General features: G+C 38.0%; 2 protein-coding genes across 5 annotated transcripts; one reads left to right on the top strand and one right to left on the bottom strand.

Moving 5' to 3' along the window:
• Positions 1-3,976: 3,976 nt before the first annotated feature.
• primpol (primase and polymerase (DNA-directed)) lies at positions 3,977-12,802 on the top strand. 2 transcript variants are annotated; one of them, XM_041785716.1, is made up of 14 exons: positions 3,977-4,026; positions 5,384-5,702; positions 5,795-5,889; positions 5,967-6,105; positions 8,494-8,641; positions 8,780-8,882; positions 8,961-9,112; positions 9,257-9,419; positions 9,511-9,608; positions 9,726-9,812; positions 10,094-10,202; positions 10,281-10,357; positions 10,452-10,498; positions 10,629-12,802. In XM_041785716.1, the coding sequence occupies exons 2-14, from the start codon at positions 5,529-5,531 to the stop codon at positions 10,860-10,862; spliced, it is 1,626 nt and encodes a 541-aa protein (XP_041641650.1). In that variant the 5' UTR covers positions 3,977-4,026; positions 5,384-5,528; the 3' UTR covers positions 10,863-12,802. The 2 variants fall into 2 exon arrangements, with proteins under 2 accessions (XP_041641650.1, XP_041641649.1); XM_041785715.1 differs by lacking the exon at positions 3,977-4,026 and adding an exon at positions 4,042-4,160.
• Positions 12,803-13,935: 1,133 nt separating this feature from the next.
• acsl1a (acyl-CoA synthetase long chain family member 1a) lies at positions 13,936-46,660 on the bottom strand. 3 transcript variants are annotated; one of them, XM_041785312.1, is made up of 21 exons: positions 46,580-46,660; positions 30,764-30,976; positions 27,601-27,715; positions 27,430-27,494; positions 27,233-27,334; positions 25,639-25,738; positions 23,460-23,635; positions 22,824-22,856; positions 22,612-22,663; positions 22,454-22,527; positions 20,123-20,200; positions 19,376-19,510; positions 19,038-19,172; positions 18,218-18,313; positions 18,053-18,125; positions 17,878-17,966; positions 17,317-17,433; positions 17,094-17,237; positions 16,864-16,965; positions 16,015-16,086; positions 13,936-14,788 (listed from the first exon to the last, which is right to left on the bottom strand). In XM_041785312.1, exons 2-21 carry the CDS (start codon positions 30,956-30,958, stop codon positions 14,648-14,650), a joined length of 2,094 nt encoding a protein of 697 aa, XP_041641246.1. In that variant the 5' UTR covers positions 30,959-30,976; positions 46,580-46,660; the 3' UTR covers positions 13,936-14,647. The 3 variants fall into 3 exon arrangements, with proteins under 3 accessions (XP_041641246.1, XP_041641244.1, XP_041641245.1); XM_041785310.1 differs by lacking the exons at positions 20,123-20,200; positions 46,580-46,660 and adding exons at positions 20,263-20,340; positions 33,621-33,744; XM_041785311.1 differs by lacking the exon at positions 46,580-46,660 and adding an exon at positions 33,621-33,744.
• Positions 46,661-57,527: the final 10,867 nt, after the last annotated feature.

Below are 57,527 nucleotides of genomic sequence, written 5' to 3'. Positions count from 1 at the left end.
GTTGTAAACAGAATCCAGGTGCATCTAAAAAAATAGAATATCATGAAAAAGTTCAATATTTTTTGTCACTCGTTTCCGAAAGTGAAACCCATATATTATATAGACTCATTACACATAGGGTGAAATATTTCAAGTCTTTATTTCTTGAAATGTTGATGATTATGGCTTACAGATAATGAAAACCCAAAATTCAGTGTCTCATAAAATTAGAATATTACATAAGATCAATAAAAAAAGGATATTTTAAACAGAAATGTCAGGCTTCTGAAAGGTCTGTTCATTTCTCTGCACTCAATACTCGGTTGGACCTCCTTTTGCATGAATTACTGCATCAATGCGGCGTGGCATGGAGGCGATCAGCCTGTGGCACTGTTCAGGTGTAATGGAAGCCCATGTTGCTTTGATAGCGGCCTTCAGGTCATCTGCATTGTTGGGTCTGGTGTCTCTCATCTTCCTCTTGACAATGACATGGTCATTGAACTGGCTTTTGGTACCTTTGGCAGTGTGGGCAGGAGCCAAGTCCTGCTAGAAAATGAAATCAGCATCTCCATAAAGCTTGTCAGCAGAAGGAAGCATGAAGTGCTCTAAAATGTCCTGGTAGATGGCTGCGTTGACTGTGGACTTCAGAAAACACAGTGGACCAACACCAGCAGATACCATGGTAGCCCAGATCATCTCTGACTGTGGAAACTTCACTCTGGACTTGAAGCAACGTGGATCTGTGCCTCTCCACTCTTCCTCCAGACTCTGGGACCTTGATTTCCAAATGACATGCAAAATTGTCTTTCATCTGAAAAGACGACTTTGGACCACTGAGCAACAGTCCATTTCTTTTTTATCACAGCCCTTCTTCACGCTTCTGACGTTGTCTCTGGTTCAGAAGTGGCTTGACACGAGGAATGCCACATTTGTAGCCCATGTCTATTGGTCTGTGCCTCAGTCCACTCCTTGTGAAGCTCCCCCAAAGCCTTGAATAGATTTTGCTTGACAATCCTCTCAAGGCTGCGGTTATTCCTTATGCTGGTGCACCTTTTCCTACCACACTTTTTCCTTCCACTCAACTTTCTTTGAATATGCTTGGATACAGCACTCTGTGAACAACCAGCTTCTTTAGAAATGACTTTTTGTGGCTAACCCTCCTTGTGGAGGGTGTCAGTGACTGTATTCTGGACCTCTGTCAAGTCTGCAGTCTTTCCCATGATTGTGTAGCCTACTGACCCAGACTGGGAGACCATTTAAAGGCTCAGGAAACCTTTGCAGGTGTTTGGAGTTAATTAGCTGATTAGGGTGACACCATGACTTTCCAATATCGAACTTTTTCACAATATCATAATTTTCTGAGACACTGAATTTGGGGTTTTCTTATCTGTAAGCCATAATTATCAAAAATTCAACAAATAAAGGCTTGAACTATTTCACTCTATTTGTAATGAGTCTATATAATATATGGGTTTCACTTTAAGAAACAAGTGACAAAAAATATTGAACTTTTTCATATTCTAATTTTTTTGAGATGCACCTGTAGATAAGCCTGATGCAGGTTAATGTGACCCATACATTTGCTTAAACATGCATTATTTTTAATGGATAATAATGACCAAACTATGCAAGTTTTTGATGAGAGCAAATAATCACATATGCTTTTTGAAGGTGTGGGTCAAATCTCACCCTGTCTGGTTTGTCTGTTTGAAAAACATGAATAATCTTTCACCTGATTCTGTGCTAGAGCTTTACGGATGCATGGATCCAAAACTGGGATTAAAAACCTTGTTCTCTACAGGTAAAGCAGCAGAAAAATAAACACAGTAAAAAAGCATTACAAACCATGTAGTGAAAAGTGTAAAATATTTACAATAAAACAGTTATTTAACAATATAAATGAAATGTCAAATAAGATAAGGGAATAGAAATAAACATAAAAATAACGAAAAAGTTATTAATACTGGGCTTAAATGCAGCAAGTATAAAGAATGTAAACATATGTTAATTATAGGTAGAGGTGTGCAAGAAAAAGACAGACCACTTTCCATAGCTGTGAATAACTTTACATTGATCGTTACTGTTTTATGCATCAGAACTGTTTTGTGTATGGCAGTAATTATTTAAAGTTCAAGTATAGTGTGCTGAAAATAATCAGAAAAAAACAATGGTAAAATTAATGGTTGTTAAAGCTAACTTTATTCCATCTTTATCCCAATTTGAACACTTATTTTTGTCATTCATAGTTAATTTGACCCAAGCACATCAAATATTACCTTGTGTTGGTTTCAAATGTACTGGCAAATGTGAATTATTTCGGCCATGGTTGTAGCACCCCTGGGTGATTTTTGACCCGCTGAGACAACAATAGCTTTGAACTTTTAAGAAAGATATTAGCTCATCTTGAATTTTATGGCAACAACACATCTAAAAAAAAAGGTAGGGACCGGGCAACAAAGTGCTGCAAGTAAGTGGTTCAAATGAAAAACAGCTAGAGGAGCGTTTTGCAACAATTAGTTTAACTGGCAACAGGTCAGTGACATGACTGGGTGTAAAAGGAGCAGGAGGAGAGGCAGAGTCTCTCAGAAGTAAAGATGGGCAGAGGTTCACCAATCTGTGAACAACTGTGTCTACAAAAATGTGCAAAAATTTCAGAAAAATGTTCAGAAGATGTGAAGACTGAGTATGCCACCTTCTACAGAGCATAACATTATCAGAAAATGAAGAAAATCTGGAGAAATCTCTGTGTGCCAGGGACAAGACTAGAAATAAATAAATATTAGGTGGCACTGCATTAGAAACAGGCATGACTCTGTACTGGAAATTCCTGCATGGGCCCAGGAACACATCCAGAAATCACTATCTGTCAACAGAGTTCACTGTGCCAGTTTTTTTTTAATGTATTTATTTATTATAAGGAACAATGCACATTAATGAACATGGATATTTAAAAGCGCCATAAGCTAATTTCCATCTTTAGTCCCTGGCAGGTTGATGGTAGAGTACATTAAACATATACTTAAGTTAAAGCTGTGTCACATAAAGAAGAAGCCATATCTGAACACAGTCCAGAAACTCTCTGGGGCTTGTCTAAAATGGAAACTCCCAAACTCCCATAATCTATTGTAAATATTGATCATGACAGGGATTGGCAAAGGGTGTGCTAGGGAGTTATTTTAGGCAAGTACATCAAATTAATGTATGTTAGAAATATAACTTTTTAAAGTAAGGTAAAAATTGACCCCAGGACAATATGTTAGCTAACTCTAAACACAAGGGCCAAAACAAGCAGAGATTATTTTGCTTTGATTGTGAGGGGGGAAGGCATAAATACGTGGATATCTGGTACATGAGGAAAAAAGTACAAGTCAGATTTATGTGGGAGTTGGAGTTCCATGAAATCTTTGGCTTTCTTTAAACTCAGAAGCTGCAAACGTGCCTAGGTATTTAGCGTTGTTGTTCCTTGTTTTTTCCTCAGAGATGTTCAGTTCCTTGTTAACATCTATTCTTCAAAGTTATGTTCCACTTCCTGACCCCCCTTGCTTCCTTTCTTTTATGTCCAGTATGAGCCTCATTGAGATTAGATTAGCAGATTTTCAGTGTGGCTCCAGTATCCTCCCATCCTCACTAAGTTAAAGCTGTATGAAGTCGGTTAACCCTCTAAAACCTACGCCTCAAAATGTCTGTCTAGACTCTTTTTCTTATTTTAACCATAAAAATGGCACAAAATGTACCATGAGTAAGTGCTTTTGCCCATTTTCCAAAAACACTTGACCTTTCAATATCTGACTGCAAATTAAAATTTACTACATGTTAAAATATTAATTTGCAGTGAGTAGAATAAATATACAGATTCTGTGTGATTAATTATAATCTTCGTTACAGTTTAAAGACTGTATTTTCTTTTTCGGTTGACTGTTTGTAACACTATTTTACCAGTCGTAGCCACAGGCTTTTATTTTTGAAACTGCCAATGACGTACATAACCGGAAAAGGAGGAACTTCCGGTTCCGGACGCGCCAAAAAGGAAAACAAGACGCCTGACGGGTAAATATGTGTTTACATTTTTCCAACGAATACATTTCACCCAGTAACAGTAAGACATTTGAAATGACATTTAAGGTTATCACGACAATTATTAAACACACTGGACTTTTTTCTCCTTCGGCTGAAATCCGGTGGTGAGTGATTAAAAACTTTATTAAAACGGGACTCTGCTAGCTGATGCTTTAGCTCTTAATATCTGAATTATCTCTGACATAACGCATCGAGGCTTGTCACTCGGATATTACTTGGCAGTCTTTAAGTATCCAAATATATTTTTTAAAAAGATGTTAAAAATAAGCCCACTGTCAGAATATTTTGCGTTTCCAATTCGTCAGATGGGATATCCTGCTTATTGTAATTAAAAGTTACATAATCATGGGGTCCGTACAATTTGATCGCTGCACTACGGTGAAATCGATTAAATCCTGACTGTTGACTGCAGTATCAGTACATCAACTAAAGTAAAATTAGGAGACATTTCAGTGGATTGTGGCTGCAGTGATAACGCAAAAAATATGGCTAAGTTGGTCTATTTGAATGTTTGTGTTTAATTTAAACATGATGTACTGTTTTCTGTTATGAAATCAAGCACATTTCAAGACATTTACCTTTTCTCCTCTACAATACAAATATACAGGTGCATCCTCAAAAAAAAAAAAAAAAGAATATCATGTTAAAGTTAATTGGTTTCCTGTAATCTAATTCTAGCAGTCAAACTTCTATTTATTCCAAATTCATCTCTTACAAAGTGAAATATTTCGATTTTTTCTGTTTAAATGATGATGATAACAGCATACGGCTCACACAAATAAAAAAAATCCTCAATCCCAAAATATTAGAATATCACAAAACATCAGTCCAAAAAAGGGTTTATATTACAGAAATGCTGGCCTTCTGGAAATTTCTGCTCATTTATGCACTCAGTAGTTGGTTGGAGCTCCTTTTGTACAAATTACTGAATCAGTATGACGTGGCTTGGAGCCAATCAGTCTGTGTCACTGCCGGGTGTTGTGAAGCCTGGCTTACTCTGATAGCAGCCTTCTGTTCGTCTGTATTGTTGGGTTTTGTGTCTCTCATCTCATTTCCCCAGAGATTCTCTACAACAAAAAAAAGTCTTGAAGTATTTTACTTTGTATGAGATGAATCTAGAATTTATGGAAGTTGACTATATTCTATGTTTTTAGACACATGAGTATTGGTTCACACGAAGATGATGCTTTAATATGAATTTCCTGTATCAATTTGTGAGCATTCCCCATTCTTAAATAAGACAAATATAAGTTTATGTGATATTAATAGTGGTGTGACTGACAGATATTGGTAGAAAAAAAGGCACTGTTTTTTTTCGTATTTGAAGGGTGATGGGAGTGCTGAAGTTCAAGGATCCTTCCTGCTGAAGTTCAAGTATCCTTCCTGCTGAAGTGTCTTTTCAGCAACATTGAACACACAGCTTCAAAGGTGAATTGAAGGTTCATATAGAAGCGGTTAACAGGGGCCCAGCGATGAGGAAGTGGGGGGACCGCCTGAAAAAGGTCGAGCAGCTTGCTCAGTCATTCCAGCAGAACCCCCTGGCCTTACGCTACAAACCGCGGCTGTGGCCTTGCCAGCCTTCCTCTGTCTGGAAGCTCTTTCCTCGCCAAAGTATGGCTATCAGCTTCGCCCAGAGCTGCAGAGAGGTGAAACATTTCCTGAACATCCCGTACCATCCTGATTTGAATTCCTGTGCATGAAGGAAAGAATGCTGACATATGTGCCTTGCTATCTCTAGGCTGTACATATTTTTGCACTTGAGAAAGAAAACACACCCCAGGGTCAAAGGATCTATCTGGTTACCAGCTACACTGAGCTCTGGCATTACTACAGGTAAATGTCCCAGGATATAATGACATGAATCTTCATGTTTAGAAAAAGGGCAGTAATGTGATCTTTTTTTTCTTTAGGACCTATACTCAGTCCTTGATGCACTGTTATGAGGTGATACCAGAAGGTGCTGTTTGTAAGCTTTACTTTGACCTGGAGTTTCACAAACCCTCAAACAAAGGAGCTGATGGTAAAGCTATGGTGTCGTCACTCATCCAGGTAGAGTTCTCATCACATCTTTAACGGAAGTTTATCCTTGCACAAGCTCTTCAAATGATTTTAAAAGGAGCAGTGCTTAAAGTGTGAAAAATAGCACGTTAAAGCAATGATAAGATTGCTGAATCTTTCCTAAATGTGAGGTATTAAGGAAGTCTTTCCACCATATTTATTGAATGGGACTTGTTTCACCTATTTGTGTGTGAGTATGTATTTTTAAGGACTATATTCAACTAAAAAAATTTCACAGTAGAAAAATTGGACTCTGCATTCCCTCTTTAATACTTGTAAGTGCAGCCTTAAAAACATGATATTTTCCACTGAACCAGAGCAAGTCAACATGTGCCACAAAGTGGTGCAGCCTCATGCTGCCCTCTATCTTCTATCCTCTGTATGTCTAGCAAGGGGAAGAGATGGCTTGCATACTAGTCGACTTAATGTCTTCTGACCTTTCTCAAAAAGTAATCTTTCAGTGTAAAGCCTTCAAACTTTTTCTTTATAAAGGCACTGTGAAAAAAGGGACTGAGATTCACTGTTTAAGTTGGCAAGGCAAGATAAGAAATAACATGGGAGCAGTGTCTGTTAGTTCAAGCTGAACCTGCTGATTTAGGGAAAAAACTGGTGACTCTGCTTTTTTAACAGTTATCTGTTGGCTAATTTGTACTAGTAAAGGGAAAACTGTGAGCATATTGACTGTCTCTGTCTTAAGGTAACCATGGTGGTTGCAATCAGCTTAGTGGTCACCAATGACCCAGACCTCTTGAATTATCCTTCAAGATATATAAAATGTTATTTAGCCATATAACTTGCAAAATGACATTCAATGTCATGAAAAAAATCAGTGCAGTGCCGTCATTCACTTCTCTGTTTTATCTTGAACTCACATACAGTCAGAGTGAGTGAGTCAGTATGTTTGCATGGATGCTCTTTGTCTCTATCACTGACACTTTCTTGTGCACTTCCTCTGTGTCATAAATTCATTTACATTTGGCTACTCTTTTTGCAATTTTGCATGTGGCCGAAAAGAAACATAGGTGATTACATTACTGTAAATATAACTACAAATTCACTGCACATAGTTGTATAGAGACTGAGAAGAAGAAATACAACTATTTAGACATTTTTTTAGAACAATAACAGCCCAGAGGTTTAAACATTCAATAAACACTTTTATTACTCCTTCACCAGATCCTTTATGCTCAAGATTGAATTCTTGTTTTCTCTCTGCCTCATTTGTGCTAGCTTTACTTTCTTTTTTCACAGTATATTTATAGTACAGATGTTAAAGCTTTTCCACTGACGTCTAAAGTCTCTGTGAATGGTTTCAGATGGAGACAGCTGTCACATATGAGCGTGCATTCTGAGATTTGCATAGATCTTGTTTTAGTTTTCTGACAAAATGAAACAAATGAAAATTCAGTTTGTTGGGTTGTTATATAAGGTAGTGCTGCACAATTCATCTATTCACATTTTTAGTTGTGTCAGGCTGTGCAATTACACAAGCGCATAAAAGGCTGCAATAATTTTTGTAAGAAGAAGTAGTACTCAAGTCAAGCAAGTAGACTCATAATACATTTTATGTATTAGGTTTTAATGTCTATTTCTCATTGCAATAATGCCCAGTATAATTGCACATCATCACCAAATCATGCAGCGCTGGTATGAGGTATGCCTACACTGAAAAACAGGTGCTTTTTTCTGAAAATTTTTTCCTTCTCCTGTGTTCATTTTCATTTCGTTGTTGGTAGTTTTGCAGCACATTTCTAGTGCTCTGGACTGCTTACAATGCACCGCCTCCACCACTTGGGCGTATTGCTGTATTTGCAGTTAGAAATGACAAGTTCATCAAATTTAGGGTTCAGGAAAACCCCTGCTAACTTATTAGTAATGAAAGGTACTTTGATGCAGAGACATCTGGGTGCAGATGCTTTGTCTGATTAATTTGCAGATGTGGTCATTTTGTGTATGTGTATGACTTATTGCTCTTTGTCTGAAACTCTGTTGCTGCCTGTCTTGACCAGGACAGTTTTTAAAAAAGATGTTTAATCTCAAGAAGTTTTTCCCCTGGTTAAGCAGATGCTAGCTCAATAAAAAACAAAAGGTACAAACTGCAAACTGCTGCAGTTATATGAATAAATTCACAAATGTTAGCAAGCAGGTAATGATGATTGTATAATGGCACTTAACAGTTTTGAGGGGAGGACCCTCAGACACCTTACTTTATTAGTGTCATCTTTAATAATTGTTTAGCTGATTGTTCTTATTTATGTGTTTACCAACCTCCAGTTCCTTAAGACGCATCTTACATTTCACTAAAACTTAACCTGGAGTCTTTGTCCTGCCGTCCCTTGTCAGTCACACGTCTGGTCAGTGTGTTTTGTCTGTTGACAGTTTGTTTGTGACAAGCTAATGGAAATTTATGGGATCGAGTGCACCCCAAAAAACATCCTGAATCTGGACTCCAGCACAGAAGAGAAGTTCAGCCGACATCTCATCTTCAATCTCCAAAACGCAGCCTTCAAAGACAACATACATGTGGGTATGTTCTTTGTTGTACAAAGTAAACGTTGCTTTATTCATGTGTAACTTCAGTAATATGGAAACTGAAAGCTGCCATTGTTATAAATGAATTGTTTAATAGACAAAATAATGAAGAAACTGTTCAAATTCTTTGCAGGTAGATTCATCCATGCAATTCTTCAACCAGTCCTGAGCACACCCAAAAGAGTCAGTTTCCTGAACGCTGGAACTGATTCAGAATTACCCAATGGAAAGACGAGGTTTGTTTCTCACACCTTCTCAGATTATAGCTTTTCCTGGAGCCATCCATTTAGTATTTCTCAACCATGCACTGGCAGACAAGAACGAGCCATATCTCAGGAGAAATCGTCAAAAGAAGGCGAGCTGGCTGAGAGTCCAGAGACAAAGAGGCGCAAAAAAGAAGAGACAGACCTGGGGTTCCTTCAAGTGAAAAACAAGGATGGTCAAGACTGCCTCTTTGTGGATCTTGGTAAGAAAAACGTGCTTTTGTTTGTCCTTTTATAAGCCCATATCCGACACTCATTTTAGTCAGTGTTGTCTTTGTGCATTCAGCAACACGTCATGTTCAGCTCTGTAAACATTTCCTGTATGTAAATTATTTCTTGAATAACAGGAGTTTACACAAAGAATAGAAATTTCCGCCTTTACAAATCATCAAAAGTGGGAAAGAATGCAGCGTTCCACATGGCAGACGATAGCAAATTTACCACCAAACCAGAGAAAGGAGTTTCTGCAGAGGAAAGTGTGTTCTTGGCTTCATTAGTCTGCAATGTGAGGTACGTTTCTCATGTTTTTACTAAATACTCTGTTCACTGAAAGTTTCACCACCAGGTGTCAGCGTTAGAGCTTATTTTTGTGTAACGCTAGATTCACAGGTCAGAGAATTCTTACCTGGGACATCACACCAACAAAGGAGTCCAAAACATCAGGACCTCAAAACCAGCAGGGGTCAGCCTCCAGTTCAGGTGACTCTCAAGTCACAGCAGATGCTTTTGTCTGTATTGTACTTAAACACATAAATTAATTATGTAACAGTGTCACCACAGTTTGTAACTGCATTTTTAACAATCCTTCACTTACAGAGCCCATTTCTGGCTACCTGTCGTCCCCTCATCAAGAAGTGGACAACTTTGTTTTAAGTTTGGTTCAAAAGAATGGCGTACAAGGAAGTAAGTGCTGATGCAGTTTTACAAAACATATGCACGTTCACTTTAGGACCTCACACTGTCACTAAAACTCACTGCACTTAAAAAATGGGTTTCAAGAAAAATGGGGGGAAAAAGACACTAATGAAACCCTACAAGATAATTCACTGAAAATGAAATATCACTAAGCAGCTTGTGGTCATGAAATTTTTCTGGTAAATGTTTTGATAGGGTCCACATTCTTTGTTCACAAACCTTTAAGTTTAACATGCAATGTTTAACTGTTGTCATCTTTTATTCAACAGGCATCAGACGATGGAATTACTTTGCTGCTGAGCAACTGATCGTCTACGACATCGCTAAATACCGCTGGTGTGAAAATGTGCAGAGGTTTCATAAAAGCAACAACATCATGTAGGTAGTTTTCCAGCTCTACAGGGTGAGTTTGAATGTGCTCCACTCCCTCTGATTTAGTCTCATCCCTCTCTGCAGGATTGTTGTGGATCTCAAAGAGGAAGTTTGGTATCAGAAGTGTCATGATCCTGAATGCAGGAACTTCAGGTCATCAAGTATGTAATGACCTTTAGAGCTAATGTTTTGCATTTGATAGAACTTGGGGGCATTTAAAGAAAAACTGTCTGAGATCAAACTTTTCTGTTACAGGTTACCCACTACCACAGGAGATCTGCGTCCGCTACATCCTGACACTGGTTTGTTTTCTTCACATTTTAACAACCATCTGTATCCACTTAACAAAAAATTCCATTAAATGTGTTTTTTCCTTTTAAACTCAAAGACATCATACTTGTCTTACAACATCCTGTTTCTTTTCACTGGAAGGATGAAGAAGACCAAGCTTACTTAATGGACGACTATGGCAACATTGAACCTAGCCAGATGCCAGCCAGAAACCCACAGAGCACAGTACACCCAGAGGAGGACTCTGCTGATATGTGGGGAGATAAAGAGGATGACAAGGACTATTTAGAAAGCCTGGAAGAGTTTGAACAGAACAATGGAGACATTTCAGATGAGCTTCTGCTTACATGTATGACTGATTTTGAAACCCAGTAGAGCAGGGCTTTCCACAGGTACCAGTTGTCAGCTGGTCAATCCTAGCTGGTTGCTTTTGCCTGCTGTTGACTGTACACAGTTTGACTGTGAAGTTGTGATCTGCTTTTCCTGTACATTTTATAAGCACTTACTTCAGCTAAGCTATAACATGCATGTGAAGGATTCTTGTTCGTCTGTGTTAACCCTGTCCCCAAGAGTGCTCATGCCTCTGAACCCCTCTAAACTGGCTAATTTTCCCTCTGGATAACTACGGCATATGTCTGTGGAAAGCCCTGGAAAGTGTAAAGTTTGACTGGTAACACCTCAGTACTTCTGTTCAGTGTTGATATGCAATTTAACGGATGATTGATGTCTAAAAGCACTTTGTAGTTGTATACAGCACTGTGCAGAACTTTAAGGCATGTTTGGACACCATTGAGGCCAAAATAAGGTGTGTAATTGCAAGTTTGCCCATCTAAGGGCACCATTGGGCAGAAAGGAGGATTGACAAAACCCCAGTCTTGCTGTGGATGTCCTTGCATATTACTGGGAGCAAGGCAAAATAATTTGTTGAAAAAATAACTAAGTCCACACCTTTAGGTCAGAGTAAGGGGTGGATGTGGCGACTGAACATGGCCTAGGGTACCGTCCAGGCAAGTAGTAGGGTTGTCACGATCCCCTGGTCGTGTTGTTAATGTCTCCAGATGTGCCACCAGGGATGAAAAGGCATGGACAAAAGAAATGCCATTGAGCTTGACCTTGGCTGCTAAGTGACACGTGTGTCAACATGTACCAAGCTTGACTGACTACACAACCCCTCCAGCCTTGGGTTGTGGCACATCAGGCCCTGTGATAAATCCTTAGAGCCCTACATGCCTAAAACTTACACACTTTACTGTACATGTGTAAATACTTGTCAAGAACAGCTTCTTCCAATGATTATGATGGAACTTTGTACTTAAAAGAGCAGACAAGTTTTCAACTGGTTGCCATTGTTACCAGTGTCTGACTGTTGCAAATATTCCCAGTTACACACACTGCACCTTTAACGCTTTTTTAAGCTGCTTACATTTGAATGTTTTAAAAACGTATTAAGCTCTTAAAACTGATAATTTACCAGTAAGTTTATTTTAAAGACAACCAATTTGTGGCACTTTGTTGATGTTATGGCAAGTTCCATCAACCAGATGCTTAATATTCAAAGACGGCCTTATTGGTCTAAGATTTTATTTTCCTTTTAATAAAACAGACTTTGTATCACAGTTTTGTTAAAAGCATTTATTTAGTACAGTAGACAAAGATACTGTACTTGTAACAGCAGTACAAACCGCACCTTTGTCTTTTCATGGCATAAGAATAAAAAAAGCATGGCTTGAAATGTCAATGAGGTGTTTGCCGTTTTAGCCATGTTAAATATTCATAATTCACATAAAACGTCGAAATCAACAACAAAAAGCTTTTAACAGCTGAATTGCTGCTCCATTTTACAAAGGCCAGATTTCAAGGACCAGTGGCGAAAAGTTGATGTGAAATGCTGACCGACAAGAAACTTTATATGAACCACTGTTCAATAATATTTACCCTGAATGTTAATGTTGTGCTTTATACAAATGACAGTAAGCAGCTTCATCTTGCAAACTGTGGCACTGAAATGGGAAACTTTAAAGTATAAGAACTGCTTTAAGAGTAACATTCATTATTTTTCATGCATTGTTAAAAGAAAAACAGACACAACCAAAACAAAGGCACAAAAACAGTCTGTCAAGCAACAAGGCTTTCATCTAAAATGTGCACCAATGGAGGTTTATCAGCACTTATAAACACAGGAATGGGCACGATACTCTGCATACAAATAGACTTTTCTTTATAGCAGATACATTATTTACAGGTTTAATGCTTACATTAAATATCATCTTAAATACATGGCCAAAACATTAAATAGTCTGGTATATAAATACTCATTTGTCAAAGCAGGTTTATATGATTTTTTTACTGCAGCTCCCAAAAATACAAACTCACAGAAAATGTTTTGCTGGACCTTTCTGATCCGAGTTGTTTGTCACACTCGGTTAAGGCAGTTTAGGCATGAGTCTTTTCTTGTTTTAAACCATTACTGTGAGTAATTTCTACCAGTTAATAGATGACAGCATTGACCGTGCCTATAAAAAAGTATTCACCTCCTTGGATGTTTTACCCTTTTATTGATTTCATGAATCAATAATGGTGAATATAATTTGGCTTTTTTGCTTTTATGTAGAATAAGTGTTTGCATATATTTTAACTCCCTTTAAAGTGACTGACCTAATTCAACAGAGGTCCAGCCAGCTGGTGCTATTAGTCTCACCATTAGTGAAATTGGGATCACCTGTGTGCAGTGAATGTGTCTGAAGTGATTGTAGTATAAAGACACATGTGTCTGGAAGGTCCAGTCGCTGCTTAATCAGTATTCCTGGCTGCCATTGCACTATGAAGACAAAGAACACTCCATGCAACTCAGGGAAGATGTTGAAAAGTATAGGTCAGGGGATGTATACAAAAATTGAAGGTACTGAACATGTGGAAGGAATAAGCCATGTGTAAATCTGCCTAGATCAGGCCGTCATCACTAACTGAGTGACAGTGCAAGAGGGAGACTAGAGAGAGAGGCACCAAGACACATACGACTACTCTAAAGGAGTTTCAAGCTTCAGCAGCTGAGATGAGAGACTCTGCTTACAACAACTATGACCCAGGTTCTTCACCAGTCAGCTTTATAGGAGACAGAGAAGAGTAACACACTGTTGAAGAAAACTCATTAAATCTCATCTAGAGTTCACCAAAAGGCATGTGGGAGACTCCATGGTCAAGTGGAAGAAGGTTTTTTGGTCCGATGAGACCAAAATGGTGCTTTAGGGCTATCAGACAAGACGCTATGTTTGGTGGACACCAAACACTGCACATCACTGCAAACATCATCCACACTGTGGGGATGCTTCTTGGCCCTGGCAGGCTTGTGAAGGCAGAGGGTAAAATGAATGTGGCAAAATATAGGAAAATCCTGTAAGACAATCTTGTCTAGTCTGCAAGAGAACTACGACCTGGGAGAAGATTTATTTTCCAGCAAGACAATGACCTGGAGCATAGCAAGAAAGCTACACAGAAATGGTTTAAAGACAACAGGGTGAATCTTCTGGAGTGGCTGAGTGAAAGCCCAGACCTCAATCCAATAGAGAATTTGTGGATTGACTTAAAAAAGGCCTGATCACCATGCAGCCTGACAGAGCTTGAGCAGTTGCAAAGAAGAATGGTGAAAGTTACAGTGTCCAGATGTGAAGGCCTGATTAAGACCTGTCCACATAGGTGCTTCTACTAAATACTGACTTATAGGGGGTAAATATTTACAGTCACTTGTTTTACATTTGATATTTTATTTAATTGAGATACCTTTGTAGAAATCTGTTTTCCTTCTGACATTTAAGAGTTTTTGTAATAAAATTATATACTGGCCATGATTGGTCTATAAAATGAATAAAAGTGTAAAACATGATGAATACTGAATACTGGGGATGAATACTTTTTATCAGCACTGTACATATTCTGAACCATTGAGCCAATCCTTATTGGATAAAATATAGTGGCACAATTTCTAGATGAATCAGGGACAGAACAAACATAATGAGGGTCATTATTCATTCAATGAAAAGTTACTCCCATAAATTGTAAATATATCCTCTGGCAGATAAATAGCAGGAAAGCCCCTGTGTCTCCATTCTGGCTGTGTGCTCTTAATGATTGTCTCTTTCTAAACAGCGGTCCTCACTTCCAGCTTACATCTTAATTTTGGCATAAAGTTCATCAATTAACTCTCTGAAGCGGCTCCGAAGCTCAGTCCTCTTAGCCTTCAGCGTGGGCGTCAGCAGGCCGTTCTGGACGGAAAACAGTTCAGGATGTAGTGCAATATCTCTCACCTGCAGGGAAAATAGGAAAGATCACTGAAGAAGAGTGTGAAAAGATATACCTGAAGTAAGGTCAAACAAACAAGTTTTACTGTAAATTATGTTCTGGTGTCTATTTTGTCATTTGCTTTACAAAGAAGCCAGAAAAGTGAAAATACATTTTTTAGATTTTTAGCCCCAAAAGACTTGGCAAACCTGCTTTTTGTTAAATCAATTGTTTAAAATAATAAATGAACACATTTAAAATCAAATGCTGTAAAGGTGGGAAGCCTTAAGTTATGAGTCATAAAATTAAATTTCGGATCTTCTGTTTGAAAAAAAAAAACAAAAAAAAAACCTCTTTGACAGATCAGTTCAAAGTGTTTTGTACTAGGCAAGGTAATCAATTAATCATACAAGCTCCAATTTTAAGAGAGGAAATTTTAAAAATATATATTTTTTAAAATAGAATTATCAGTGTTCTCATGTGTCCTCCTGGAAAACAGTTGACTAACTTTCCAGTCATGGAAAATGAGTGAAACCGCAAAATATTCAGAATAATATTCTGCTCCCCTGGAAAAATTAAATATTTTTCTAATCAAAGTTTGCCAAAACAGATGACACTGTCATGTGAGAGGATTAAAAGATATTAAGGATCATATCAAACAGTAAATGTCATTTTTAGAACAGGTGACGCATTAGTGACAGCTCTAGACCTGAAAGTTGTGTCTTTGAAAAATCAAGTCTGAGCACGGTAAGTTGTGCAAGAACATAAATTGTTCTCAGTATTACTATTATTTTGAGTAAGGCAGGTGCAAGATACTTTCACTGGCCATTTATACATAATCTGGACTATATTTTTTTATATTTTTTTAGAGCAAATGAAATGAAAATCTATTTAGTTATACATGTCCAAACCATTACTAATACATACTTAGATTAATACATTTAAGTGCTTTACATCTTCAGGTGTATTATATTATCATTAAATCCTCATCATTCTCAAGGATCTACAAGCTCATGGTTAAAGCCATACAGAATACATCTTTTGAATCAGACTTCTATAGAAAGCGACACGTAGTTTACAGTCATGCTGCGTTATGTCCATGCTCTCTAGTGTCACTGTAAAGGTCTGAATAAAATGATCTCTAGAGAAGAGTGGGACCATGTTTATGTTAGAGCACTTCAGGAAATGTACTTCATCAATTTGAATGTATATTTTAAGGAATTTAAATTAAGTAAAACATGTCACTAATCACCTGCTCAAAAGACTTGAGTCCACCTTCTTTCCCCAGCCTCAGAAGGTCCTCCAAAATGGCATTTTTCACATCCTAGAAACAGAACAATGTTAGCACGCATTTCAAGATTTGAGATGTCACTCTGGTCACAATTCTCTGGTGCAAGAGACTCTGGGACCTTGATGTCCAAATGAAATTTACTCTCATGTGAAAACAGCACTGAGCAGTTATTTTTCTCCTTAGCCCAGGTGAGACGCTAGTGACACTATCTGACACTAGGACCATGACACATGAAGCCCATTTCCTGGCCCCGTCAGTGTGTGGTGGCTCTTGATCCACTGACTCCAGCCTCAGTCCACTCTTTGTGAAGCTCTCTTAAGTTCTTGAATCTGCTTTGTTTGACAATCCTCTGAAGGCTGAGCTCATTCCTGTTGCTTGTGCACCCTTTCTTCTCCCTCTCAGTCAACTTTTCATGAATATGCTCTGATAAAGCACTCTGAGAACAACCTGTCCTTTCAGCAGTGACCTTCTGTGGCTTACCCTCCTTTGTGGAGGGTGTCAACGATTGTCTTCCGGACAAATGTCAAGTCAGCAGTCTTCCCCATGATTGTGGCTGTGTGTACTGGACCAGAGTGAACGAAATAACGGACAAGAATTTGGACTTTTCAGAAACATTCTAATATTTTGAAATAGTGGTTTGATTTCCGTGGACTGTAGGCTGTAATTATCAAAATTAAAACAAAAAATATTTTGAAACATTTCACTTTGTGCAGTATAAATCTAGAATTTATGGAGGTTTCACTTTTTAAAATTTATTTACTCGTTTGGTGGTGTTGTGTGTTTGTTGTTGCTGATATTCCCACATCTTACCGGGTTTTTGCACAGTTCAGAGTAAGATCCTTCAATCCCTTTCTTCTTGATCCACAGAGGTAAAAAGTCAGGATCAGGTACCACGATCCCAACCAGGCACGCCTGAAAATAACAGAACGATACACGAAATGATCAGTGCCAAAAATCATAAAACACTAATACAGTTCTGTCCCTCAAAATACTAACATCTGATATTTGATTTCAACACCAGTTTCATATCATCATCTCACCTGTAAGCTGTCTCCGTGAACAAATATCTGAGCCACTGGGTCACTGAGGTTATAGATGGTTTCTATTTTCTCTGGGGCGATGTATTCTCCTTGTGCTAGCTTAAAAATGTGCTTCTTTCTGTCAGTGATCTTCAAGGTGCCATTCTGCAATGAAAAAGAAAAAGAAGTTCAAGATAAGCTCCAACAAACATAATACTGCTGCAAAGATCAATAGTGCCCTTACAGGAAGCCATTTCCCAATGTCTCCTGTGTGCAGCCATCCATCATCATCTATCGCTTCTGCTGTTTTCTCTGGATCCTTCAGATATCCCTTGAAAACATTTGGTCCTTTGACACATATCTAGAGGAGGAGATACACATGATGAAATGACTTTTCAATATATCAAAGAAATAAGATAACCTATACTTATCTGACAGCAGTTAAATATTTGATGAAACAACACAATCATCAGGCCAAAGTTTAAATATGGTTAAATAACACCATATCTACCATGCCATAGACTACACTGGAATTTGGAACATACATTCAGGTACCAGTATCAACTGCAGTGGTCATTTTTGTTTAAATCAAACACCTTCAAATCTTCAGATTTTTCCCTGAGCCTGGACTGTTCTTTATGAGTGGGATTAGTTTGGCCTCTTAAGTTATAATTACAGTCATGAAAAAAGCAAATACTGAAATTATTTCTCAAGTATTTTTGAGCTAATTTGCACAGATTCAGTCCAAAATAAAGCACTAATACAGTTTCTATTTGCTTGCATGATCTTGATGGTAGCTGCTTACCTCTCCCTCTCCATTGGCAGCAAAATAATTCATTTCTGCCACGTCCACCAGTTTAATAGCATTACAGGGCAGAGGAGGACCAACATGGCCTGAAAAAAAACAAATAAAAAAATGTAAATCTTTCACCTGTCTAACAAAGATGAGGGCAACATTTAGGAGCTGCTGTAGATTTTACCTGCTGTCCAGTCCCCAGGCATTGACATAGAGCATCCAGCTGTACATTCAGTCTGACCGTAGCCCTCATAAAACTTAAGAGCAAAGGAAGTATTTTTCTTAAAATAAACCTGATAAAAAAACAATCATAATCATTAACATTAGATGGGGTGTGCATTTGGCTCACCTGACAGCCCAGTGCAGCTCGTAGAAACGTCAGGATGGTTGGAGAAACTGGAGCTGCTCCTGTAATCATGAGTCTGACACGACCGCCCAAACTAGCCTTCAGAACAAGAAACAAACAGTAACACTTAATATCAAAAATGAAACACATTAGCTGTTAGGGCTGCTCAATTATGGCAAAAAAACATAATCCTGATTATTTTGATAGGTGTTGAGATCAATTGATAAAACAAATTTATTCGATTTTAGAACATCTGCAGCACATGCACTTACCAAACTAACACTCAACACTTTGAAAAAATAAAATAAATGAGTAAAAATAACCCAACAAAATTATATCTAATAACAATCAACAAAAATAATTATTTTATGGCCAACGTATAACAACAGATGGTGAAGCTTGTACCACATGATGTGTCATATGGACTAAACTGCATGTCGCACAGTAACTGTTTGATCATGACTACCTTGCTTTCATGATTGTGTAAAGCTAAAATCATGACTGAAACTAGATTAATTTTCCAGCACTACTAGCTGTAGTGCTGTTGACATCAGAATTACTGCAAGACAAGTAAAAAAAAGACTGGTGTTTACTAGACTTTCAGATAAAATTACAAATATTTAGTCTTCAATAATATAGTAAATATATAGAGTAAATATATAGATTTAAAAATCAAATTCATAAAAATGGTTATTTATCATTGTGTCTCTGCAGCTGCATGCAAACCTTGATCAAACCCCAATCTGATTATATAAGTGAAAAAGTTTATCAAGAAAATACAAAGAATAAAAACAACTGGATTTAAAAATTCAATCATATGTACCTGTACTTTTTTGAAGATGAGTTTATCCCACATACTGTCTTTTCTCACCACACCATTTTTAAGGTCAGCCTCCTTCCTCCTGAAGGCAAAATCAAGCAGCCATTTCTTCAGCGGTGTATTAGCTTGGCTGAACACCTGAGGAGAATTAGGGCATACTTATTTAAGGAGGGTCATGATGCTAGTTTGCCACAAAGCTTTGAATATAACATTAAACAGAGAGAGCAAAGCAATACAACTGTCAGTGCAGAATTTCCTGAAAATAAGACTGTGAATCAGCAGGCTTTCCTCATAGCTACGACAAACCTACATATTAACATCATTTTACATATTTTCCTGACCTTATCAAACATTCGGTTGAGGAGACGTGGGACCACAGGAAAGACTGTCGGCTGCAGTGTTTTCAGGTCATCCATCAGAAGGCGAATATCCCCTTGGAAATAGCCGATTCGAGCCCCATGGATGAGGATGACACCCTTATGAGAAGAGAGAAGCTTACTCCTACTGTGGTTTCAATTTCCCCCACAAGGGGGCAGTGCTTGTTTTCAATATTTTACAACATAGCAGATGTTTGCCATTAAAACTGTTGGGAACTTTACAATTTTTGTTAGTTTCATAACAGATCACACAGTTGGCCAGTTCCTTTAAAGCTACAGGTGGCTGGTTATTATTTAACATAGGTTCGGAGCACACGGCCAACAAAATACCAAATTTCAAGAACTACTTTTCAAGAAAGTACCCCCCCCCAACCAATAAAAAATATTCTTACTTTCTATTCAATGCAAACTTTAAAAAGTTTGATACTAGGCTTCAAGATACTTTTAATTTCTTGAACTGAACTGAACATGTTTTAGCCAAAGCTAAGTTTAAAGAAAATCATTAAATGTCATAAAAATAAAAAAGTACTTGTGTTTTCAGTATTTCTAGTAAAAAGCAACTTTTTTATACATTTTCTTCAAAACATTCTGAAAACCCCTTCCAGATAAGTTTGATATATGACCCCTGATAGCAATCTGACATAGGTTTTAAAATCCAGTTAAGCCCCAGAACAGTTACATATCAAACTGTGTGTTAAGCCAAACACATACCTGCACAACTCTCTCAAACATGTGAGCTAGGGGGAGATAGGAAACATGAATGTCATGGAGGTCCAGCATGCAGTGTACCTGCAGAGGACACACAAAACAAAACACATGCATGTTTGCAGCTCAGGCATGGCGTACTGTACCTCCACCACCCTCTCAAACATGTGGGCCAAAGGGAGGTAGGAGATGAGCACATCTTTACTGCTGGGCTTCAGTGTGCCCTGGGTGGCACCAGGGGGCAACACAGGGAAAGACAGAGGAGGTAGAGAGGCAGATGTGACAGGATAAAGGGGAAAAAAAAGGCCCGGCAGGATTCATGTAACACAAGGGCCACCTGAAAGCTCAATGCTTACCCCCCCATTAGTCCAGAGGGACACAATCAGAAGGATGCTTCTTTCTGCCCTTTTATATATTAATCATCATATTCTTGATTCAAATTTTTTAATAGTGGAAAATTGAGAAAAACACTCTTAAATTTGCTGCATCACGCTGTACCTACTTTCACTCAACACCACATTTAGGACCAGGCCTTATGATTAATCTCATGATAGTTGCTTCCTTGCTGTAATAAAAAGTACTGTAGTGTACTGCCTTGTCTTTGGTGTGCAGCTTTAGCTTAATAGTGGAAAATATGTGCAATTAGTAGAAAAGTGGTTCAAATTATACTTAAAAAAAATTAGACAGGAGATTGGCTCCCTTTTGTTTAAACCTGAGTATTACAGACTATGTGGACAAAAGTATTTGGCCACACCTGTTAATTATTGAATTCAGGTGTTTCAATCAGACACGTTGCCACACATATAAAATCAAGCACTGAGCCATGCAGTCTCCATTTGCAAACATTCGTGATACAAAATGGGTTGTTCTCAAGAGCTCTGTGACCTTAGACATGGTAGTGAGATGGATGCCACCTTTGCAATAAGACATATATTAAATTATTGTTATATTGTTATATTATTATTATTATTATTATATTATAATATTTGATCCCTGCCGGATATTCCACTTTCAACTGTAAGTGATATTATTTGAAAGTGGAAGCATTTAGGAACAACAGCAACCCAGCCTCAAAGCAGAAGACCACATAAAATCACAGGGCAGGGTCGACGACTGCTGAGGCACATGGTGTATAAGGCTATGTTCACACTGCAGGCCTTCATGCTTAATTCTGATCTTTTCTCCAATCTGATTTTTTTTGTCTGTTCACACTGCAGTCAACTTCCAAAAGATCAGATACATATCTGATTTAGAACCACATTCGAAAGTGGGCTGATTCTGATTCGAAAAGGTCAGATTCAGTGTGACTTACGCTGTTCACACTGTCAGAGAAAAATCAGACACGAGCCATATGTGAGCAAAAAAAATCTGATTCAGGTCACTTTCAACTGCAGTGTGAATGTAGCCTTCGGGTGAGTCCATAGCTGGAGAGTTTAGAACTTCACTGGCATTAATGTAAGCACAAAAACTGTGCATTGGGAACTTTGTGGAATGGGTTTCCATGGCCGAGCAGCAGCATGTAAACCTCACATCATTAAGTCTAATGCCAGACATTGGATGGAGTGGTGTAAAGCACACTGACACTCAGATGGGCAGTCAGATGGGCAAGTTTGGGTTTGGTGGATGCCAGGAGAGCGTTACCTGCCTGACTGTGATGTGCCAAGTGTGAAGGTTGGTGGAGGATGGATAATGGTATGGGGCTGCTTCAGCATACCAAGACATTTTGGACAATGCTATGCTTCCTACTTTGTGGCAACAGTTTGTGGAAGGCCCTTTTCTATTCCAACATGACTGTGCACAAACAAGGACTAGAAAGTGAAGGACTGATGAGTTTGGTATGAGGCCTGAGAAGAGCCCTGACTTCAAGCCCATTGGGTACCTTTGAAATGAAACGAAATGAAATGACGATTGCAAGCCAAGACTTCCTCATAAATGCTCGACAGAATGAATGAGCATAAATTTCCACAGAAACACTCCAAAATCTTGTGGAAAGCCTTCCAGAAAGACTGGAGTCCAGTCCTTGTTGGTGTCATGGCAGGTGGCCAAATACTTTTGTCCATATGTTGCATTTGTTACTCACAAAAACCCACTTGATGAAAAGCATGTAAACACTTAAAAAGGGAATTTGGTATATTATGATCCAATTTTTCATTTTATTCCATATGCATTTAGCAGCTCTCTCAGTAGTTTAGAGGAAACTGATTAAAATGATCAAAGAAGCATCCTTCTTAAAAACAAGGAGATAGACCCAAAATGCATTATTCAACAGTGTCATTTATCCTCGATTCATTTCTTCATTATTCAACTGTTTAAATCTGGTCTGTTGTGTTTGTTTACCTCTGTTATTTTAATGAAAGCTGCAGTGTTGGAGATTACATTTCCGTGAGTAAGCATTGCACCTTTTGGATTTCCTGAAAGGAAAATGATGGTCTTTATTATAAACACAGTTTAAAAAGCATAGCATTAACAGAAGGTTAAAGATGTTTTGTTATTACCTGTGGTTCCTGATGTGAAGCAAACAAGTGCGAGGTCGTCTGGTTTAGGGGGCTGTAATCAAATGACACGGCTACACTGAGGCATATGAAAGATCAACAGCTACTGCTGAATCTAAGTGTGTTATTTCATTTTAAAAGACGATACTGTTTGGTAATTGAGTTAGGGATAAAAGCTTTTTCCTCATGTAATCAAATGAAGTGTTCCTACTTACCAGTGGTTTCTGGCGATTTGCTTCCCCCAAGGCCTGGGAGAAAAAAACATGAAACATAAATTGAGATCAGCAGGAAGTCCAGATAGTACTCATGCTTTAACCCTTTATGCACCGAGTTTAAAATGGCGATTTGGACATATTTTGTTATTATGGCTGTAAGTCTGAGAGCTTTGGTCCCTTTTTTCCCAGGAGTACTTGAACTTCACTTTTCAATGATTATTGCACATTATATGGAACTGTCAGCAGTTTAAAAGAAGAAAAAATCAAAACTGGTGTTTTGCTATGAATGCCCACATCATATGGTTGTGAGTACCATAATGAGCCATATATGTGCACATGCCCACAATTCTCAGCTTTCCAACACCGTTGGAATTTTTCTGATTGGACAAACTTTGACTGAGTTACGGTAATAATACTACGGACATATTAAACATAGCGACGGCGCTACGGCAGTAGGTAAAGGCTTAAACAAACAGCACCTCAGGGCCTAATGATCATTTATTTCTAACCTAATCACAGCTGAACAATAGCTTGGCAAATTATAATTTTCTTTTTACACATGAAATTTTGAACAGAAAAAGACAGATACCTTGTAATAAACAGAACTTTTCAGAAAAGCATTTGATAAATTCTCACCTCAAACTCTTTCAGACTTAAAATCTCAATCCCATTCTCCTTTCCACGAGTCACCAGGTTGCTGTCAAACGCCTCTATGAGCACAATTGTCTTTACTGTTTGTCCTTTTCCACTGATGCAGTCCAGAACCATCCTTGCTTTATCAGGGACATCGCAGATAATGGTAGAGATGGAAGCTGAAAAACAGACAGCAATAAATTAAGCATGAGTTGTGCAACATCAGTATCCTTCACCATGTGGTCTGTGGTAAGCGTATAACAGTGCCACTCTCTTGTATTTAGTACTGTATATAAGTTATACTCCTCTATCTTAAGTAATAGACTAGTACAGTTCCTGGAGGAAAACAGTGTATTAGAAGAGGAACAGTATGGATTTCAAAAAGGTAGAGCCTGCATAGATCACATTTATACCACATCCACAGTGGTTAGAAACAGATTGAAATATACTAAGCCCACATTCTCCTGTTTAATTGATTTTCAAAAAGCCTTTGATTTAGTCAATCATGATTTTGTAAGATTTAAACTTGGCCAGATTGGGTTTAATGGAAAATTTTACCAAGCTTTTACTTCTCTTTATAGAGCACCTGTGGCATGTGATAAAGTGAATGATCACTTTAAATAATGGTTCCCCACACCCTCTGGGGTTAAGCAAGGTGATGTTTTATCACCAATGTTATTTGCTATTTTTATTAATGATCTAGCTAGAGCAGCTGGGGAGAGGAGTTGTATGTGGGGGTATTGTTAACATTCTTCTCTACGTGGATAATATTATTTTACTGTCAGAAAATGAGGATGATTTACAAGCAATGCTGACGTGTTCATGAGTGGTGCAAGAAATGGAGACTTTGTATTGATCAAAAGAAAACACAAGTTATGCATTTTCATAGACCAGGTAGAGAAAGAAGTAACTTCCAGTTTTTTGTGGGGGGTTAAATTGAGTTTACTGATAAATACAAATATCTCAGTCTTTTTCTTGATGAAAATATGTCTTTCTTACACGGTTCCTCAGTTCTGGCGGATTCAGCAAGTAGAGCACTAGGGGGCATTATAAGTCAAAACTACACCACTCAGAGATTTGAGCTATTCCACGTATTCCAAACTGTATCAAACATGTATATGTCCCATTTTAGATTATGTTTCAGGAATATGGGGTTATAAAAGATTCCAGAAGAATGACAATGTCCACAACCGTGCTATTAGGTTCTTCTTAGGCCTACATAAGTTAACCCAGGTCTGGCAGCTAATGGAGATATGGGGCGGGACCCATGTGAAATAAAGTGGAAAGTTAGCATGGTGAGTTTGTGGAACAGGCTCCTGAGGTTACCAGCCAATAGGGTGGCCGATAACATTTTTCTTTGGGATATGTCTGTCAATGGTGAGTGGGCATCTGAAATATAACCAGTGTGAATTTAGATGAGTTTAGATCAGAAATAAGGGATAAGTGAACCAAATCATGGGCAAATCAAATCCTGCTGAAGCCAAAACTGCAAACTTATTGCTTATGACTGTGAAAAATATGTTAAATATAATTTGCCAAAAAGCCGTAGATCCCTGTTTGCACAGCTAAGGTGTGGTATATTACCACTAAACATTGAAACTGGCAGATAAAGAGGGGTGGGCAAGGATTAGAGAATCTGTGAATACTGAGCTACATGTGGTGGAAAATGAAATTCATTTTATTTTATACTGTCTGATGTATCATGATCTATGGGAAACAATGTTTAGAAGAGTCCAGGACCCTGGTCTTGATTTAATTTATATGGACGACAGTACTTTAATGAAATATCTTTTTGATAATGTCTTTGCTTGGGAAAAGAGAAGAAGAGTCACAGCAGATAAATGTATCAGACTGTTAAGAGGTTTATAAATTTCTATTGAATATATATTTTGTCTTGTTGGTAGTTATGCTACGCTTTTTGGGGGGGCTGTGTTGGCTTATAGTATTGTATGTCTATTTGTCTCATTTTACTTACTGGAGTGTGGTAGACAAGGAGGAGGTGTACACTCATTTACCGATATTGTATTGCCCTGTGTGGTACTGGCCTGAATCCAGAATATTTACTGTTTGGTCAGTTAATGTGTCTGAATAATTCCATGTGGGATGGGTCATGTAAATGACCAGACATGTAAATAAAATATTAATTCAGTCAGTCATTCAGTCATTCATTCATTCATTGTACCTTTGTCGATAACATAGCCAATGGCCTCTGTGCCGAGAGTGTCGTACAGTGGGACCGCCACCAAGGAGTACGTGTAACAGGCCAGCTCTGATATGGTCCACTGAGAGACAAGACAGGAGAGGGTATAAAGTTAACCAACATTTTCTAACTTAAAGACGGCCAGATGTCCTTTCAGGTTTTGGGGGTTTATTGGCTTTACAGTTGTTGATCCATCCAGCAGCATGAAATGATGACTATCTAACAAATTATCTACTCTTTTACACCATACAACGTGGAGAGCAACACTCTGATATTCTACTAGAATATGAACTTCCTGATTACATCAGAGTAAAACAGCAGCAGTGAAAATACAGTCTATTCATCTTTACAGCTGATCAGAATTACTCTACTTTAAAAAATACCAAAAATGATTTCACTTTACAAAACACTAAAATATAGTAGCATAAAAACTGTCTTGATTTGAAAATAGATTTGAAGATACTGATAGTTCAAAAAAGGCTGCTACATGGGCCTTCAGCATTATTTGTTAAATTTGACATGAATTGTTAAAGAAAAATATTTCAAGCTTAAGAAAAAATGATGGCATTAATTTTATTGCACATTAGATAACAGGGAATGCTACAGTCTCTATCACTGTGTCCATTTCCTGTTGACTTCACACCCACAGTAGATTTCAGCTGTACTCTGTTGCTAATAGAAACCGTGGCAGACCCATGTCAGTGGCAGCAGCAGTTTAATGCTGTGTTCACGCTGAATAAACATCAGCAAGAGTTAACAATGTAATCTGTTCAATTGCTTTGTTTTTCTTCATATGTCCTGACTGGCATACGGGGGATTTTAAGCTATGACAGGGATAAGAAAATACACTGCAGATATTTCTGGATGTCTACACATCTACAGCTACTCTTTAGCTGTTTATCTCACACCAGAGTACCCACAATATGCCTGCAGATATTAATTAAGAGACTGGAAGTCACCTGGTGCTACTCAGAGAACAAATCTCTATGTGTAGTTACATTTTTGAGGAGGTGCACATCAGGTTACGTACATAGGCATCTGCGTAGGTCTAGGGCCTATGGCGTATGCCATGTTTAAGTATAAATTAAGATTAAACCAAACTATACTTTAACTTTTTCCTTGTGTTAACAGGTCGGGCTAAGGAAACTAAGGAAAAGATAAAAGTTTGGAAAATTATAACTTAATTTTGACTGTAGAGTCCAGACCATTGGGTTTACCAAGACTGGGGAGCTTGCAGACCGGCTGTGAAAACTTAAACTCAATTTCTTTGAGTGTATATTATTTTAATAGAAAATAAAAGCTCTTTCCATGTTTGCAGCAATCTGGAGTCAGAAGCACATCCAAAATCCAAATGTGGGCACTATTCAGGTCATTACTCGAGACTGAAGCAATTAAATCTTAAATTTTTCTCTTTATGACGTATGATTACATTAGGTTTTGATTACACAACACTGATTGAACACAGTTTTGTTTACTCTACACAAAAAGACTGGACAACATACTGGAAAACTTAAAACACACTCCTTTTAAGAAACTTGTGCAAAAATAGCCATAAGGACAAAGACAATCGTCATACCTCTGGTCTGTTTTGTGAGAAAATACCGATGTATTTGTCTCCTGTGTGAGAGTGTCCTCTGTGGAGGAGAGCAGAACCGATGTGCTCCGCTCTGTCTGCCACCTGTCCAAAACAAAAGAGTTTTTTCATCATGCAACCCTGTTCAGATCACTGACAAACAGTATGATAGATTTCCATGTATGTGGAGCACATCTCACCTCTCTATAAGACTGCCACTCATACGGCTGGTTTGGCTTCCTTGACCCTAAACAAGGTCCATCATCTGGGAAATGAAAGCAAAGCTCACTTTAAGAAGCATATAATGGAAAATTTTGAGTATTTAATCATAATAATACATCTTATTCAGCTGATATAAGAGATTCCTTTACTTGATACTCTGAGCCCTCGTTGAAACACCTCATATATCGTGCATGCATCACTGTAGTAGTGCGTCATCTGCTCACTGCTGTCGTTAAGCACTGACCTCCTTGCTCGTTCTCCCCCCTTGAAGGCAAAGTCAGAGTTAGACAAGAACCCACTGATATACCTAGTCATCTTATAGTAATACAACACGCAGGTTTCTTTACATGAAGCGCAGTTTCAGACAATGGACTTTATTCATTTTGGGGCTTATTTTGAGTTGTTTTGGTCAGATGTGGCCCTGAAACACTCCTCTGGTATTTAAAATGATAACTGGGAGGAACGGCTGTATCCATTATACATCATATTGACCATGCTTGTTGGCCTCATGAGCAACCGTACCATGCTGAGCCCCACCTCTTCTGTCCATGCCAGGGCCAAGGAAGGGTACTGTGCCTGAGAGTGGTATGGAGCATTTACTCTTGTGAAACAAATGTCAAAACTCAATATTGATATTTAAAAAACTAACTCAAACTCAACACTAATTGCTATTAATTTTGACAAATAGATCAGGATTTTAGAGGTTAAAGTTCCAATTTTGTGGTTGTGTAAGTGAAATATCTTAAAGGGCCAGCACACTAGGAGCAATGCTCCACTTTCTAAAAAGACACCATTAAAGTAGAGCTGAAACTATGGCTTTATTTAGGCATGATAAAAAAATAACGTATGCTTTATAAATCGCTTTTAAGCACTTATTAGATCACAGTTTGGTTGGTAGGTTGATTGAAAAATCTATGCCTTCATTTTTGTTGGCAATTTAGCTATGAATCTGAAATTAATCTATAGCAGTATTAGATATGGCGCCCAATAGAAGCTCTCTGAATGGGACCACAGTGTATTAAACACACACACAGTTGCTGCTACCTCCCTCTTTTCTACATCTTCAAGATAGGGGTGCAAAGCTGGTAAAGACATATTGAAAACCCTGGTGATAAGGCACAGTAATATTAAAGAGTGTTCATAAATAGGGCTCTGCTAGTGTCTGCAGCTCGTTGTTTGCAAAATTGCTTATGGAGTGTGTGTATTTAACTGTTGCCATGATGGCAGGTGTAAGTTAATAAATGCTAGTTAAGATAAACTTATGGTCCACAAACAAGATCAACAAGGAAAGCAAGTATTTCTTTCCTTGTTTGTTAGTGTACACAAGCCTGAGAGATAAATAAAGTTAGATGACTGTCTGCACCTGGAAAACAAAAGACAACAGTGACACCAATAACAATACAGCCTAACACTACCCAACAATCTGTCATGACCAATACCTAAAGGGCTGTATGCTGCCATCATAATACCTACTCACTGGGTGATAGTGTAGCTTTTTTGCAACCGTCCAAAAACCACAAAACAGCTCTACGTCAGACCTGCAGCCTACTGTTTCATAAGGTTACGGTCGGCTCAGACTGCAGTATGTTTTTTGGTCATTCATGACTGCGCCATGTCAGGCTATGCAACAAGAATCCAGTTTTGGAGGCCGGGACTAGCCACACTACAAGTGTGATCCTGACTGCTCATCATATGCTGACGTCACCACTGGTCATAGGTCAAAGAGAGTGAACCAGAGATACAACAGAAGCACTCTAAGTGATTGTAGCATTTTTTTGTGTGTTTGTATAAGAAAAAAAACCCAAAAAAGAAGCAATTATGGACTGGTTTATGGGTTATGGCTAAAAATTATGGATGTACCAAGAGGAGGACAATGTGGAGTCGCTCGCCTTTAGATAGAACTTAGGGTATGCATGTGATTACATAAATAAAAGAAAACAAAATGTGCACATCAGATCCCCGGCAGGAGAAAAAGTAGGGACACTGATAAATGATAATGCAAATATAAGGAGCAAATGCTATTCTATTGGCAGGAATCAGGATATACATCCGTAACATCAGGTGAGGTTGTCAAACTAGACGAAGATGTAAGAAAAATTCTGACCTGCTGGTCTTGTTGAGTAATATGGTGGTGGTACCTAAACAGGTTCTGTATTGACTTTTGAGAAAAAAAAAAGCATTTTTAAAGTTGGCAGGAGATTAAAAAGTGTCAGCCAATATGATTATTTCATCACTAGGAAAATGCGCATCCGCACAGACATTACTCCAACAATTAAAAGACATTAATGCTCTACTGAAATAAAATGAGTGCAGATAAATTGTACAAATTGCATCACATTTCTTGCCTTTCATTTTAGAGGGACAGGAGTTGCATTGGTGTGGCGGGGTATCAGATTAAAGTACTGTGTTGTAATTGGTCCATGTAGGTACTGGATGTGTTGGAACCGGTACCACATTATCACAGAATTTCAATGCTCATCCCTATTTGGGAGCGTCTTGGATGCGTTGTTAATTACGTCACATTATAAGAGCTTTTGTCGTTCCTGATGCTCATAATCATGCCTGATGCTTTGCGATGAGCTGCAACGATGTAGCTGGGCCAAAATATGGCTGAATTTGTGTAGTCTGATTCGGCCTTCATACAAAAGTGTAAAACCCTGTCGAAAATAATCTATCTCTTAGCCTGAGCCCTTGTATCTAACAGCTAAAGGCTGAGGATGACGGCTGGTGTGTGAACTAGTGCCATAAAGCTGTATGAAAACAAAAACAGCCACTTCCAAAGTTACATTGTGTTAACAGCAGGTTCCCAGGGTGGGCTGTAGAAATGAATGGATGCCATTCCACAAGTTATTACACAATGAGAGTGACTTCTAAAGCACTACTTTAGGGTGGAAAAGTTATATATTGTTGCTCTGAGTCATAAGACTAATAGATAATTAACAATTTAGTAATTTGGTTTCATCTGATAATTGTGCCTTATCTGACAGTAGAAAATAAATGACTAAAAAAAAAAGTACCACGTCTAAACTATCTTCAGGTTGGCTATTTAGAGCATTTACTGTGACAAAGAGAAGGGAAACCGAAGCTTGTACAGTCTTTAACTGAAACTTTCCAAACATCCGCCGTATTGAAGAGTCTGGAGAGGGTCCAGTTAACATTCCAGCTGAATGAGATCTGCTGACTAGTTTCCTTTTGGTATTCCAGCAGCTGTGTCATGCTTCAGTTATTCATACAAACACAGATATACAGTACTTCATTTCTTTCATTTGAGGCATTTGGTATGACTACAGTTCAGAAAAGAAAGTCACTTACTGGCATTTCCACTGACTGCAGTCCGAGGTCACATGGTGGTTTCAGGGCTTTCGGCCTTGTGGCAAACCAGTATGTGGTTATGGCGGCGAAGGCACCCATGCCCATGAGCGCGTTGGTCGGTACACTCCGGACATACTGCCGGAGTTCATCCAGCTCGGGAATCCGCAGCTGTCTCAGGACTTCCTGAGTCTGCATTGTGGCTTTTCTCTGACCCTGCAGGGAAACAGACAGACATTCTGAGTCTTCATTTTGCACATTTTGAGCACATTTGTCTCTGATCACAAAAGCTCAGTTATTTTTAATAACTGATCTGCAATGCTGTTCCCTCTGACTTCCTTGAGGATGTGGTGATGCAGCAGGATGTAGTAATTTTATCTGTTTATCAATGGGACTCTTGTTTTAGAGCATTACACAGCAACTTGAGAGCTGCCATTACTCTGAAGAACAGAGGTCCCATTCAGTCTGCAACTAAATGTTCACAATGCACAAAACAGCCTGCTTAATACACAAGATAGTAGTGACTTTTTTGACCTTCCTTTACATGAAGTTTGTTTTAGTCTGGTATGAAAATTTTGATAGTGACACAAGAGACAGGAAACAATGGATGAAAAGAGGTGAGGATATAAAACAGAGCTGCTGAAGCTTAATTTATCAGTCAGTTGACCAAGCTGACCTCTTTAAGACTTGTGCTTTTGTTTGTAATGTGTCTTTAGTTTCCTCCACTTTTTAAGGATCAGTAGGACCTGATTAGTTTAAAAGCTGAGCCTTGTCTTTGAACAGGATTTAAAATTGACCAAAAATGATGTCTGCAGATGGCCGCAAGGACTTCTAAAATTTCCACTAAAGGTTTTAAGTTAATTCAAGATTTTCCATTCCAAATCCCTAAAATTTCAAAGAAATAACCCTTAAATTTCTGTGAAAATTCTTAACCATGTTTTTAAATTATCCCCATAAAAAGTACCCCAAATATTTCAATAAAACTTTTTTATAAAGTTATATATCCTCAAATTATCCATGAAAATGCTTGAAAATTTACAAGCAACTTCCCCAAAATATTCAGATATATTCATTTAAATTTCTAAGAATTGCTGCTCTACGTCAGACCATCTACGAAGAGCAGCAGCAAACAAAACGTGACTTTGGTGAAATGAATAATTTGGACTTCTGCAGCCCTGCAGTGTACAAGATGTTTTTTCTGGGTTACTTTATGTACTTTCTTTTGGATGTGCACATGACGACTTTATTTTCTCATCAAAGAAGCAATGAATCATTTCATATTTTAGTTAACGTAATATTTAGTAGATTAAACGATGGCTGAACAACTTTTAAAAATATGTTATTTGATTATTTTGACTCATTGCAAATGTGAAATGATAGGGAGTGAGTTTGTTTTCTCATATGACAAAAAAACAAAAACAAAGTAGGATTTTTTTAGCAAATTATTTTAGAAAAAATGACTCTTCAATTGCATGATGTGTAGGTCCAAACACCTCTGCCTTAAAATATGTTTAACTGGTATTTTAGCACATTTCAGGTCAAAGAAATACTGCAACTTCTGCGATTTAAAAACAGCATTAGGCCATACTGCGTTCTAATCTAAATTTCAATTAACTGCCCATCCCTAGTGAAGATACTCTTGAACTGAGGCTGTGGGCACTGCCAGCTCAAAAAGCACTGTCTATAAACACAGACCCTTTACTCTCTGCTTTTAGTGATATAGTAAGTGAAAATACTAAATTCAGGCAGCACCATTTGGAACCCTGATTGTAAAACTAGCACTAATGTGTTGTTTGAAAGAAAAAGGCATTTGATGAGACTATAACCTTTTTATGGACCACATCCTCTGTTTTACAAGACTGAAATAAGACTTCTTGAGCACTCTCTTAATGCTGAAAATCCATTAAACTAAAAAGATTCATGTAGAGCTTCCACACAGACTATACACAAAAGGAAGATGTGCGATCCTTTCAGCAGCTGTGCACTTGAACACAAAGATGCAGGAAGGAAATATGACTCCAGTCTCCACGGTGATATAAGGACATGACCACAGACACGCTCAATGGTACTTCATGTTTCTGAGGGGAAGTGAGGCTTTCTGGCCTGGATTATAAAGATATAAACTAAATGACCGACAATCTCATTAAATATGTATGATTTCAAGAGGCTGTAAGTCTCCTTCTCAGATGTTCATGTGAAAAAATAACTAGATAAACAAAGGGCAAGAGGAACAATTTAAACTTATGATAAGCTAGATTTTCTGTATGTTATTGTTTTACAGATAATAAACTCACAAACATGCATGACTCCCTACTTTTGAATTAGATCTCAGCTTTATCCTGATCATCTCATTTGTCCTTCAGGTTTTAACATAACCATTCAGTAGGTATATGAACAAATGAACAACCAACGCAGTAGAAACAATCGACTTCTCACCTACTTCTATTATTAACACAGAGCCCATGACTCATGGGAGCAGAGCCAACTGGGACAAAGTTATTGGGGAAAAAATGCCAAAGAGGTACCTAGTTCAAAATGACTTTTAAGGATGAATAAGGAGCAGTGAGTCTAGGTGTGTTGAAAGATCAATAACACTGATTGTGTTGGCCTCCTTCACTTTTGATTAAAGAACAAAAGTAAAGATTCATCAAGGGTCTTTAGCTTGATTTGTCCTAAAAAAAAAATCAAAAATGCTCAATAAAACTAAAAATATGCTCCAAAATCTTACAGGTCTCACTGCCAGCCACTCTGAAAGACTAAATAAGCACTTCCTTGTTAACTTCAGGCCAAACTCAAGAGCAGCTAGATATTGTAACATTAATTACAAATGAATTAAGATGTAGTAAATCTCTATACTCACAATTCCACAGTGTGTGTCTAAAGAAAGTTGTAGACTGTGTCCAGAGGCGGAGAGGTGCAGTTATCTGAAGGCCCTGTGCTGCTGCAGTTGCTATTAGAGGGACTCACTCTGACCTCTAATAGACCTCTGAGCTTCTCACCACTATGAATAGCAGAAACACGCCCCCTCCAAACAGAAACACAGACGTGTGAGGCCGAGCCAGCCACTCACTGGAGCACGGTTCAAGTAGCAGGTTCACTTAAATGCATACAAGTTATCTTTTACTTCAAAAAAAATCCCTGCTGTCATGATTTCATTTACTCTGAGTTATAATTGTCTATACGGTGCGCTCATGTCTGTGTGAGAAACCAGCCGAAAAAAAATAACGGCTTCATTCAATCAGCTTTCTGTGACCCGGCATGAACTGAGTGCTATAGAGGGAGTTATTATGGTAATTAAGAGCTGTTAAAAAGACTGAATGAGCGGGTTGTACATTTAATGGACACTGTGTGAAATCCCTGTGTCGCCAACCATTGAAACTAATGTAACCAGTCAATTAACAATTTCACCTTGAAACACCTGCATATAAGATGATGAATATGTCGACAACGTCCCCTATCTGTGTGATATTAATCAAGGGCATAAACACAGTCAGTACGTTGGAAAGCAGCATTGTGAGTCTGACTAAAACCAGGATATTAAAAAGCATGTAAACATGTTAAAATCATACTAAGAGGCTGGACTAACACATTTAAATGATGCAATCGGAGACTAATTTTCTCTAGCATGTATACACCTCAGTTGGACCAGACTGACCCAGGCATTCTGCACATGCTCCACAGCCTCCATGCCAGTCTTTGACCCAGAAGTTGAACAGCATAAATATCAGCATAGCAGACGTCACACTGTCTGCCATGGGATATCATCGTAAGCTAGAGGTATGACATTCATTGCATTTGTACCAAAAGTAAATAGTAGAGTGTGTATGAAATGTACAGTTATACTGTTTGGCATACAGACAGCGAGCTACGTTTTGTTTGTTAGCAAGGTCAATAGGAAGAAGGTTCAGAGTAACTGGCTAAAAAAGGGGCATATGGCCACCTATACTGTGGCAAAGTTGGACGTGCTCCCGCCAATAACTTGGTTTTCCTACTGTGCTTATACAGGGCCAAGGATAGTTGAAAAATCTAGTGTATAACGCTAAGGACACACAACACAACTTTCACAGTCTTTACAGATTAAAAAAAAAAGACTAGGAGTTAGAGCTGGGCAATTAATTGTAAAATAATCGAAACGGACATTTAGAGCCACTAACTGATGTAAACCTGCCATGTCAATTATTTCCCCTTGTAATTCTCGCTCTACTAATGTACCACCCCCTTTAAAACAAACTATTGGCTGTGTCACTTGATAGGAAGCCAGGTGTTGCAGGGCACTTATCCTGCTGAAACCCAGGAGAAGAAGAAGTACTAGTCATGTGACACCATCCCATATGGTCCGCTAAAACTCAAACATGGACAAAACATTTTCATTTCAGATAATGTATGTTTTGATTTGAAATGTTTCAATAAATTACCATACATTGTTGATCTGTGCATGTTCCTTTCAATTATTTGTTTTAAAATTATATAAATATTTACAGAAAAAAAATGAGTCGGATGTTGGGGGTGGAATAATCATTCGTTATTTGTAATCAAGGTAATAAGTTCAAGTAATCTTAATTTAGATTTTTGCCATAATCGCCCAGCTCTACTACGAGTACATACTAACTGAATGGTTTGGGGAGATTTTTGTATGACGACTAAAATACCGGGGATCACAACCTGAACAACTGTGCCTGATTAATGATCACAGTCTACATGATTTGTCAAACCAACTAAAGCTAACTGAGCACTTAAAACTCTCATGCAAAGTCTCCCGAGGGCGACAGCATAAAGGGTAAACAAACACAACAGTTTGTGGCGGTGATGCATCAGTGATTCTCCCTCTATCGCTGTTCTCCATTGTTGTTTTGATATTCCTGCTACTTCCTGTCATCTTCTGACACTGTTTCCTGTGTCCCACCCTCTCTTTTTCATTGGCTGTTGGCAACATGGGTTTGCATAGGAGTTGGATATCTGTTCACACTACCCAATTGCATCCAGATTTGGCTCAGAAAATTCAAACACTGACTGACTGCGACTGACATCGGGTCAGGTCTGTCCGCATCCCACACTTGCAAATTCGCAAGTGCAGACTGGTGCAGACTTTGCCCAACTGGGAATTGTGGGTCAAAGCTTGCAAAAAAATTTTGTAGTGTGACCTCAGATGAAGCTACACTGTCTTTTAATACCTATTGTTTCATGTAAAAGTTGACTGAAGCTTATATACCAGGGTCACTTACTGGTATCAAGTGCTGAGACACGTGTCATCATTACCCCCAAGCACATGCGGCTGCCCCAATCACATACTGCATGAGACTTAATGCAATTTGAAATACACCCCTTTCAGACTGCAAGCTGTTGTTGCGCTTCACTGCTTAGGACCTGCTGGAATAAATACAACTACACCAGCAGTGGTTTGTGCCACTTTTAAACTGCTTTTCCCCTTTGTTAGATCACATTTAAGCATTTAATTTTATTTATTTATTCAATTTGCATTAAAGCAAATAAGAAGTATACCATTGAGTAAATAAACGTTAATAGATAGATAACAGATACATGGAGACAGAAAGATACTTTATTAATCTTGAGGGAAATTCAAGAATGAAACGTAAGTAAGGACAAGAAATGACAGGTGTAGGGCAGTGAGACTGTCTCACAACAATCACCACAGGCTGAGAGTGAAACCACCATACTGTAGCTAGTGGATGCTTATAATCCAGATGATGAAATGAGATGGTACTAAAAGAGCGATAACCTGACACGCCAGATAGACTGTTTCATATATCCATTGCTTGAATATGTTTCACAAACTTCATACACAAAGTGTTTGGGAAGAGCAGGACTTTTAAAAAAGTTCTCAGAAGGTGACTGGGCCGTCGTCACATTCATGACTGTCCAATCAGAGCAACAAGACAAAATGAGGTAGTATATATGCGCAGCTCCAGTGCTAACTTGAGCTATACAGGCTAATGCTGCTGTAGTGTTTGAACGGCGGACTTCATGCTGAAAACCTATCAGGAGACAAGCAAAAACATCTCTGCTAACAGCTTTGGGTGTGGCTCTTTGCTCTATATTTACCTCCGCCAAGGAGGTTATGTGATCAGATGGGTTTGTTTGTTCGTTAGTTAGTTTGTTTATTAGCAACATAACTCAAAAAGTTGTGGACAGATTTTAATGAAATTTTCAGGAAATGTCAGAAATGACATAAGGAAGAACCGTTTAGATTTTGGGAGTGATCCAGATCACCGTCTGGATCCAGGAATTTTTTAAAGGATTCTGTACTGTTGGGAGATAGGGCTAATGGTGGAGGTCTGCGCTATCCGAGTGCTTTTTTCTAGTTCATAAAGATGCAGTCCAGTTCTGATAAAACTGCTTCTATACTATAGCTACATCCATGCTAATTGCTACACCTATGAAAGCCATTGCTAAATGTTTTAGATTAGAGCTTTGCAAGATGGGTTTGTCTGATGATAGACTGGTAAATCCATCTGCTTTGCAAGGTTAAGAGAGCAACACAGCTGAGTTCATAACCTTTTTTCCCTGAATGTGGCTTATATACTGGGTGACTTATATTCCAGGTTTTCCAGTTCATTGAGTCATAACTGTAGCTTGGCTTCACTATGCATGTAAAGACACTGAGTTATTCTTACTAAACACACAAGCAAACCTGAGCATGTGTTCACAAATGCTGGTCTGAATTTCTATCCGAAGGGTAAATAAGCAGCTGTTTTCCTGCATCTTCAACACAACATAAGTAAGACATAGACCGTCATAGTATGCAGGTACTCTGCATGCACAGGATTTTCCTGCTGAAGTTTAAAAGATGGAGTAAAAAGTAGCAAGCCTGAGAGTGAGCTCAGTGTAATCAGGTGTGTCTGTAGCAAAACACACATGGGTGTGTGACAGACACGTGAATTATGCTGAAACAGAGCAGCAGGATCTGGGGATCAAATCTACTCTTACTCCTACCATGTTACACTGTTGCATAACTATACTGGATAATGATACATGGATGTAGATCTTCATTTCTCAATATCATCTGTATTTTATGAATAAAATAACCAGGTCAGTCCAGAGTAACCTACTTTAGACTTTAACCACATAAAATAACATTTTTACCTTATCACTGATTTTATCATACAGCTCTACCTTAATTAATCTATTAGTGTGTGAACTTGTTTAACTTCTTATTTATCTTCGAGACTGAAAGACAGAAATTTAGGCATGCACAACACTTCTACATTGATTATCCAACATTTGCCCATCATTGAAACTGATTTGATAGCTGAAAGGGAGTGATAAATGAAAAAACACATTCATGGAGACAAGGTTCAGTTACAGTTGTTCTCTGGGAGAGTGTGGCTCAATAGTCCTGACGTCAGATGGCCAACAGCAGGCAAATGTCACTTGTGTCCCATTTGACTGAGAGTTGTTGAAGGCGAAAGGTACTCCAACACCCACCCACCACCACCTCCTCCTCCTCCACTCTCCATACTTGGCCTGTGAGGATGACAGGCCAATGGCAGAGCCAGCTCACCAGTCACCCCACACCCAGACGTACACACAAGACATTTGGAAAAAAGTGGGGGAGAGGGGAGGGAGGTCAGCTGGTTCATCTGACACTTAACAGAGCCCAAAGCCTGAGAGCACACTGCAACGTCAGTTTTCAAAGAATCACCCCAAGCCACAACCAGGAAGTAACAAAAAAAACCATTTCCTCTTATGTGAAAAGAAAACTGACCACCACACAGTTCAAAACCAAAAGCAGCATGCTCAGCTCTGATTCTTAGCCACAGGTCAAATGGTTTAACCTCGTTATAACCACCTTATCACTCAAGGATTAACACATGGAGACTTTAAACAAACACCACTTAATCTTATTTTTTTTTTTTAAGATTTATTTTTGGCCTTTATTTGATAGGACAGTGGATAGAGTTGGAAACAGGGGAGAGAGCGGGGAGAGACATGCAGGAAATAGTGCCACAGGCCAGATTTGAACCTGGGTCGCCTGTGTATATGGCATGCGCCTTAACCACTCGACTACCAGTGCGCCCACTTAATCTTATTTTGACAAGATAGTCCGCTTCAATCTCAGTGGCAGCCTTCTCTGAGCTGCTAAACTAATCTGACATGATGTTTTCATGTTTGGTGTCAGGCGCAAACAGCTTTTAGATTAGTCCGGATACTTGTGTCGTCACTTTGCGGCTGAGTAGTGCTTCAACATTAGAACAGTTGAATTCTGTTTCACATTTGTTAAGGACAAATTGGAGCTCTAAACTGTTAATCAGCATCAGCTTGTTTCCCCATTACACATCTCCGTCAAGCTGGAATGACTTTACCTCAACATCTGACCTGCATTACACAGTGCAGATGAGGTGTAACAAGGGCCTATAACTGGCAAAATATGCTATTAGTGTCATACATATAAAATGTATGAAACTGTCTCTTAGAGGAGGGGTTCCCAAACTTTTAAGCCTGTCACCCCCAAAATAACTGTGTCAGAAATCAGGGACCCGCACCCTTCTTTGAGGGGGAAAAAGTGCACAATGCTGCACAAAGCATCATGCACAAAACTTGCATTTTAGGTTTTTATAACTCTAACTGACACACTTGATAAATACGTTTTTATTTTAAATGAACTTATTTCAACAATCTTTCTTGACTGTCTCGCGACCCCCACTTTGGGAACCACTGTCTTAGAGCAAACGGTCTATTTTACCTTGTTTAATGTACCAAACATCTGTCATTTTAAATGACAAAATGTCTCCATTTTGATTAGAAGAAAGAAGCTTTCAGTCTTCCTCTATTTGACATGGCACAATTTGAAAAATGGGAGAAGTTTATCTTTTTAACTGGCATTCCAACTGGACAGGCCTAACCATGTAAATACAGGGAAAAATCAATCAAAGCTGTCCATTCTGAGAGTCTAAAACACATGAATTACTCTTATGAAAATCAATACATTTCACTTTTACAATAATTACTAACAAACAAACAAACCTGAGTAAACATTAACTTCTTGGCAAAGTGTTTACACTTAGAAAAAAATCCTGAAAAAATCCTGAATTCACCAGAGTGAGCTGCATGTGTGAATGCAAACAACAGCTTTTCACCCAGAAAAAGTGGCAGAAGTTAGTAAAAGTGGCAATAGGAGAAAATGTTAGCATAAGCAGTGTTAAAAAGAGTTAAAAAAAAAGCACAAAATTGGATAATGTGGCAAACATGGGATACCAGAATTCAAAAAAGGACAAAAAGGGTGGAAAATGGTAACAAATGGTTCAAAATTAGTCACAATTGGTTAAGAGTGGCAAAATGAGTTCAAGAGTCAAAAATTGGCAAAAAACAAAAAGGTGGCAAACATGGGTCCAAAAGTTGCAAAAATGGACAGATGAAGTAGCAAATGTGGTTAAGAAGTGTCAGAAATTAGTAAAAACTGGCAATAGGTGGGGCACACCGGTAGTCAAGTGGTTAAGGTGCACACCATGTACGCGAGCGGCCCAGGGCAAAATGGGCAGAAATAGTGGTAAAAAGGTGTTAAAAAGAAGCAAAAAAATGGATAGAAGTTGCAAAATAGGTTACTAGAAGGCCAAAAAGGTTGGAAAATTGTGAAAAGTGGTTAAACAGTAGCAAGATTCAGTAGCGCAGATGGTCGAGTGGTTTAAGGCGCTACCCATGTTCGAATCCGTCCTGTGGCCCTCTACCGCATGTCTCTCCTCACTTTCTTCCTTGTTCCAAGTCTATCCACTGTCCTAACTCTATCAAATAAAGGCATGAAAAGGGCCAAAAATAAATCTAGAAAAAAAAAAGTAGCAGGATTGGGTTACAAGTGGCCAAAAAAGCAGGGTCAAGAGGCAGAAAGTGGCAAAAAGTTGGCAAAAGTTGCAAAAATGGCTGGCTAAAGCAGTAAAAGATGTTAAAATGTGACAGGAATGAGTTAAAAGTGGCAATAGGGGCAAAAATGTGCAGAAACTGTGGTGAAAAGGGATTTTTATAAAATTGATAAAAGTGGGTCAAAAGACTAGAAAAAGGGTGGATATGGTGAAAGGTGGTTAAAAACTGGCAAAATTTAGTTGAAAGTGTCAAAAAAACACTGCAAAAATGTTCAGATACTTTTAGAATGGCCAGAACTGCTAGCCAGGACACTGGCACTAATGATCCAACATACATGCATTGATATAATCAGTGAATCCCAACTGGAGAGGGTCTCATCTCTGGGTTTGTCAGGGGCCCAGTCAATTCTGTGGGCAGGCCTGACAACACATAACAAGATTCCTGTGAACTGAATCATCTGGTATTCACACACACAAATCCCATATTTCCATCAATAAAACTTCTTGTTGTGAAGTGAAAAAGTTTCTTTAGAATATGACAGTAAACCTTTATCACTCCAGTATAGTTTAGGGAAAAAAGGAAGGATGAGACAATTTTTTTATATCAGAAACCACACTAGACAACTCTGATGAAATGTCTTCACAAGGGTAAAAAAACACAGACATATTACAACATGACAGGCTGCTGTAGTCTAAACTTTTAACCTCTTCCTGTGTGTACTGGGGAACTTGCTGAACTTCTGATATGAAGTGAAGTATGAGCATAAACAGTTGTTCAGCATTAATACTCACACTGACATCTGAAAATGATGTTTCATTGGCTTATTGAATCTTGTTGTTCCATCAGTACAACTGCAAATATATCATTAATAATTCAGTAGTTTTAGATAAAGTCCAGCCCCCTGCAGTAAAATAATCTCTGTGGAAGGATGAGTCCATGTATTATCATGTTAAACCAATATTATAAAGGTTCACAAAGATAACACACCAAAGCTTCTCTTAGGCTGTTTTCTTGATTAGAGTGGTGGCTGAGTTACGCCCTGAAAGCAAGTTGTAGCGTGAACAGGAAGTGACAACCTACACTCTCTTAATGTATGTGTGCTGAATGACACGCTGCAACAAGTCAATGAAATATAAGCTTATAGCTGTTTGTCCCTGTACCACTCATACAGGGCCTTTTATGCTCACTTGTCTTCAGTGTGGTGTCTTACATCTACCAAACCTCTGTGCACCTTCCTCCAGTCAGACACCCCTGGTTTTAGGACACAAAGACTGACCTTGCACAAGAACACCACGCTCCAATCCACAGGTCCTGACCCCTCCTGATGAAATTGCACACCCACAGTCACATGGTCACTCAGTTGAGAAACGCACATGGGCAGGGAGGGTGGAGGATGGGGATTTGTGAAGTGGAACAAAGGTCATGTACTCTTCAACGGCCACCAACACCTCATCAGTAACCTCCCAGATGTAGGTCAAGGAGAACACATGGTCATTTTTAAAATGTCCAACACAAGTCATGCAGTCTGGGGATACTGGTGACTTTCAGAATCATTTGATGATAGATAAACAGTTTTGATTCATTTTGTGGCAGTAAGCAAAAGACTAATTTCTCCTCCAGGAGATAAAGATTTACTTTCTTATACTTTAAAGCCAGTATTTAAATGTTTTTCTTGCTCATTAACTGGGATAAGAAGGCACAAAAGATGACTGACGTACAGCAGGTTATTTTATCACATCATACTCTGAAGTTAGTTGGTTAATGAGGGCTTTTTCCTGGTTATCTAACAGACTGAAATTAATGCCAATGTTTGTTTTATGAGCAACAAAGCAAACAAGATTGTCAGCCACAAAACTGACTATTTCCACAAGGTGATCCTTTAATGGCGTCTGCTGCAGCTGCTGCAGCGTAGTCAGTTCAACAAAGTGCTTAGCTGCACGCTGATGAAACCACTTTTTGCATGTCTATGTATTTTATATTTTCCATAAGTATGATTCTCAATGAGGCATATTTAACTGTTAAAACAAATCAGAATGAGATTACAGTTGAAAAACACAGGAAAAAAATCAGCAAATAGACAAGAGCTAGGACAAGTGATTTGTCCACAAAGGTTGCCTAAATCAAAGAAAAAAATCCTCATAGGAGCTTTAAAGTCACCGTATAGCCGCATATATATTTTTTTTCAAATCTGTATTTTAGATTTGTTGTATGAATGTCCACTGTGTTATGAACAAACAGGCAAAATTTTAGTTGGGAAAATATCTCTAAGTTTATAAAAAATTAAGCTAAACCATGAGAAATGAGCAAGTAAAATCTGCTGAATGAGTTGAAGCCACACCCACTCACGAGAAATACGATCTTCTCACATTTAAAAAAAATGCTTCTGATCTGAGCCCAGCTGTCTTGCTCTGTGTCAGAGCAGAGACAGAAGGTGGGGACTAAATTTACTGTTTTCTGGTACAAATCTCTCTGTTGTGACGCTGTTAATGACCTGAACAATGAACCAAAACATAGCATGCCTCCGGCTTTTAATTTCCAATGAAGGCAGTTACATCAGCTAATAACAGACTGTACTGAGAGGAACTGCTCAGTGATTTTATATCATTGTAGCATAAGGGGTGTGGCAAGGTAATTCCCTATTAAGACTGGTGACGTCATGGGCTCATATATTTGCCCTGCTCAAATTGAACCAAGACATGAAAAAGGTGAACAACTTTTTAACAGTCTAAATCAAAAATTCAGTCACACATAGATATCAGTGTTTTCATATTTTTACACCAATATTATGCCAACATATCTAGTGTTTAGACACAAATTTCTGATTTCACTTCACAGGGGCTTTAAGATTACCTCAATATCTACATAGGAAAACCCTCTCTCATCATACATTCCTTCAATAACTGGCTTAAACCCCATTTAGAGGCCGCTTTGTTCTCCCAGATAAACTGTTTTTTCATGCTTCCTTTACATTCAATTTAGTCACTTAATGACCTCATGAAAAGTTGGTGTCATAACTTTTGACAGAACTTGCCCTGAGCTGAAATTCCTCCCTTTAAGGCCCCACCTATAAGACACTCTTAACTGTTTTGTAAACACTTTTCTAACACAGCCCTTAGCTTCCCTTGCATGCAAACGAACCCCAAACAGGGAGATCATCAGATAGTGGTATTCTTTCGTGATGGCTCCTGCTTCACTAAACCACACTGTTTGTCTTTTCTGTTTGCTATAACAAAAACTCCTTCTGTGCTTAAGTGCAAAATATTATAGGACTGGGTCAGTGTGGGTGCTTCAGTATCATCCCATGCCTGTGGTGTAACTATCCATGTAACTCTTCAGTATGACTTTAGGGACATTATAGTGTTTTTAAAAATCTGGGTAACAGGGAGGAAAAAGACAAACACCAGATCAAACTGCATTCCTCACATTCCTGCCAGAGGAAGGTTACCATAAAGACGCAGACTTCAGTGCCAAACATGCCGCTGAACTTAAATGACCTGTCTGTAAAAGAACCGTTATTCAGCATAAATATACACCTCGGTCACACAACTCCCACTCATTTTTTCATTCATGGATGTCGTCACCAAAAACAAACAGAAGTGACTGCTTCCAATAACAGACAGCCGACCTAAAATCTGAAAATGCTTGCGTGTCTAGAGTTGTCGGTAAGTTTGTCATCATGTAGAGTTAACTTTTTTATTCAAAGCAGTCTAGTTTAGTTTAGCAAGTTCAATGGTTCTCTTAAGTGTAACAAGAAAACAGCAAAGACACATCATTTGTTAGCATGCTCCCTTTGATACCACTAATATTATGAGGGAATCTAGTTTTGGCAGTGTGATGTCTGTCTGAATAGACAGACATCACACAATACTAATATGAGAGATGATATGAAGAAGTTAAAGTGGACTGATATCCAAAGATGGATGACCAGACATCCCTGTCAATATCTCCAATTTTTTCTGTGGATCCCTAAAAAAATCTCAGTTTAGAGGAAGCTGCAGCTCTGCTTGTGGTTGTGCAGGCTTACAGCTTCTTCTTATTTCACTAAAGACTGAAGAAAACTTCCCTTGACATATTCCAATCTGATCCACTGGCAAAAACACTAGAAAATGTTTGCTGTTTTGTCCCTAGCCTGGACCCAAGGCGGTCAAGTACTAATGCTTAAACACAGCCATTTCCTGTAAGTAGTCAGTTTCCTTTAAAATAAAAGTCAACTTGCATTTTGCAAACTTAAAGCTTTAACTGGGAAGCTGCAATCGCAGGAAATATTTGGTTTTCATGAGCAATAACTTGACATGGGGTCAAGGCAGCTTATTGTTTAAATAATAAAATAAAGCTATATGAAAATTCCTGGATCCAGAATAATAATCCAGATCAAATCCTAAATTTGTTTACACGGGATTAGGATTACTTTAGCACCTCTGGCAATTTTCAAGAATCACAGAGGATGTCCTTTTAGTGAGTATCGAGATTGTCTATAATTTGTAAATAATAAAAATTTCAGGGCAAATGCCCTATGAAAGACACACTGGTCCACATGTGGCTACAAATCCTGTGAGAGACGGCATCTTGGCTATTTAGGGTTGGCATTTTTGTTTACTGACGCTCTGTGCAGTTTTTCTGCACCTTTATCCTGATCGAAAAGCTATTAAAGGAAGGTGACTTGGAAATTGTAAACTGAGATATTGTCATTTCCGGCTACAACAGTGCTATATCTCAAACCCAAACACCCAGATTTTTTTTTTTTTGGCAAAATACATGAAACTATGAGTGCCCCTAAGTTGTATATCATCATGACAGTATTTACTTGTTCTCATCTGCTAAACTGGAAATATCTCCAGTTTCCACTTAAGAAATCTGGTCACCTTATCCAAAGTCAAAATAGTGTATTATGCTGTTGCCAGCTGGCTAACAATGAAATCATGTCTTCATTGCTAAAGGTTTAAACATGCGAATACCATTTGTTGTTTAAGTGGATAGTTTAAAATATATTGGCCATTTGTAGTTTGTAGAAGAAGAATGAATTAACCATTGTTTGATTAAAACTGTAGGCCAATTTTGGCCAGTAGTCAAACAGACAGTACTGTGGCAGGAGGGGAAACTTGGACACTTTAGATTTAGCTTGACTTCAGATAACATAACATCTGGAGAAAAATGTGTTATTTTCATATACTAAAATCTTATCTAACAATAGCCCCTCATAAATTGGAAGCCCTAACTAACAATGATAACGTACCTAGCGTGATGACGTTGCCCAACTTCCAAACTTCATTTTCGTTATGAAGTAATAAACAACTCAACCAAGTGCCATTATGCTACAATAACCTCACGCGGTATGGAAATGAATGAAACTCTCCGATGAATGGCGGGGGCTAAATCGTGAAAAAAGCTCGTGCATGGTCTCCTAGTAACCTCCTAGTTTGAGGTTAACGGGTCAGACGCACATCCTGAAACAAGTTGGTATGGCGCGGATGCCATGACATGCGCTTGATAATGGTTGCATTGTTCCTCTTTTCCACTCGTTATAATCTCATTTTACTAACAAACAATCAGAATGCAGACCAGCTACACGGAAAGTAGGTGAGGCGGGGATTAAATGAGACCAAAATGTTTCTAAACAAAGTAAAATCTCATACACCAATCAGCCCTGTTGCTACGTGTCCGTATCTTTATCTCTGAGGATCACTCTCATACAAACACGACACACATAATCATTTCATCCGAAAAAATATACGGATAACAGGGGTGAACACGATGCCCAGTTAGCAGAATGAACACACAGTCGATGTGCACATAAGCAGATAAACGGAAATGAAGATGTAATGTCGAGAAAAGACATAAACGTGGCTGGACTCAGGTCTATTTAAAGGCAACAAAAAGAGAAGAGCAGCTCCTAGTTCTGGGGGTTCGTTCACGCAGAACGTTTTAAACACACCTCTGAATAAATAATTAACAGATGATAGTCGACGTTTCATACGTGTGGTAGATCATGAGTGTGTTTCCACTAACCTGTGTACAGCGGCAGACCTGGAGATTTGGACCTGTTTCTTGAACCAGCAGCAGCAGCGGACTACGCTTTGTTCAGCTGCTGCCGCTCTCAGCCAATCAGAGGCAGGCACACATGTTGCTTTGCCTAATGTTTGTAAGGCGTGCTGTAATTGGATAATCCGTGATGTCAATTGAGGCTGCACATATTACATACAGAATACATGAAGAAGCCTCATATTACATTAGGTTCCTTCTCACACTAAATTTTATAGGTACTTTGTACACAAGGATCACACAAACAAAAATTTAACCACGTCTAAATTCATTTCCTTATATTATACATTCCTTATCTTGTTACTTGTTCATGCTTCTTTGTAATGGATTGATTGCTATTGTTATTCAGTGAAGTAAACTTTCTGTATGCATGCAGACTCATGTCAGATAGTTTAGATGTGATATTGTGGTTTAAGCTCCTTTACAGGTGAGTCAAGTTCAGTCCACTCACCAAGTTGTCTTTTTCTTTATAATTTTTCCCCCATTCTAAGAGGATGCAGCAAGTTTTCAGTGGTATATCTGACATAGCAGTAAAACTCAGCAGCAGCTTGATTCTGATTGGCTGTGTAAGGTTTGGAATAGGCTACAATTTGCAGGGATAAATAACATCTAAAAGTACATACAGTACTGTGCAGAATTTTAAGGCATGGTCAGGCCAAATATTGAAGCTGAAGTAAGGCGTAGACATGACTAGTAAGCCGCCTGAGGGGACCATCAGGCGAGAAAGAGGATAGACACAACCCCAGTTGTGCTCTGGATATCCTTGCATATCTTCAAGGGCATTGGAAAATAATCTTTTGAAAAAATAACAAAGCCCACACCCTCAGGACAGAGTAATGGGTGGATGTGGCAAGTAAGCATGGCCCAACTGGGCAGGTTTTGGGGTTTCCATGAGGCCCTGGTCATGCTGTGGATGTTCCAAGGGCCTGAAACCGCTGGCATAAGGCCTGCACAAAAGAAATGCCATTGAGCTTGACCTTGTCTGCCACACAGTGACAGATGTGTGTTGACATTTGTTGAGCTTGACTCTGGCTGCCCTCCTCCACTCTCCAGCCCCCCCAGGTTGTGGCACATCGGCCCTGTGATGAATTCTTAGTGGCCTGCATACCTAAAACTTATGATCATGACTGTATACCAAAAAGTCATAGTCACAAAAACTGCTATTAGTTGATGACTATTTTTGTTTCATTTTGCCTTCCTCTTTGCTCCAAGTTTCCATGACCCCCTCACCACTCCCTGGAAATAAGTGTGGACCAGGACCTTCAGTTTGATTAAAACAAAGCACAACTAATATCAAGCCCAAATCTCATATTCATATTGATGCTAAATAGCTTCGGTAATTACATTTTCTTTTGTTGAAGCTGTAGTTGTAGGCTTGTGGTGCGCATTGCCACACCATTTGGAAACCACTGCACCGGAGTATATTTAGACGTGGAAAATTACACGACTCAAGTACTGTATTTAAGTGTGGCCTAATGTTAAGGTACTTTCCACTTACTGCAACACTTCAGAAGCAAATGCTGTGTTGTACTCAAATAAATAATGCTGATAAGATAAACAGGAATTTGTATGAAACCAAGTGAATGAAACAGGGAAATTAGGTCAACTTTTCGAGTCGTTACTCCAAAGTGATGAACATATGAATGCATCAATAATTAATGCAACATTCTGAAACAGGCCATCTGTATAAGTTTTTCTTTCAATTCTAAAAGCTGCAGGTGAAATATACTTCATTTTTTTACTACTTTGTCTTTGATTGAAAAAGAAAATGGATAAAGAGCATTAAGCCTGAATGAAGTACTTCTGTATTGTGGTATTGCCTCTCTAGTGTAACCTCCTGAGACCCTGCATGCGCACACAATATGAGGACATCACGTTTGGCTTTTCTATGACATAGTTATAATTTCTGTTCGTGGAATTTTTAAGATTATTGTCCAGAATGTTTCATTAGGTAAAAGGAATTTGCTTGAAATGTTGGGAGAATTTAATTTGAAACTTTTAGGAATTTGTTTGCAAATTTTAGGGAATTTCTTTGGATTATGGGGGGATTTTGCTTGTACCCTTTTCCACATTTACATGGAAATGTGGGTATGTTTGTACATTTTGGAACGTGTCACTAAAAGTTTTGAGGAAATTAACTTCAAATCATGGGCATTTTTATGGGAATTTGGGGAAATTGTTTTGATGTTTGGCTGAAAATTTCCCAGCATTATTAATTTTTTGAAACATATTTGTAATTCTGGGAATTTGACTAGAATTTTTTTTGGGAGGGGGCAAATTTTTTTTTAATTTTCCAGGTATTTCTTGGAAACTTGGGAAATGTATTTACTAAACAAAATATATATTGTGAATACAAAAATGAATTTTGGCGGTGTCCTTTGAAATTTTCAAGAATTTTTGTGAAAATTTCTTTGAATTTAGATGTTTGGGGGGGATTATCGCTCATTTTCATGGAAATAGGAAATGCATTTGTAAATTTCTGAGAATTCCATTTAAACTTTTAGGAGGTATTTGCTTGAAATAATGGGGAATTTAATGGAAAATGTTCAGGAAATTACAAGGAATTTTGGGGGATTTTTAGGCTTTAGAATAAAGTATTTGCACAAACATTTCGGGTGGTTTTTTTTTTTGGAAATTTTAGGGAATTTATTTGGATTTGAGAAAAGAAAATTTCCAAGAAATTCAGAATGTTTAGTTGATTTTTTTTCAAGCTTGGCCTGAACAAGTATGATGATGTTTCATCAAAATAACAAGAAAAATGACACCACCATACCTCTCTCAATGCCAGACACCATTTCTTACTGACTGAGGACCCCCAACAACTGGCCGACACAAGGCCAAAACATTAGTTCTTAAACCAGTCCAGTGGTGGATTTTCTAAAGAAATGGGAACTTCAGGAAATTTGTGGACATCATTTTTAGTAAAAACTAATATCTGTTCAAAGACAAGGCGGTTAAAGAGCAGTTTTAACTAGTTATGTCACAAACTAACATTAATTCTTATGGGTCTTCTTGATCTACAACCCACAAGGTTGACTACTTTTATATTATTTGTCTGAAACTTCTGCAAGGACTTTAAACAGGGTGATTAACTTCACCCTGCCAAAGCAGCCTTTATATACGTACATGCTCAACATCAAAAGTTCATTTGATTGTAAGAAGAAAATAGGATACTTTTTTAGACAAAATAAAACACTGCTTTCACTTGGACTGGGAAAGAATCATCCCCCTGTACAGTGTGTGCTCATAAAAACATGAATTAGCCTATTTTTGACCCAGATCAGCCTGTTTATTTCTGCTGTTAAAATGTGCATTTTGATATGGTGAGCATGTGGCAGCTTGGTCAGGCTTCTCTAAATGATCAGGTGACAGATCAGATGTGCTGTGAGATGTTTAAAAAAATCAAAGATCAAGAAAAATATGTATATCCAGCTGTACATGTATTTAAGAGCATTAGTTACTAATATCACTGCTTCAGCAAAGAGAGTTTTGCCTCAAGTCTTGAGGATTAGTAATTTCTCAACTATTTTATCTTCTCTTTTTCATACCTTTAGTGCTCTCACACAATGTTTTACAGTTTAGACTGATGGGTTTATAATATTTACCATTATATATACTGTAAATAAATGGTTACTAGCCTCCAGTCACATTTATACATGTGACACATCCCTGATTTCTAGTCAGTTTCATGTAAAAATGATCACTGATTCAAGCTGCAGTGAAGACAGAGACCAGCAGTCCACTCAACAGAAAAAAATGAACCAAGAAACCAGCAACACAATAAAAACTCTTGAAGGAGTTTAACTCTAATTCATCATTTTGATCATACAAGCCTAATTCCATAAAAGCTGTGGAACTGTGTAAAACTTAAATAAAACCAGAATGCAGTAATCTTTAATCCCATCAACCCATACACAGTAGAACATTAACAACATATCAGATGTTGAAACTGAGACATTTACCATTTAATGAAAAGTATTCGCTCATTTTGAATTTGATGGCAGCAAAATATGTCAAAAAAAGTTAGGACAGGGCCATATTTCTGATGTAGGACTCTAGCTGTCCTGGGTCTTCTATGCCTGGTTTATAATGCACCAAATGTTTTCTGTTGATGAAAGGTCTGGACTGCAGGCACCCAAACTCTTCTACTGTGAAGCCATGCTGTTGTGACAGATGTGGTATGTGGTTTAGCATTGTCTTACTGAAATATGAGAGGCCTTCCCTGAAAGAGGCAAATCTGGATGGGAGCATAAGTTGCTCTGAAACCCCTCTTAACTTTTCAGCATTTATAGTGTTTTCCAGATGTGTAAGCTGCCCACGCTATAGGCACTAATTCAACCCCATACCATCAGAAATGGAGGCTTTTAAACTGTGCTCTGATAACAAGCTGGATGTCCCCTCTCCTCTTTAGTCTGCAAGACACCATGTCTGCCGTTTCAAAAAAGATTTTCAGAACACAGAACAGTTTTCCACTTTGCCTCAGTCCATCTTAAATGAGCATTGGCCCAGAGAGGATGGTGGCATTTCTGGATTGTTTTACATATAACAGGCGTCGGGCAAAAACCTTGAATCTCCATTTTTCACAATTTTGATTTTTTTCATAAACATTTTAAAGCAATATAAATTGTCAAAAAGAAACTTGCTATGACCATTTAGTGTTAAAATGAACTGAAAAATACAGTGCTTTTTTTAAATCCCCTGAAAAGTGGTGATTTTGGAGTTAACAAGTTTTGGCCCAACGCCAGCAATTTATGAATGGCATGGCGAACTGTGTTGACAGTCAGTGGTTTCTGGAAGTGTTCCTGAGTTTGTGCAGTGATTTCCAGTAGAGAATCATGTCTGTTTTAATGCCGCCTGAGGGCCTGAGGATCACAAACATCCAATATTGTCCTTCAGCCTTGTCCCTTGCACAGAGATTTCTCCAGATGATGATGTTATGTTCTGTAGAAGGTTGGATAGTCAAAGTCTTTGCAACTTTCCGTTGAGGAACATTTTTATGAAATTATCAACAATTCTTAGACCCAGCTGCCCATCTCTACTTCTGAAATACTCTGCCTCTCTAAAATGCACTGTTATACCCAGCCATGTTGCCAATTAATGTAATTAGAGGCAAAAACTCTCTTCCAGCTGTTTCGCACAAGTACCCCTTACTTTTTCAGCCTTTTGTTGCCCTGTCCCTATTTTTTTTAGATGAATTGCTGTCATCAAAATCAAAATGAGCTGATATTTTCCATGAACTGGTAAAAATGTCTCAGTTTCAACATCTGACATGCTGTTTAAGGTTTATGAGAGCAAATCATTGTATCATGATTTATATGCCTTTTACACAGCGCCCCAGCTTTTTTGGAATTGGGGTTATACAAAGAAATAAATTAGTATCAGAGAGGTCTAGTAAAAGGCTTCTCTGAATAAAGCACTATAGTGCCAGAATAAAATGGGGAGGATAGACAAACAGCTTAACCTGTTTTTGGTTTTAGCTTAAATCTGAAGAAGTGTGGGTCCTCATGTTACTGTTGATCAGGAGTTTTGACATCTCAATCCTATAAATAAAGGCTATCACAGGATTTATGCAGATTTAAGTCCATTATGGTGCAACTTTGAATTTGGTTCTATTTTGGACTCTGTATTTCTCCTTTTGAATTTTATTCTTCATAGAAGAGGCTTTTTTTCAATTCTCTGTAAGGTTTCCTAGAAAGAGCTCTATCTGTTCCTCATATCATGGAAAATCACTGAGACTGAGTAGTCAGACAGCTGCTTTACTTGGCTTTTGGCCGGCTATGGTGGCTTTATGAACAGTTGTTGGTTTCAAACAGAACTTTAGTGAAAATAAGTGATTTAAAAAAGGGTTTATCAAAATAATAAATAGGTCAGGGTTTTTGGGATGGCCTTTCTGGCTTCATAGGCCTCAGGGCTTTAAATCATGACCCTATTTTTCCTGAAATCCTGGCTTAGCACTGCCTCACTGAAGAATCAAATAAGTATGAAACACTGGGACTATTGTCAGTGATAAAGACTTTAAGCTTGCTAATTTTGTAAGAAAGTATTTTACTTCATGATTAGGCCAAAGATGAGATGTTTCACTGAATCATACCTAACAGTCCTTTACTGTTTTAAAAGAACAGCTTTTTAGAGAAACCAGCAGGCTACATTTGTTTGAATGAAGTTGTATTTTTCTAGGTTTTTTTAGTAGTGACCTCCTTATGTTCCCTTCTGTATCTTTGATGTTGGTAAAAATTCACCAGAAACACTGTATGTTTTTTCTCTGTCTTTTAAACCCTGGTTTAAAATCACAGCAGCAGATTTAGCTGTAAAGCTCCACACATCAAAAGCCTGTATGAGGGGAAGTTTTATCTGCATGTAGACAGAGACCAGAGCTTAAACTTCAGTGTAGGCTGCTGTCCATCATCATGTTTTCAGTAGTTGATCTAAAAAGAGTGAGTCATACTCAACAAGATATGCCTTATTGTTTAAGTTTCATCTGTTTCATCAAATATCATTCTGATACTTATCTCTTCGCTTATGTGCTGAATCTATTTCTGGCATGTTGTTACTAAATAGATTTTCATCAGTTAGATATGCTTTGGTTGTCTTCAGATTAAAGCTCTATATCTTCATTAATATTATAGAACTAACAACACTAACATGTTCTAAAATGTGAAACAAAAATGGAGCATCAGTTTGCCATAATCACACATCTTAAAAAATAGGCAAAGATGACAAAGCTGCCTCGTGGTCCACAAGGCCTCGGCTGATGTACTGCAGCTGTCACATCCAAATATAATTATTTCCACAATTAATACTTGTATTTTGAATGTAAATATGATGCCAAAAGTGAATAAATAGCATCAAAATAGATTTAGATTTTTTAAAAGTCCCCTGTAAGGACCACTGGCCCCAACAGCAAAGTCCAACCCCCTGAAAGATCTCCAGTATGTCTTCATATCAAGCGAGTTACACTTCAGATCTGTAAAGACACGTGGAAATATAAACCGATGGATCACTGTGTGGTTAGAGGGCAAGCACTGTATGTTTGTGAAGTTAGGGGTTATGAAAAGATAGCTCTACTGGAAAAATCGCACCTTAACTTTCCTAAATGCATCATGAAAGTTAAAATGACAACATGCATAACATGGTATATGAGGAGCTCTGTATTGGAGTTAAAAAAAGAATTAGGCTACTCGTTAATGGGGGGGACAGGTGGGAGGAAAAGAAACTAAACTCAGTCTAACAACGTTTCAAGTATCTGCTCAGTCTGCATGATAAAGATGTTTATGTATCACCATGGATCCTGCAGGTTAAGCAGTCTTACCTTTGGATCACACAACGGTTTAACACCTGGCTTAAACTGACTGTTGAACAAAGGCTCAAAAATGAGTTTTTTGCAAAAGTGAGCTGAAAAGTATGGCATCATGTGGTTTAAATGTAGAATTTAAACAACATATCAAAATAGAAAAGTATTAATAATTTGGAATCTGTAACTTTAGACTGAACAAAACCAGGATCCCTACGGTCACTGAGGAAAGCTGGATAGAAACCAAAAGACGTGTACACACTGTAATGAAAATCCTCCTGTGATGACTGCCATGTTTTGAGTTTAAAAATGTAAGCATATAGAGTTATAGGGAAAGGTACTGAAGTATGTTCTAAACTGTCCTTCTGTGTTCACATTGATTTTGTTGTTGCAATCAGAGAAACCAAAAGTTATCTACAAACTTGATGATTTTTTTTTTTGAAGAATAATCTTCCATTATTTAAGTAATACAGTATTTCAGACATGCTGTATGTTTTTTTTGTTATTCGTATATGTGCTGTTTGCTCTTTATGTGACTGTGGTCTGAGTCATATAAATAAATGATATGTAAATAACAAAATCAAGCATTTGTGACAGAAAAAATGGAAATTGAACCAATCATTAGCAATTTATTTATGTGTTTGTTTCACCAGGCCTGTTGACATGTTAAATTATTCATATATGTTGAGTTTGAGCCTTGATGCTTTTCTAAGAGCTGATCAGCAAGTACTGTTAGGTATTTGGCTATTTATAAATGAGATTTGGCCATGTCTTTTACTTCTCTTGCTTTGTAAAATGCAAAGAAGTGCTGCAAAATATGTTGTTCACTGGCTGTGATAAAGTTTGGGGACATGCCTCATGCTGGTCTTTGTTTGGGGCTTCAAACAACACCACCACCTGTAACAACCAGGAAAGTAAATAATTGCATTTACTTAAATTACTGTAACTGGGTAGCTCTTTTGCGTACTTGTACTTTTTTGGGGTGATGTACCAAACTTAATTATATTTTAAAAAGCATAAAGTACTGAATTTAAAAAAAAAAAAAGGAAAATGGCCAGAAGTTTGACTTTTGTTCAGTTTCACATAGTGAGAGAATGATTCCACATTTAATCCTAAAACTGCTGTTGCATTTCACTTTAAGCAAAGTCACACCCAGTAGTAGTAAACAACCTGGTTGGAGATTTAAATCTGGCACTAAAGTGAAGAACATATTTCAGAGTGAAAGCCCCTCAGGTATCAAAGTAGCTGCTCAGTACTCTGAGTCAACTTTAAATGACTTACTTTATATTTTTACATCAGTAGATTTATAGACCAGTACTTTTACTTCTACTCGAGCACATTTTAACCAAAGTAACTGTTCTTTTACTTGAGTACAATAGTCTGGTGCTTTTTCCACCTCTGCTGAAGCAGGCCTTTTCCAATACTGTACCTTATACTTTCTTGTGGACAAACTGTGATCTCCTAAAAGTACCACAGGAGGGCGCAGTTTCTCACTTTACAGAAAATAGCCTCAGCCCTATAGGTCTACCCTACATGCCTACTCTTATCTATAAAGTTACCTTTAATGCACCTAACCCCTCCTAACAAGGTGAAGTATTAATATTATGGAACAAATGCAACATTTTAACCACTGTACTTGTCATTTCAAGCTTTAGAAAGTAAAAACAAGTGTTTATAGCTCAGTTCTTTAGTAAATGGCCCAAGATATGCCTGTAATTATTCAAGGATTTAAGGGTTAAAATGATTCTACACCATAAAAATCTTCTCTGATCCAGTAATGTTTACACTTTACATTCTAGTTTATAAACTCCGATTAGTAAAACGTCAGCCTCAGTTCCTGCAGTGAAGCCTCTGCAGAGCTAATACCGTGAGTGGGGACCGTGTGAACTGCTGCACTTCTGGCTGAGGGGGGCGCGCCAGGCCAGGGGATTGTGTCCGGGGCCCTCAGAGGTCACCACGGGTCAGAGCGCAGAGCCTGACAACAGAAAGAGAGAGAGAGAGAGAGAGAGAGAGAGAGAGAGTTACCAATTAGGCTCAGATGGATGTTTGTTTATGATTTGTGACATTTACAGACACTAAAATGATAAATAATAGACATATTTTCATGATTTCACTGAGGAGATGACTTACATGTCTCCAGTTTTTCTGCAGTTGGATAATCTATCTGTAACACTATTTTCTCCAACTGTAAACAGAGGTCACATTAGAGGTCACATTAACATATAGTCTACAATATGTGAATTGATTTGCCTGTTTCACTGCAAGATAGGTTGTATTAGTACTGCACATATTTCTTAAATAAAAGGATTAAAGTGATCTTCTGTCTACAACTAAATCATTGCACAGTCGTGCAGACCTCATCTCTGCAGCCATGTAGTTTATTTCAGTTCATCTGGTGCAGATATTTGAGATTTTTCATTATAGCATGAAAGATTTTTTTATTATTTATATTTTATTGCTCTGTTCTGCATTGTAACATAGGAGTATTATGTTCTATTGTGTTCAGTGGATAAACAGGATGTTTCCATAAAGGAAAGCCTTTTACTGAGATTATTCACTAAAAATAAGGCCAGTTTGACTAACTGTGCAGCAGTTATGATAATAATACAGAGAGAATAGTGCCAAAAAAAAGGAAATTTCCTTTATAACTGGTTTATATTGCACTAATGTGCTCTCTAATGCTTTGGTCACAGGACTATATCTAAAGTAAAATCAAAATGAGAAAATTAATACATAAAAGAAAAATAGTTAAAAAAAAAAAAAATATATATATATATATTTTCCATTGCATGGTGTGTGATTGTAGAGTGGTTTATATGGTAATGGTGTATTTTAATGTGTTCATTACTGTCGTTCTTTCCATGAAGACCACTTTATCAAAATAAAGCACATAGACATTACTTATTAGTTATTGTCATTTTTATTATTTAATTTTTCACTCCCAGGCCTCAAATCAGAGACTAGAGTCAACTTTGCAATGAAAATATCAAAAAAAAAAAAAGAAAAAATCAAATATTTAAAACGCAAATAAAAATGTATAAAAAATAGAAAATTCCAAAGAAAAACAACCTCAATTTGCATTTTAAGATTTATTTAAAAATGTATGTCAGTAAAGATATTGCTCATAAAGATTTGTTCCACATTCACCCTGTGGTTTTAAATTTGTGCCATAATTGAAAAGTTTTGGTGCCAAAAACGCGAATGCACAATGAAGGAAACCAGTAAATTAGCAAATGTTTGATTGTAATTAAACAAATCCAACGCTACATGATGAAATGAACTTGTCAGTTTGTTGTTTTCCACGCAGATACAGTTTTCACCTCACAGAGGTTTCATAAATCCTGACGCGTCCTTTCGCCACATCCTGACGCAACACTTGATGTTCCAAAAGTCGCTCTGTAAAACTTCCACTACTTAATTCAGTTTTTTAATAAAAGCACCAGCACTCGAGTCCGCACATATTTCAAAGGACAAACACATAAAAAGTGTTAAAAACTGCACAGTCAAGTAATTGGATTTTATGCCCCCGTCCCGCTCGCTCGCGCTTTTCTCTCCATGGTGCTCTAAAAACTCTCCAAACTCTTCAGATGTCTTGTGAGCCTTTCTTTCTCGATCTCCGCTGCT

The sequence above is a fragment of the Cheilinus undulatus genome, linkage group 4 (genome assembly GCF_018320785.1).
Source record: "Cheilinus undulatus linkage group 4, ASM1832078v1, whole genome shotgun sequence".
Taxonomy (NCBI): Eukaryota; Metazoa; Chordata; class Actinopteri; order Labriformes; family Labridae; genus Cheilinus; species Cheilinus undulatus.
The sequence above is the reverse complement of the archived record's forward strand: the minus strand, read 5'-3'. Positions and strand labels throughout refer to the sequence as shown.

Coding starts and splice junctions, on each gene's coding strand:
- acsl1a (XM_041785312.1), bottom strand. CDS start 30,958: ATGCAGACTCAGGAAGTCCTGAGACAGCTGCGGATTCCCGAGCTGGAT. Junction 17,434..17,877: donor CTGCCAATGGAGAGGGAGAG/GTAAGCAGCTAC, acceptor CTCCTCCTCTAG/ATATGTGTCAAAGGACCAAA. Junction 14,789..16,014: donor GACTCAAGTCTTTTGAGCAG/GTGATTAGTGAC, acceptor TTTTCCCTGCAG/GTGAGAGATATTGCACTACA.
- primpol (XM_041785716.1), top strand. CDS start 5,529: ATGAGGAAGTGGGGGGACCGCCTGAAAAAGGTCGAGCAGCTTGCTCAG. Junction 9,813..10,093: donor AAAGAATGGCGTACAAGGAA/GTAAGTGCTGAT, acceptor TTTATTCAACAG/GCATCAGACGATGGAATTAC. Junction 10,499..10,628: donor TCCGCTACATCCTGACACTG/GTTTGTTTTCTT, acceptor TTTCACTGGAAG/GATGAAGAAGACCAAGCTTA.